The sequence below is a fragment of the Urocitellus parryii genome, chromosome X (genome assembly GCF_045843805.1).
Source record: "Urocitellus parryii isolate mUroPar1 chromosome X, mUroPar1.hap1, whole genome shotgun sequence".
Lineage (NCBI taxonomy): Eukaryota > Metazoa > Chordata > Mammalia > Rodentia > Sciuridae > Urocitellus > Urocitellus parryii.
The window spans coordinates 130,711,612-130,783,700 of record NC_135547.1 but is presented as its reverse complement, the minus strand read 5'-3'; the positions used below and the strand labels follow the sequence as shown (position 1 = coordinate 130,783,700).

Genomic DNA, 72,089 nt, shown 5'->3' with positions numbered 1-72,089 from the left:
GGCACAGAATAGTGTGGGGAAACCTTCAAATCAATTCCACCTCTTAACTGAACAAAGAAAAATTTTAGTAGGGTAAATCCATGTGACTTCATTATGTGTGCAAAAGACTTCATATGACCTTCATTCCTTCAGGCAGATCACATCTCATTCTGGACACCAACACTACAAGCATGAGGAATGTGAAGAGAAGCTATGTGAATTGAAACAATATAGGAAATCTCTGGTTTCTCTCAAAAGTGTTCACACACAAATGTTAATACAAAGGGTAGATGGATCTTATGAAAGTACAGTATGTGGAAAAGTCATCAATTGTTTCAATGAAATTGAAAGACATGAAGAAACTCATAAGGGGGGGCAACCCAATGAATGGCAACCATGTGGTGAAGCCTCTTCTTATCCCACCAGTGTTCAAAGACACATGATAACACACAGTGGAGGTAAACATTTTCAATGGGACACATGTCGGAAAGCCATTCATTTCTCCTCTTTATTTAGAAGACATGAAAGAACTCATTCTGGAGAGAAACTCTATGAATGTCAACAAGGTGTTCGGACCTGTATATCACACACAAGTCTTCAAAGGCACAGGATCACACACACAGGGGATGCACATTTCAAATGTAAGATATGTGGGAAAAACTTTGATTATCCCAGTTTACTTCAAAGACATCAGAGAATGCATACTGGAGAGAAGCCCTATGCATGTAAGCAGTGTGGCAAAGCCTTTTCTTCATCCAGTAACCTTCGCACACATGAAAAAACTCATACTGGAGAGAAGCCTTATGATTGTAAGCAGTGTGGAAAAGCCTTTGCTACATCTGGTCACCTTCAGATTCATGGAAGAATGCACACTGGAGAGAAGCCCTATGAATGTAAGCAGTGTGGGAAAGCCTTTTCTACATCTAGTTCCCTTAAGATTCATGGAAGAATGCATACTGGAGAGAAGCCCTATGAATGTAAGCAGTGTGGAAAAGCCTTCACTCAGTTATCTGGCCTTTACTCACATGAAAAAATTCATACTGGAGAGAAGCCTTATGATTGTAAGCAGTGTGGAAAAGCCTTTTCTAGATCCAGTCACCTTCACTCACATGAAAAAACTCATACTGGAGAGAAGCCCTATGAATGTAAGCAGTGTGGGAAAGCCTTTTCTACATCTAGTTCCTTTCAGATTCATGGAAGAATGCATACTGGAGAGAAGCCCTATGAATGTAAGCAGTGTGGAAAAGCCTTCACTCAGTTCTCTGGCCTTTACTCACATGAAAAAATTCATACTGGAGAGAAGCCCTATGAATGTAAGCAGTGTGGCAAAGCCTTTTCTACATCCAGTCACCTTCACTCACATGAAAAAACTCATACTGGAGAGAAGCCCTATGATTGTAAGCAGTGTGGGAAAGCCTTTTCTACATCCAGATACCTTCAGATTCATGGAAGAATGCACACTGGAGAGAAGCCCTATGAGTGTAAGCAGTGTGGCAAAGCCTTTTCTAAATCCAGTCACCTTGACTCACATGAAAAAATTCATACTGGAGAGAAGCCCTATGATTGTAAGCAGTGTGGGAAAGCCTTTTCTAAATCCAGTCACCTTGACTCACATGAAAAAACTCATACTGGAGACAAGCCCTATGATTGTAAGCAGTGTGGGAAAGCCTTTTCTACATCTGGTTCCCTTCAGATTCATGGAAGAATGCACACTGGAGAGAAGCCCTATGAATGTAAGCAGTGTGGCAAAGCCTTTGCTACAGGCAGTTCCCTTCAGATTCATGGAAGAATGCACACTGGAGAGAAGCCCTATGAGTGTAAGCAGTGTGGCAAAGCCTTCACTCAGTCCTCTCACCTTCACCAACATGAAATAATACATACTAGAGAGAAGCTCTAAGAATGTAAGCAGTGTGGCAAAGCCTTTGCTACATCCCCTATGCTTCGCAAACATGAAAGAATCCATACCAGAGAAAAGCGCTATGAATAACAACAATGTGGAAAAGCTTTTGCCACATCGTGTCTGCTTCACACACGTGAAAGAACAGATACTGCAGAGAAATCGTATGCATGAAAACAATTGGTAAACTTTTCTGTTATTACTGTTTCACTCATATACATGTAGGAAGTTACTGGAGAAAAATCCTTTGAATGTAAAACCTGGTAAATCAATATTTCATGTCATCCTCAAAGACAAGAAAGGGCTCACACTGCTGAAAATGTGTGTGTGTGTGTGTGTGTGTGTGTGTGTGTGAGAGAGAGAGAGAGAGAGACTGGGGATTATGTCTGATTGTGCTCTACACTGAGCTACATTCTAGTTACTTTTTATTTTGAGACGGGGACTTGCTGAGTTTCTTAGGGTCTTCCTTAGGTGCTGAGGCTAGCCTTCAGAATTAGCCTCTCAAGTCTCAGTAATTAAAGGCAAACACCACCACATTCAACTGAATAATTCTTTAAATGTAAAAAATATCACAAATCATTCCATTTCCCCTGTTGTCTTCAAAGCCATTTTAATCATATTGAAAAAAAAAAAGTCTGTGGGGGATTTTCTACATCCTGTCAGCTTCCCATCCAGCCCTGTTTTCATTTTCATATATGAAAACCCTCATGGAGAGAAGCCCTGTGAGTGTGAGAATGTGGGAAATCTTCTAGTTTTCTCAGTATTTTACTAAGGACTTGGAATAAAAAGTATAAATCCTATGCAAGTAAGAAATAAAAAGGGTTCAGCTGTTCTAGTTTTGTTCAGTTGTATGAAAGGACACATACTGTAGAAAATACCGAGGATAAGCCCTGTGGGGCAGTATTCAGCTTTCAGAGTTGTCCTCAAAGATGTAGCGACTTCATATCTGGGAAGATCCTTTTACTCTCTTTAAAAATTGTAGTAAGACTTTCAAGTTTCCAGGTCCCTTTGAACAGCATTTAAGAAACCACACTAGATCTCCAGTCGCACAGTTCACTTGCATTTGTGACCCAGTAACCGGTCCTCGGTGATGGAAATCCTTCCTCTAGGTTTTGGTGCACCCCAATTTTGATGGAAATTCCTAACAAGATAGCTTTTGGTCATTGTACCTCGTTATTCACCTGTGCAGTGACACTGTACACGGGGATGATGCACTCTATTCACTGCCATCTTCTCCCCAGAAATGCAAATCAAAACCACTCTAAGATACCATCTCACTCCAGTAAGATTAGCAGCCATTATGAAGTCAAACAACAACAAGTGCTGGAGAGGATGTGGGGAAAAGGGTACTCTTGTACATTGCTGGTGGGACTGCAAATTGGTGCGGCCAATTTGGAAAGCAGTATGGAGATTCCTGGGAAACCTAGGAATGGAACCACCATTTGACCCAGCTATTGCCCTTCTTAGACTATTCCCTGAAGACCTTAAAAGAGCGTACTACAGGGATACTGCCACATCAATGTTCATAGCAGCACAATTCACAATAGCTAGACTATGAAACCAACCCAGATGCCCTTCAATAGATGAATGGATAAAAAAATGTGGCATTTATACACAATGGAGTATTATGCAGCACTAAAAAATGACAAAATCATGGAATTTGCAGGGAAATGGATGGCATTAGAGCAGATTATGGTAAGTGAATCTAGCCAATCTCTAAAAAACAAATGCCAATGTCTTTTTTGATATAAGGAGAGCAACTAAGAACAGAGCAGGGAGGAAGAGCAGGAGGAAAAGATCAACATTAAACAGAGAAATGAGGTGGGAGGGAAAGGGAGAGAAAAGGGAAATTGCATGTAAATGGAAGGAGACCGTCATTGTTATACAAAATTATATATAAGAGGTTGTGAGGGGGAAGGAAAAAATTAAATTACAGCAGATGGGGTAGAGAGAGAAGATGGGAGGGGAGGGGAGGGGGGATAGTGGAGATAGGAAAGGTAGCAGAATACAACAGTTACTAGTATGGCATTATGTAAAAATTGGACGTGTAATCAATGTGATTATGCAATCTGTATTTGGGGTACAAATGAGAGTTCATAACCCACTTGAATCAAATGTATGAAATATGATATGTCAAAGAGTTTTGTAATGTTTTGAACAACCAATGAAAAAATCAAATAAAATCACACTAGAGAAAAGCCCTGTATATAGAAATGTGGTAGGACCTTACTTTTTTCAGATCCATTTGAACTTGTTCAGACTTGAGGAAATTTTTATTTTATTTCATTTTATTTTTTTTTATCTATTCAGAGGTAACAAAAATGCACCCTGGGTTGGAGAGGAACATTGCATCAGCATGAAGATTTGAAAGCAACATGTTTTTCTGGGTTAAATCTCTCTTAGTGTTAGATTCCATTTTCCTGTATTTTAATTCTTTTGTTGTCCTAAGAATCAAACCCAGCGCCTCACACATGCTAGGCATGTTGTCAACTACTGAACCACAGCCTGAGCCCAAATGCTGCGATTTGTAAGGTGACTTACCTGGCTTACAAAGAGTAAAGAACTCAGTGAGACCCTGTCTCTAAAAAAGTAACTCAAATAATAAATTCAAAAGAAGGCTGGGAGGTGGCTCAGTGGTTGTGTCCCCGAGTTCAGTTCCCAGTACCTCCAAGAAAAATACATTAGGAACCAAGATTTAATAAACTGTATGATGGGTGGATGGGCTTGTCCATTATACTCTTTTCTTTTTTGGAATCTCAGGCATGGTTTACTAATTTTGGAACTCTGTAAAATTTACCAGTTCAATAAAAAGCAAGTCTATGGTTTTAAAAAATATATAGCAAGGTCCATAAGGGGCAGCTTCCTGCTCTGGGAACCTTCAGTAATTGGTAGTCATCACAAGTGGCCATAATGTCCTTATCATAAAGAGTTTGTGGAAGCTTTTGTTGTGCAGGAGTTTCTGAATGTGCTAAAAGTGCCTGTGTTTTCAGAGAGTTGGTGGAGGAATTCCATATGGAGGTCTCTGATTTATAGATGATGTCATTGGGGAGCTCAAGTGAAACTGATAAGTGAAGAACATGTTGCCACATGGTCCAGTGCAGTCTAAGAGGTGTCAGATATTCTTGTCTTTAAGAAGTGTGTCAAGGACCCTTGGAGGTGGAAGTCAGCAATTTAGGATGTGCTTTTACAAAAACATGATGCTGTGAGTCTCTGCTCGGGTCACTTGTGAAAAGCTGATGAGTAGTCTGGAAATTTATTTAGTGCTGGTAGTGATAAGGACAATTTGCATTAGAATGCTATTGAAATAGAGAAAACAGAAAATATTAGCCAAATCTGAGGCCAAAATATATACCAGTTGTTAATTAGATAGGATTAGTAATTTTCATTATATTTGGTATTGAGCATGAATACTTAGACATGGAGCCACATCAAATTAGCAGTAATGTACCCCAGGCAAAAGTTGAGATAGAGAATATCTGTGTTTCTGTAGTTGGAATTTCATTGATTCTCTGTGATTATCGGTGACTGTGTTTAAAGATTTCAGGATGCCTTGATATAATTCTGATTTTTCAATATTTAACAAATTGGAAAATATTAGAGTATTAAATATTCTGAGAAGCACATCACATTTTATTGGAAATTTTATTTTCCATATACCTTGTTTTAACATATCAAAAAACATATGAAGTAATTTAATTGTAAATTGATGGTGTTTACTTTATTTATTTATTTTTGTTACTTGGTATTGCTGCGACCAGTGTGGCCAAAGTAGCAGGTTCTGGCAAGTCTGATGGGAGATTGGAAGAAATAAAGAGTAACACGCAGAACTTGAAGATAGAACAGTTGGGATCAGGTGGAGCACTCCTCTCTAATGGAGCAGCAGGTCTAAAGTATTACACCAGCAATCTTTATTATATATATCTCATTAATCAGATTAACGACTATGCAAGCATTATTCTTTGTATTCATGAAAGTTACACAGTTAGCAACAGTATGCAGCTATTTCCTCAGTTACATTCCACAGTTGCAATGCACAATGTTATGAGCATTCTGCAGGTCTCAAGAAAGTCCATCATTTAAGGTTACTAATTTCTGGGCAGATCCAGGAGCAGTAGAACTGGTGAAACATTGTGGTTGTCTTAGCCAGGAAGTTCCTTTATTCCCAGGAGCTGTGTGCCTGAGAATAAGTTCAAAGCTGAGAAAGCTCTCACAACAGAGTTACCCCCATGGAGAGCATTGCCATAGCAACCAGACATCCTATACTTTTGTATAGAAACCTTCCCAGTCACTGAGCATGGAACTGCCATGAAGTCATCAGAGACCCCAATGTCAGACACTTGTCTCCCAATCACTGTCACTGGTCTCCACAGGGGATTGAACCCACTTCTGCTTTACCACTGAGCTACACCCTCATTTGTTTTCCTAGATACAGTGTTGGCCTCTGTTGCCCAAGCTGACCTCACACTAATCTACAACGGGAGCAATGTGGTCCCTGAATCTTTACCCCAATGGCAGTCACATTTGCAGGAAACTCAGTTGAAGTAATTAAGTTAAAGTAATGACAGTTTAACTTAGTTATATAAGTTGTGACTACTGTTTCCAAACCCATTCTACCGAGCCTGGTAGAAATTTTCAAGTCCCTTTTTTTTATGTCTCTAGATCATAAGAAAAAAATTTTTTTTCAAATTTTCACAGAAGTACCAATATGAAACAGACACTAAGTACTTGGTAATGAGTGTGGGGCCCATGAGGAACTTGTTGGAATTATGTGAATACAATCTGCTTTCTGATTTGTCTTTCTATTTTTCTCTCTATCACTCTCTTTTTAGTACAATGGGATCTTTCTTAAAAAAGAAATATATATATACAGAGAATTTTTAATATTTAATTTTAGTTTTCAGCGGACACAACATCTTTATTTTTAAATTTTTTTATGTGTTGCTGAGGATCGAACCCAGCACCCCGCACATGCCAGGTGAGTGTTCTGCTTGAGACACATCTGCAGCCCAGACAAAGGGTTCTTAATCACTAGACCACATCCCCAGATGCACCTTATTTTTCATTTAGAGACAATGTCTTGGTGAGTTGTTTAGGCCATCGCTAAATTCGTGAGATTGTATTTGAACCTATAGTCCTCCTGTCTAAGCCTCTTGGGCCAGTGGAATTACAGATGCATTCCACTGCACCTGGTGCTTTTTCTTTTTTGATACAGGGTTTCACTAAATTTCTGGGGCTGACCTCAAACTAAAGGTCTTTCTGACTCAGGCTCCTGAGTCTCTAGCATTATAGATGTGAGCCACAACAAGTGCCTTTTTCATGCATCTGTTTATTTGTTGCAGTACTGGGGATTGGGTTCATTACCACTGAGTTGCATCCTCTCTCAGCCTTGCTACCTGTTTCAAGGTAAGCATTATTATTTTTACTTTTGTTGACAAAGGACTGAATCCACATCAGATTGTAGACAGACATGAACTGAGGGTGCCCCTTCCTTTCCACTTCTTGGAGGCCTCACTTCACGTGGACTCACATTCAATCCTGAGCTTGATGAATGTTTATTTCTCACTGAATTATCAGTGCTCAAGTCTAGGGAGAGTTAGGATGAAGCAATATGTTTCCAGTGAAATGGTAAAAGCATTACTACTCAGGCTTTTTTCTTAAATCTTATTGTATATAATGGATTTATTTTTTGAAATTTTTAACATTTATTTTTTAGTTCTTGGTGGACACAACATCTTTGTTTGTATGTGGTGCTGAGGATCCAACCCGGGCCACACGCTTGCCAAGCGAGCATGCTACTGCTTGAGCCACATCCCCAGCCCTATAAGGGATGTTTTGGGATGAGAAATCATCAATTGAATTAATTGTAAAAGCTATGAACTTGTTTGTAAAAGACTTAAAAAATTCCTGATGCATTTAAATTGAAATTCTTTTAGATTTTCTCATTTCAAACATTTTCTCAATGAAAATGACACTTCTGATAAGGCACACAAAATTTTAGTGGCACTGGGGCACACACTCTAATTCTAGCTGCTCAAGAGGCTGAGGCAGGAGGATCATGAGTCAAAGGTCAGACTGGAGAAGTGAGCAAGGTTCTATGTCAAGATCAGTACATGGGACTGAATGGTAGAGTGCTTTCCCAGCATGTGTGACACACTGGGTGTGACCTCAGCCTGGGGTGGTGTGACATGCAGAATGTCTGCTAATTAAGTACAATTTAGTTTGTGTGTGTGTGTGTGTGTGTGTGTGAGAGTGAGTGTTGAGTTTCAAGATACTTAAAAATATTTCAATATTTAAAAGCTTTTGACATTTTGTACCACAAAACTGTATTCATATATTGTATATATATAAAACTTTGTATGTGTTCATGTATATTATAAAACACATATGTTTATGTAATGATACATGTCCCAGATGATAATTGGGGACACTATCATTTTAGAGGAATCCAGATGAGATGTGGCAGCAGATTTTCCTTTTCTGTGTCTTCAACTTGAATTACCCTCAGCAGTGAATTAACATAATATGGTTAAATATGGATACATGTATCCCAGGCAGTGAGCATGAGGCGATCACTACTGAGTGATTCAGCCAACCAGAATCAGGTGTTTCAGTGTTAGATGTACCCCGAAAAGACTGAAGGGGACTATCATTATCAGTTGGGCCCAAGCATAGGAAGGCCTCCTTGTTCAGTGCAGGCTCAATACAAGGATCAGTGTGATCATTTTGATATAAATTCACAGTTGTCATAAGGTGTTCCTCCTCTTGTTTTCTAAGAAGAGAAAACATATCTAGTTACCCAGGGTATGAATGTGTTATCACTTAGCCACTGAGCATTTTTTTATATTTTATTTAGAGACAATGTCTCTTGAGTTGCTTGGGATCTCTACAAGTTGCTGAGCCTTGCTTTGAACTTGCATTTTGACACATCATATATAGATGTAGTATAACTTCTCATTCTTGTTGTTGCACATGGTGTAGAGTTACACCAATCCTGTTATCATATATGTACAGAGGGTAATAGTGTCTGATTTATGATACTCTCAGTTCTACCCCTGATCACCCTCCCCTCCTCCCAGTCCCCTCTGTCTAATACACAGTGCCTCTATTCTTCCCCAGCCCACCCTCTGTGCCTTCCTCTGAATTAGCATCTGCACATCAGAGAAAACATTTGGCCTTTGATTTTTGGGACTGGCTTATTTTGTGCAGCATGATATTCTCCATTTCTATCTATTTACTAGCAAAGACTATCATTTTATTTTTTATTAACTGAGAATATTCCATTGTGTGTGTGTGTATCCATTTTCTTTATTTATTTGTCTGTTAATGGCATCTAGATTTGTTCTTTTAAAATGCCATTAATTCACTGATAGATTATTTTAATAATACTCAATAAGTCTCACATGTTGTTAAATCTTCATGACTTTAATAATTGTTTTGTGAAAGCAAAATAAGATTTATGAATAGATTTTTAAATTTGAAAAAAGAAAACTATATGCCACAAATTGATCTAAAAGTTCTGTATAGTCTCCTCACTTGGGTAGAGATTGAGAAGCTCCCAAATTCCACATACATTTGTGATAAAAACCAAAACTGTGAACCACTCTTAAAATGTATGAGAAAATTCTGTGGTTTAATGATGAACCAAATGAAATTCCATTCTTTTTAGGATTGGGAGTCATCTCGTGAAAAAGTTAAGAAAAGTTCATTTCTGTTTTGCTAAAAAATACTAAGATTTCTATTTGGCCTGTCAACCTGTTTAAACTTGTTTGAAATTCCTGCCTGGGCTTTGAACTCACCCATGCCTGTCTGTTTTTGACAAGGTAACAACCCTCCCTAAAACCCCAGGAGCACCTCATAAATTCTGATGTTGGAATCTCAATTTACTCCCTACCATGAAACATTAAGCCATGTAGATTATTAACCTGCTATCTGCCTTTGTATTATGCTTGCCAGAATTCTATTAGCTGTAAATTCCCAAGGCACTCCTCCACCATTGTAACATTTGGAGCTATAAAACCTTTCACCTGAAGAGCTGGGGTGCTGCTCTGTATCCTAGCTTTGGGAGAGACAGCCGCTTGTGGACTGCTTTTGTGTACACAATACAAGCTTGCTTTAGTTTGATTTAAAATTGGAGTTGGTGATCTTTTCATTTCATCCTGGTTCAACATTAACACAGTGACATCAATGTTCACTGAAAAACTACAGTGATCAAGCCATGAAGCTGTAGCATGAGAACAGATTCCTATAAACGAATGGGAATATTTGAAGATTGGATGATGAACACATTTGTGAGTAATTCATTTTAGCAATCAGATTGCAACCATCAATGAGGAAAGAAGTGTTTTCTAAAAGGTTTCTAGGAAAGTTAAATGTTCATCTGCAGTAGGATGAACCTGGAGCCTCAGCATCAGTCACACATTAAACACACAGTCATCTATGATCAACAAATATGTGAATAGAAGTTTGCCATCTCTAGGAATTAGAGAAATACAAGTGAAAACTACACTGAGATTCTATCTCACTCCAGTCAGGATGACAATTATCAGGAACACAAGTAAATATAAATAAGAATGTTGAGGAAAAGGCAAATTCATAAATTGTTGGTCAGACTGAAAATTGGTGCAAGGACTCTGCAAAGCAGTAGGGAGATTCCTTAGAAAACTTGGAATGGAACTACCATTTGACCCAGTTATCCCACTCCTCAGCTTATACCCCCCCAAAATGAAAATCAGCATAGTTCAGTGATGCAGGCACATCAATGTTTTTAGCAACTGAATTCACAATACCTAAAGTATGGAATGATGCTGAGGGCCATTGCCAAGTAGGAATGATGTATTGAAATTTCCTTGCCAGCGTACCCCATGTTAAATGGACTTGCCTTGGAAATTCGCTGTGACATTGCATGTGTGTTTGAGAAAGGTGACCCTGCTCAAGGACCAGGGTGGATCCAGGTTTATGGTGTATCCTGCAGGTTTTAGGAAGTATCTCCCTCCTTGGGTTTAAGGCGTTCCTGGCTTAAGACAAATTTAGGGCGTTCCAGGTTTAAGACAATCTGGGTTTAGGGCAGTTCCAGGTTTAAGATTATTCCTGCTGGGAATAGGGCGTATCCTGATGCCTGAGTTCCCCTTGAGTTATCATGGAATTCAGAAAGTATTTGGGACGTGAATTGGGTGGGAGAACTTGGATTTCCCCGGAACGTGTTTCTGCAGGGCTGGTGTGAGTTCGGAAATAAAGAATTGTTGTTTGAATCTACAAAGCTGTGAGTGGCTCCTGATCTTGTACCCAGCCAGACTGCGGCAAGCCTAGATGCCCTTGAACAGAATAATGGAGAAAACACACACACACACACACACACACACACACTCACACACACACATTAGAATATTACTCAACTCCAAATAAGAATGAAATATGCCCTTGACTGGTAAATGGATGAAAGTGGAGTCTATCATGCTAAGTGAAAGAAGCCAACCCTCAAAAACCAAAGGCTGAATGTTTCGGCATATATGTGGATGGTTACACACAACCAGGGAAGCTGGGGACACAAAATAGAAGTCTATTGCTTTAGACTAAAGAGAAAGAAGGGAAGGCAGAAGGGGAAGAGTGAACAAAGCAGACTTAATGGGTCATCAGTTTCTTTATGAATACACAACCAAGATAACTCCACATCATGTTCATCCACAAGACAGGGATCCTACTTAGAATAAGTTATAGCCTATTTATGCATAAAGGGTCAAAATACACTCTAGGATCATGTGTATCAAAAGAGAACAAATTTAAAAAGTGAAAAAAGACACTCATGGAGCATTCAGAAATCAAAATACTGAATATACTAGAATTCTCAGGGCAAAAATGAGAGGAAATTTTGATGCTCTTGAAAGAGAATAACATACCTTAGAAATTGCATTAAACCAAATAAAGAAAACAAATTATGAATACTTCTTTCTTTCTTTCTTTCCATCTTTCTTTCTTTCTTCTCTCTTTCTTAATGAAGATTAAACCCATGGACATTAAAGCACTAATCCATATCTCCCACTATTCTTTATATTTTATTCAGAGACAGGGTCTCATGGTGTTGCTCAGGGCCTCGCTAACTTACAGAGACTGGCTTTGAACTCACAGTCTTCCTGGTCCAGCCTCCTGAGCCACTGAAATTATGGGCATGTACCACCTCACCAGTAAGAACAGGAAATTTGACATAAAGAATATCTCCTCCTATTTTTAAAAGAACATGAGAACAGTTTCTATATTTAACCATCCCAAAATGTATGTGTATATCAAAATATAATTAATACATAATTATAGTTATTATAATTATACATACAACTTTTTGTGAAAAAAATTATAATTTTTTATTTGTTTAATTAGTTGTACATGACATTAGAGCACATATATGAAGTTTGATATATCATACGTGGATGGGATATCGTTTCTCTTTATTCTGCGTGTACATGTTGCAGAATCATATTGGTCACGTAATCAAATATATAATACAATAATGATGTCTGTTTCATTCTACTACTATCTTTTCTGTCCCCTTATCCGTGTCCCCTTCCTCCCATCACTTCCCTCAACCTCATCTAAGGTAAAGCTATTCTGCCCTAGTGCCCCATCACTCCTGAATTAGCATCTGCATATTAGAGAAAACATTCCTCTTTTTTGTGGGATTGTCTTATTTCACTTACCATGATATTCTCCAACTCCAACCGTTTACTAGCAAATGCCATAATTTTAGTCTACTTTCAACCTGACTGATATTCCATTAATTATATATACCACATTTTCTTTATCCATTCATCTTTGGAGGGACCCCTAGGTTGGTCCATAGTCTAGTTTATTGATCTGGTATAAACATTGTTGTGGCTGTCAAAAAGATTATACATGTGAAAATATTAATAAAAAAACAACAGCAAGTTGCTGAGCAGGAGAAAACATTTCACATTACATATTTAATTATTTCCTAGTATCCAGAGTATAAAAGAAACTCTAGTGTATCTGTAATAAAATGATTGACAAATTCAAATTGAATTCCGAATTGTGAATCCCTCAGATATTTCTGCTACTCTTTATGGTGTTTCCTAAGAATGGTTTTAAAAATGCTGATTGTTAATTTTTGCAGGTTGACTGACATCTAGGAAGGCCACACCCAAGGGCAGAGCAAGAGAAGGGGCACACAAAAGTCATATCACAAAGGGACAGGTGAGCATAGCTGGACCCACAGGGATGTAGGAAGGCTCGCCTATGCAAGAGGACACAGTCACAGGACCCCAAAGATTGGGGCTATCATCTAGGTTACTTAGGCAACCAGATGACAGAGTGAATACTGATGATGCCACACCAATCAGAAAGGGAGACAGTCACATGCTAGTTTGGCCTCCCACCGAATGGGTCTCACTGAGTCCGGCTGTGTTATTTTATCTCCCCTGTTTTCCCGAAGTTATCCACATGCTCTGTGCAAACACCCAGCACCTCTGAAGCCTGAGGAATCTGAGGTCCCTTCTCTACTCCCTGCTCAAGTGACACAGTCCAAGGATAACAGGAATGCTGAGAGCAGGGCAGCTGTGTGATCCCGCAGGAGCCTGGCAGGGGGTGCCCTTCCCACACTCCTCTTGCAGGATTTCTTTCTTTCTTTCTTTCTTTTTAGAGAGAGAGGAGAGGAGAGAATTTCAATATTTATTTTTCAGCTGACACAACATCTTTGTTTGTATGTGGTGCTGAGGATTGAACCCGGGCCGCACGCATGCCAGGCGAGCGCGCTACAGCCTGAGCCATATCCCCAGCCCCACAGGATTTCTTAATGCAGGAGGAATGATGGAGCCTGACTCTCATTTCTGCTTCCACTGCAAGTGAGGTTACAGAACAACTCCAGAGCTCTAGAGGACACATTTTAGTATCATGTCCAACTACAGCATCAACTAGTTATGAAAATTAAAGGTTTCCCTGGCTCATGAGAATGAGAGGATCTGGAAAAGGGCTGTCAGGGATGAGGAATGGGGACATGTGCTCTTTTCATAACCTTCCTGGGATCCCAGGAAGAGGATATTAGTTTTCCCATCTCATCAGAGCTGGAAGGACTCATTGGAGCTCCTTAAGCCCCAGCTTCACCTGCTGCTGAGGAAGAGGGTGAACCTGACCTTGTGTGAGGAGCTTCCACTGACAGGGATTTGACCTGCAGTCCAGGAGACTGTGAGTGAGGTTGGGAGTTCACAAGGCCATCCTCAGAACCGTGGGCCGGTCTTCTCACCCCCACAACTCATTGTGCTCCAGTTGTCATCATTCAACAGTGACCACATGACTCTGTCTTGTGGAAAAGGGCCTCAAGCATCACCTGCCAACAAGTAGAAGAGGCCACAATCATTTAGCTTTAGGAAACCAGGAGGCCTGAGACTGAAGCCATCCAAGTCTCTCTGACCAAGCCCAAGGTAGGAGACAACCTTGAGCAGAGCATGGTCATTAGCACAATTCTGGTCTCTTCAGCCAGAGCAGCACAGCACCACCTCATTCTCTGACCCCCCTTCACACAGAAGGACACCAAGCCTCTTGAGACACACCCATCACAGGGACCAGGGATGGAGCCAGGATCCCTGTCCAGCTGTCTGACTTCTTAAGCCCATGTGTCGTCTGAGCTTCCTCCAGATCAAGGCAATCCTCCTGCACTCAGTCCCTCTACCTTTCACTTTAAAACTAGAAAAATGGGGCTGAGAGGATTCGTCGGGGTGCTTTTCTGGCCAGGCATCTAGTATGGATGGGCTGGCACTGGGGTGGGCAGCAGAGTCTCAATCCTCTCTTCCCACTCCAAATCCCCCTCCAAGGAAATTCCCGTGTCTAGGCTGTTGTGCTGCCCTTGCTGCCAGAGGACAGCCCCACCTCAACCCCAAGCCCTTTGTGGCTCTCCTGACATGGGAAAGCTGGTCATCCAGCAGGACTCCCTGACACCCATCTGGGTCTCACCTTCCTACTCGATTGTTTGAACAGGCCAGAGCCCAAGGCTGTATGCACCCAAACAGCAAGGAAGAAGAACTGGGGCAGAGTTGGGTCTAATTCTCACTATATTTCTTGTTCTGGGCCACATGGCCTGATGAAATATGGGGATGAGGGACTTAGGCAGGCCTGGGATTGTCACTGTCATTGAAATGGGTGTTGCAGAGGGTCACTGTCATGGAAATGGGTGTTGCAGAGGGTTGACAAATGGGTCCCAGATCATATCGGCAACCCAGGTGGCCTGGTCCCTGATCCCCAGCCCAAGACCTGAGTGTCACTTTTCTCTTGGCAGGAGCGCCCTCCAGATCTCAACCTTCACATGGGAGGAAGATGTGGCACGTGGGTCATTCTGTCATTGCTTCCCCACTCCTTGTCCTTGTGACACCCGACTCTTCTGTTAGACATGAGGTCCTCTTTCAGGTGCCAAAGTCAGCTTGCATTTTCAGCTGACCCTGAATGGTTCATATTGGTAAGAACGTGAAAGGAGGAACATGTTGCTTTCATATCCCGGGGAGGCCACGAGGGCGGATCATCTAACATTATGTGGACTCTACAGGCCTTTGTGTGTCCTGGAGTGTGTTTTGGGTTTCTGCAATAGCAAACCCAAACAAACACAGAACCAAATTCTTAACTCTATTTGACATCAAACTCAGGGCATACCATTTCGTTAATGAAATGTTTTGCTTTGCGCCAGGTGTGGTGGTGATGCCTTAATCCCAGCCACTAGGGAGGCTGAGGAAGGAGGATCAAGAGTGCACAGGCAGCCTCAGCAAAGGCTAGGTGCTAAGCAACTCAGTGAGACCCAGGCCCTAAATAAAATATAAATGAGGCTGGGGATGTGGCTCACAGATTAATGCCCCTGAGTTCATTCCTGGCATCTCTGGGTCCCTCCAAAAAGAAAAGCCTACACTTTTTTCCGATTGGCAGAATCCCAGCCTCTGGGACAGTAGTTATTTTGATGCTCCTTTGCTAGCAAACAACTTTTTTTTTCTTGTAATCTCACTGCTTGTCCTCATTATTGGATTGGCATTGGGAAAGAGGATGGAGACTTCAGGAACACCTTAAGCTCATGTGTATATGTCTCGTGGCTGCTATCTTTCAATAAATTTTGGTTTTAAAATATTTTGCCTGTTGTTGGGGAGGTAGTATAGTAGAATTGTTTTCATAGTGTAGGACTCACATTCTCTTATTTTCAAACTCTTTTATACATTTGTGTCCCAGCAGTGACCCCTGCACATAGCACGGAATTGGACCTTGTTTTCATTCTGTCTGCTGATCTCTACCTTAGGATAGGATTGTTCAGTCAATTGCCATATAATGTCACTGTTGATGTAGTTCCATTTGTGTCTGCCCTTTTACACTCTTCTATTTTCTTATGTCTTTCCCCCCTCTATTCTTCTTCAAGGTGTTGTTTTTTTAAACTGGTCATTGAGCTTAGGGGTACTGTGACACTGAACTACATTCCCTGCCCCTTTTTAAATTGTATTTTGAGAGAGGGTGAAGGTAAGTTGCAGAGGCTGGCCTTGAATTTTTGACCCTCCTGGCATGATTTTCACCACCATCCCAGGGTACGGTTCTATTTTTGTTGTTGTTTTCTAATAAATGATTTATTCAATGATTTTTTTCATTTTTATTTTTTAAATTTTTTTATTGGTTGTTCAAAACATTTCAAAGCTCATGATGTATCATCTTTCATACATTTTATTCAAGTGAGTTATGAACTCCCATTTTTTTTATTGGTTGTTCACAACATTACAAAGCTCTTGGCATATCATATTTCATACATTAGAATCAAGTGGGTTATGAACTCCCATTTTTTCCCCAAATACAGATTGCAGAATCACCTTGATTACACATCCACATTTTTACATACTGCCATATTAGTGACTGTTGTATTCTGCTACCTTTCCTATCCTCTACTATCCCCCTCCCCTCCCCTCCCATCTTCTCTCTCTACCCCATCTACTGTAATTCATTTCCCTCCATGTTTGTTATCCCATTCCCCTCACAACCTCTTATATGTAATTTTGTATAACAATGAGGGTCTCCCTCCATTTCCATGAAGCTAGCCAATCCCTAAAAAACAAATACCAAATGTCTTCTTTGATATAATGAGAGCAATTAAGAACAGAGCAGGGAGGAAGAGCAGGAAGAAAAGATTAACATTAAACAGAGACATGAGGTGGGAGGGAAAGGGAGAGAAAAGGGAAATTGAACTCCCATTTTTACCCCAAATACAAATTGCAGAATCACATCAGTTACACATTCACATTTTTACATAATGCCATATTAGTGACTGTTGTATTCTGCTGCCTTTCCTATCCCCTACTATCTCCCCTCCCATCTTCCCTCTCTACCTAATCTGTTGTTGTTCAGTTCTCTCCCTTGTTTTTCCCCCCTTTCCCCTCACAACCTCTTATATGTGATTTCGTATAACGTTGAGGGTTTCCTTCCGTTTCCATGCAATTTCCCTTCTCTCTCCCTTTCCCTCCCACCACTCGCCTCTGTTTAATGTTAATCTTTTCCTCATGCTCTTCCTCCCTGGTCAGTTATTAGTTGCTCTCCTTAAATCAAAGAAGACATTTGGCATTTATTTTTTAAGGATTGGCTAGCTTCACTTAGCATAATCTGCTCTAATGCCATCCATTTCCCTGCAAATTCCATGATTTTGTCATTTTTTAGTGCTGCATAATACTCCATTGTGTATAAATCCCACATTCTTTTTTATCCATTCATCTATTGAAAGGCATCTAGGTTGGTTCCACAGTCTAGCTATTGTGAATTGTGCTGCTATGATCATTGATGTGGCAGTATCCCTATAGTACGCTCTTTTAAGGTCCTCCGGGAATAGTCCGAGAAGGGCGATAGCTGGGTCAAATGGTGGTTCCATTCCCAGCTTTCCCAGGAATCTCCATACTGCTTTCCAAATTGGCCGCACCAATTTGCAGTCCCACCAGCAATGTACAAGTGCACCCTTTTCCCCACATCCTCGCCAGCACTTATTGTTGTTTGACTTCACAATGTCTGCCAATCTTACTGGAGTGAGATGGTATCTTAGGGTGATTTTGATTTGCATTTCTCTGAATGCTAGAGATGGTGAGCATTTTTTCATGTACTTATTGATTGATTGTATGTCCTCCTCTGAGAAGTGTCTGTTCAGGTCCTTGGCCCATTTGTTGATTGGGTTATTTGTTATCTTATTGTTTAATTTTTTGAGTTCTTTGTATATTCTGGAAATTAGGGCTCTATCTGGTGTGTGAGGAGTAAAGGTTTGTTCCCAGAATGTTGGCTCCCTATTTACTTCTCTTATTGTTTCTCTTGCTGAGAAAAAACTTTTTAGTTTAAGTAAGTCCCATTTGTTTATTCTTGTTATTAACTCTTGGGCTATGGGCGTCCTATTCCTATTAAGGAATTTGGAGCCCGACCCCACAATATGTAGATCGGAGCCAAATTTTTCTTCTATCAGGCACAAAGTCTCTGATTTCATATCAAGCTCTTTGATCCATTTTGAGTTAACTTTTGTGCATGGCGAGAGAAAGGGTTTCAGCTTCATTTTGTTGCATATGGATTTCCAGTTTTCCCAGCACCATTTGTTGAAGATGCTATCCTTCCTCCATTGCATGCTTTTAGCCCCTTTATCAAATATAAGGTAGTTGTAATTTTGTGGATTGGTCTCTGTGTCCTCTATTCTGTACCATTGGTCCACCTGCCTGTTTTGGTACCAGTACCATGCTGTTTTTGTTACTATTGCTCTGTAGTACAGTTTGAAATCTGGTATCCCTATTCCTCCAGATTCACACTTCCTGCTTAGAATTGCTTTTGCTATTCTGGGTCTTTTGTTTTTCCATATGAATTTCATGATTGCTTTATCAATTTCTACAAGAAATGCTGTTGGGATTTTGATTGGCATCGCATTAAACCTGTAGAGAACTTTGGGTAATATCGCTATTTTGATGATGTTAGTTCTGCCTCTCCATGAACAGGGTACATTTTCCATCTTCTAAGATCTTCTATCTCTCTCTTTAGGGTTCTGTAGTTTTTATTGTATAAATCTTTCATCTCTTTTGTTAGGTTGATTCCCAAGTATTTCAGTTTTTAAATGTATTGGCCTAGTTATGTGTCACCATGTGTGAAAAATGTGCTCACTTGGCCAAACCTACAGATGGCCTTGTTAGAGACCTGGCACTCTTAAACCACAACACAAGAAAAAGAACACAGACTCCAATTTTGAATCAAACTAAATCAAAGTCACATTTACATATCCAAGAGCTGGCCATGTCTGTCTCTCCCTATACCCTGGGCTAGAGATACCCCAGCTCTCTAGGAACAAATTTTTACAGTACAAATGTTTGCAAAGATGGGTGTCTTGAGAACTTACAGATACCGGGATTTGGACAAGCATAATACAAAGGCTGGTAGTAGGTTAATGAACTACATGGCTTAACATTTCAAGGTAGGGAATAAATTCAGATCCCAACTTTAGAATGTATGAGGTACCACTGAGGTTTCAGAGAGGTAGATATCTGGTCACTGGGAGCCAAGTATGGGTGACTTCAAGGCATGGGAAAGCATTCCAAGCAAGTTTAGAAATTGCAGTAATTTATAGTAAAACAAAAATTAGTTTTCATGAGTTTTGGACAAAATGGCTCCCAATCTTAAGAAGGAATTAGGCTGGGTTTCAGAGTTATATTCTCAAAACCATTACATTTATGCTTCCACCCACTTTCTTTGTACCACAATAGCAAAAGTGCTGTGGATGGAGCTCAGGGGTTCTATACCTCTGTCATGGATTCAATGCCCAGTAAAGGAGTGGAGGAGCACCTAGAGTTGAGTTCTCAGTTCTAGAGGGGTATGTGGCCACTATTCTACACTTGGGGGAATATGACTGTTTATATGTAAGCCCGCCTCCCCGTTGTCATTGGTAATATTGGTAGGAGACTGTATTTGGGCCAGTGTGCAAGATGTGAAAGACTTCACCAATTCAAGTTAACAGTAAAAATACAATTGTATTTACTTTCTGGGAAGGGGTAGATACTGAAGCCAGAAATAGACAGGCAGTCAGTACAGACAGGTAAATGGAGTCAGGTCTGATCAAGGAGGCCAATTTTGAGTGAGTCTGGCAAGTTGGAGACTGTCCTCTGACTGATAGAAATGTTAATTCCTTCAGAGCCCTCACTCCACCCTAATCAAGAACTGTCCTGGCTCCTTCCTGTTGCTAAGGTAGCCTCTCCCAAGAATTGCCCCTCCTTATAGAGAGCTATTAGGTTGTTAATGTGTCCTTGGCTGCTACATCCTGCCCATAACCTTCTTTTCTTTTTCTGAATATCATCCTTTAGGGGAAAGAAGGGTAACTTGACACATCTTGTGTTCTGGTAAAATAGCTGCTTTAAATGAAATAAGGCAGTGGATTATTCATACTAGGGATATTGAATCTTTAGCTACATCCTCAGCTCTTTTTTGTGTTTGTTTGTTTGTTTTTGGCAGAAGTTATTTTTTATTGACTTTTATTACTTATACATGACAGTAAAATGCATTTTGACACATCATATGTAAATAGAGTGTAACTTCTCCTTTTTCTGGTTGTACCTAATGTCCATTCACATGGGTCATGTAGTCAAATAGGATAATAATGTCTGATTTATTCTCTTGTCGTTCAACTCCAGCCCTTTTAAAATTTATTTTCAGACAGGATCTGGCTATGTTGTCTAGCCTCACCTGGAACTTCTGATCCTCTTGTCTCAGCTTCTCAAGCTGTTGGAATTAAAGGCACTGGCCACCATACCTGAGGAAAATAGTTTATTTTGACCCAAATATTAATGATCATCCTTAGGAACATGGATTCAACTTATCCCGATTGATGTGTGTGTCCCATTCTGGAAGAAATTACATCTTTTCTAATAACAGGGATTGAACCCAGAGAAACTTAATCACTGAACCGTATCAGCAACCCTTTTTATATTTTATTTTGAGACATGATCTTGTAAGAGTAAAAGAAATTGAAGTTAAAGTGTAAATGACAGGGCATTGTAAGGTTTCCAAGCTGCAAGACCTGAGTTAAAAAGTGAAGGACCAGGTATTGTTAAATTCCTCTGTTAGGACAATACCCGAACTCCCAGTAAATGTTTCTCCTGATCCTCTGGCTGTTTAATAACTAAGGGCTCTGAGTAGCCCGGTAGGTAGGTTTCCAGGACCCAAAACCAATCAGTTTAAATGTGTACCCTGCTTAGAAGTGACCAATCACCCTGCCCAGCCTGTTCCCGCCAATAAATGTACTAGTCATGTCTGAGAGTTGTTGTTCAATTTTCCTGCGCCTCATGATGATTTGTTCTGATGTATGCAAAGCCCCCCGCCATCCCCAAAAAGTGTACTTAAGCATTGTTCAACCCCTGCTCTGGGCTCTGGGCTGCTCTCCTTTCTTGAGTGGGCAAGGAGCCCCAGCATGCTGGTTCAATAAAACCCCTTCTGCCAATTGCATGAGTGGTTTTTTGGTGGTCTCTTCCTCTGATGCTTCGCCAGACCCTTACAATCTCACTATATTCCTTAGGGCTTCACTAAGTTGCTGAGGCTGGCTTTGAATTTAGCAGTCCTCCTGACCCAATCTCTCAAGCTGCTGGATTATAGTTGTGCCCCACTGTGCATGCCTGACAAGAACATTTGAAAAGAAAGTTATGCATGAATACATTAACCAAGGGCATTGGTAGGATCATCAGATGGGTGGCTACAGTAGAAAGGGGAAATTTCTTTTATAGGTCCATTATTACATTGTTAGCTTTGGAAGATGGTAGTTATATGTCAGGTAAGGTTGGTAATATATTCTGAGAACTTCATTTGTTTGGAGAATTTTGGACTAATACAGAAATTAAGGTAATTGGCTTTAAAAGAGCTTAAGAGAGCCCAAGATAATTGTTGCCAACCATACAGAACCCTGTCTCATACCTCATGGTGGTCTAGTTCCCCAAAGTCAGGTGGTCTGAAGGTTCACTGATATAGAGGAAGTTCATAGAGAAATTCAGTTCACACCTGCCTAAATTCTGTTTTTTTTTTTTTTTTCCTAAGGGCTAGACACCAAATCTGATTTTCTCAGCCAGGTTTTCTTTGGACACCTCAGAGAGTGTTATGTTCTCAGCCACTGTCCATTCCTGGGGCTGCCACCATGTGCCCACAGCTGTCCTGTGCGCTGCATGGTAAAAGGAATTTCAGGCCCTAGGTCAGCTCCTCTTAGAGGAGAGCCTAAGTTGTGAGGTACAGCCTCTTGGGGGCTCAGCTGAGGTCTTGGGGCTAAGGAATGTCCTGGAACAAGCCTCATCTAGACCACTGACTTCTTGGAACCTTGTTTTCCCCAAGCCCTGTTCCCATTACTTGGAGAAAGTTGGACAGTCAGCCTGTGGATGCTGGTGCTGAGGGGCCAGGTCAGCAGTGACTCCTGCCCTTTCAGTCTCTCACAGTGTGAAGGAGCAAAACCTCTCCCAGAGCATAAGGACCACCCACCCCAGTGCAGAGCTGTGCAAACCTGAAAAGCCTCATAGACTGGAGTCATGGTCCAGGTTCATGGGAGAGTGGTCCTGGAGGCTTTCAGTGAGCAAGACCTGGACGGAGCATGTCCCAGCTGTCAGGGACCTTCCCTGCCCCTTGAGCCTGACACATGTGTGCTCCCTCAGCACCAAAGCTTTCTATGTATCACTTTGAAATAATCTGCTCACATATCTGAGGCCCAGGTTTATTTATTCAGAGCCAAATTGGATAGACTATTATTAAAGAGGCAAGAAAAATTGGATTTTAAAGTCTAGTTATATTTCCATTGGTAAAATTCCCAACTTACAGCCAGGTATCCTGGGGCACAACTGTGATCCTTCCTGCTTCAGGGGCTGAGACAGGAGTGTTGCGAATTTGAGGACAGCCTTAGCAACTTAGCTGGGCCTTATGCAACCTGGTGAGACTGCATCTCAAAATAAAATATAAAAATGACTGGGGATGTGGCTCAGTAGTATAATATCTCTGGGTTTAATCTCAGGAGTACCAAACCAAAAAAAAGAAAAAGAAAAACAGAAAACTCCTAATTACCTAATTTATCTTTTGCTACCGCTGAGTATATATAGAATGTTTGTTAGTTTCAATCTTGTCTTTTCAGTGATTTCAAATTGAAACCCAATCCTAGATTCCAAAATGCCACTTAAGATGCAGAGAAACTCTGTCTGGCATTATTGCTGCAGAATTTGAGTCCAATTCTATAAAAATAGTGGTGGATAAATTTATGAATGAGATTTCATGAAAACTAGTATGTATACTTCACAAGGTGATGAATTTGACAAAGGATGACAGTTTTTCACTGTTGTTGTCTGGACTTGACAGGTTCATGTTAACTGTGTGGTATTTTTGGTATCAGGAATGGAGCAGAGAGCTGCTTAACCATCTGCCCCTTTAGATTGTTTGTTTTGAGACAGAGTCTTGCTACATAGCAGATTGCCTCAGACTCCTGAACTGGTGGGGTTACAGGTGTGTACCATCATGCCTTTCTTCTTTGTAAATTTTAAGGACAATTTTGGTAATATCTGAAATACCCAATTATGATCATTTAATCACTGAATATCAGTGAAATAGTAAACGACATTTGTTTTCTGGAAAGGAGAGATACATGTGCCTAAATAAGGGGGCCGATCCCCTCAAGAGCACTCCTAACCTGTCACCTGATTCCTGTTTTCTCCTAAGTGACTCCTCCTTTGGCTACCCCTTTGAGGGCTGGCCTTTTATGAAATTTGGGAGCAACATAATTTCTCTCTCTACTCTCTCTGTTCCATACAACATTTTGGCTGGTCTTAGATACAGTCCAGTATTTCCAATTTTTTGAAAAGTATTTTTTGTTGTTGCTGTAGTTGGACACAATACCTATTTATTTTTATGTGGTGCTGAGGATCAAACCTATGGCCTCTTATGTGCTAGGCAAGCACTTTACTGCTGAGCCAAAATCCCAACCCTACTATTTCCATTTTTCGATGTAGTTTTTCTTAAGCTTACCCCCAAAATACAATAAACCATGCCCTAAATTTCACAGAATTTACTGAAATGCTCAGTGTTTTTTCAGAGAGTGTGGATCATGGGAACATTCAGTCTCTTTGTGAGAAAGTGTGTTGCCTTTTCATTGATTTTGTTGTATTTTATGCCTCTAATTGTGTACCTTTTGTATTATAATCATTTTTATCTCTCATTACATATATTTTAGTCATTTTTTTTGTGTGTGGCCTGCTGGAGATTGATCTGAGGGCCACATACATGCTTGGCAAATTTTCTACTACAGAGCTACTCTCCAGCCCAAGAGTATTAGTATTGTAGATTGGTGTTTATTTATTTGCTTACTTATTGAGTGCTGGAGATTGATGCCATGGACTTGCTTAGTTATCCTCCAGAAATGAATTTTGATTTGTGAGCAGCATTCTGGAGGTGGGCAGGTGTTTTACTGGGGAATAAACCTACAGGCACTTGACCACTGAGCACATTCTCAGCCCTTCTTATTATTTATATATTTTTTCTTTTTTTATAATAAAAATTGTAGATGAACAGAATACATTTATTTTGTTTGTTTATTTTTTTGTGGCTCTGAGGATTATATCCAGTACCTCAAACATGCTAGCAAGTGCTATGCCACTCAGCTACAATCCCAGACCCCCTTTTAATTTTTGATGAAGACCAGTCTCGCTAAATTTCTGAGTGTCTTGCTAAGTTGCTGAGACTGGCCTCCAACTTGCCATTTCCTTGCCTTGACCTCCCTAGTGCCTGAAATTACCACCACACCAGCAGTTGGAATGACTTTTGAAGACTTATCATCCAATTCCTTTCCAGATGGAAATAGTATTGAAAAATCAGTTTCCTTGCTTTTGTTAATAGTTTTGAAATTTGTAACTATGCCTTTTCCTCTTTGCTTTATTTTTTGCATTATAATGAAAAAGGTATTTACTATATAATATTGTTTCTTTTGATTATATTCATAAAACTTCATGGCTTGGTAGTTTATTCACTTCTTTATTAGATAAACTTTGGTTTTTCAGAGGAATTTTTGGCTTATATAGTTTATTAGTCACTGTTCTCTAGAGGAACAGGATCAAGAGGAAGTATGAGTATAAAAGGAGACTTATCAGATTGGTCTACTTGACCTGAAGCTGGATAGTCCACAGTGGCCATCTGTAGGGTGGAGAGCTTGAGAAGTAGTAGCTGCAGAGTCTAAGAGGCTGAAGCCTCAGAACAAGTGGGATCAGTGGTGCTGCCCTAGTCCAGAACAAATGTTCTGGAAACTCCCTGGAGAATCATTGGCAGAGTCCACTTTGGGAGAGTGAAGAAGGCAGAGTCTGATATCCTCAGACCATTGCAGCAGCCATCAAGAACCCATTGAGAAGAAAGGAGCTTGCTCTGCTGCTGCTTCCTTCTTCTTCCAACTTTTGTTCCACCCAAGACACCATCCTATTGGATGGTGCTGCCTAGCTTAAGGAGATTCTCCAGTTTGGTTCACTGTTCCACATGCCAATCATTTGTAGACACACTTTACCACATGCCAATCATTTATAGAAACACCCAGAAGGTTATTAATCATTGACATCTTTTAATCCAATCAAGGTGACAATTAAATGTGCCATTACTCATAGTATGGAATACCCCTTCTCTCCAGTCGATAGTCTCCACTGTTTCCAACATATTTCATTGGTGTAGGGTGTTTGTTAATTACTAAACGAGTGTTGAACATTTGATAAAGAGAATGGATGAAGCAACACTTTATGATAAGCCAAAGTTCATCCTTTACCTTAGGGTTTATCCTCTGTGTGATGTGATTGTGTGTGCCACATTGTTTACAAGATAATGTCATACAGAAGAGTTTCACTGCTCTGGTAATGCTGTGTTCCACCTGTTCATCACTTTTTATATTTTCTCCCTCAATATCTGCCCCCTAAGTCCCTGGCAACCATCAGTTCTGCTAGTGCATCTATACTGTTGTCTTTTCCAGAATGTTCTTGACTTGGAATCTTACTGCACATGGACATTTCAAACTGGCTTCTCTCACTTACCAGTCTGCCTTTAATGGTTGTGTATCTTTCCAGGCTGCAGAGCTCATTTTCTGGATGATGTTCTTTGATGTGGTTTAACTGCAGCTTGTCCATTCATTATTGAAAGGTGCATCTTCCTTGCATCTAGCTTTGGGCAGGTCTGGATATGGCTGCTGTAGTCACTGCAGTGAGGGTTCCTGTGCCCATAATTTTCCCACCATTTTTATAGACATTTTTATGGTGTGATGACTTTATTTGTACAATTTTTAGCATTTATGTTTAAATTTTGCATTTATGATCATGAGCATCACTCATAGTTTTCTTTTCTATTTAATACTTTCCTTTATCTACTTAATTTGGATAATATGATAACTTATGCCTCAGAAAGAAATAGGAGGTGTTAACTCAGCTTCTATGTTCTGGAAAAAAATTAGAAAATTGAAAAACTGTCATGATGCAGGCACATTGGTATGTGCCTGCATCATGTCAGTTCTTAAGTGTCTCATGAAAGCCTGTTTGAATTGTCAGAGCCTTGCCTTGGTTTTTTGGGTAGTAATTAGTTATTGAGTCTGCTTTTTTTCAGCAGCCATGGGCTCATCTGTTTTGTGTATTTTCCCTTGTGTGTAAGTTGTAGGAGATTGTCTTTCTCAAAGAAATGGCCCAGTTTCTGCAAGTTGTCTAATTTGTGTCAGGCACATTTATGATAATGTTGAAATCTCAATACATTGTTGAAGATGACACTTTTAAATGTTTTAGTAGGTTTTCAGTCCTCTTTGCTTTTTTATTTAATGTTATTGTATGTTGTACACTTTTCTTTTTTTCTTATATATAGAATGAGGATTGAACCCACTTTCTCCCAAGCACTAGGCAAGCACTCTTCCATTGAGCCACAACCCCAGTCCCTATCCTCTGTATTCTTAGCCTTATGTCAGTTTATCAGTGTTGCTCATGTTTATGAAGAAGTTGATTTTGTAGACTGTGAATTTCCTGATTGTGGTTTCATCAACACCTTCTGTTACCTTCCTGTGGTTAATTTAGGTTTACATTACTCGTCTTTCTCTTGTTTTTTGAAGTGGTAATTTCAATGATTGCTCTTAGCTCTTCTTTTCTGAAATGTTCATTGGATGACTTAGATATCAATACAGCACCACCTCTGGTATTCTCTACGAATTTCCTATGATTGACTTTTACATTTTTTTTCTTCAAAATGGTCACCTTTTCTCTTGAGTCACCTCTTTGTCCTGTGTCTGTTTAGAGTCTTTTGTTTCATGTCCTTTTCCCTGGAGGCTTTTTAGCTTCTTCTCATTTATTTTTGTTTTAGCTCTCATGTTCTTTGAGCATACATTTGATTTTAGTGGTGGTACACTTGTAGGGTGTGGTTTTTGTCTTGTGGAGAGTTGCTGTGACCCTGAGACGTCAGTGTGCTTCCTATTTGCTAGAAAGCCCATGAAGCCCTCCTGCCTGCATCATTGTCCTGACAGAGTTGGGCTGATGTCTCTGAGTGTAATTGAGTATGGTTCTGTGTCAGTGGCAAGAATATTTTCTTTTTGCCTGCTCCATCACTGTGCTGACATCATAGCATGCTTACAGATGTCCATAGTGGCCTGTTTCACACCCAGACTGTGTGGGATAGTTCAGAAATCTGGGCTCCAAACTTGTTGCTTTACCACACTCTGGAAGAGCTCCTGCCTTAGGTTTGTTTGCACCACCATTCCTACAGGCAAGATGAATCTCTTTCACAACAGACAACCATTGCCCATGTGGCCCAACCTTGTTCAAAATGTCCTTGAGCAGAACATTGGTATGTGTCTCATGACTATACATTATGGTAGTGAACTGGACATTCATTGTTCTCATGAGACTTAGAAAAGTAGTGCCTGCTGGTAATTAAGAAGATTGTTTTGAGAGTTATAAAACTTTTCAAGGCTGTTGTTTGGACAAGGTGATATTTTTGGGTCATTGAGTTATTTCTAAGACATGTGCCATCTTTCACTTACCCCATTCTGGTTTGACGGTAACCAGAGGAAATTATAAAATTGTGTATTAATAAATAAATTAAATTAATCAAATAGAGAACGTGTGTTTTGGTCACTTAATAGTAAGCTAGTTGACTAAATTTGTTCTGGAGTAAAGCACCTGCAAACTTCTAGTTGTTCTCAGTGTAATCACAAAGGATGAGCTAAATCTCCAGTTAACTCATTGGGACAACCTGTGTGAAAGGTTGTCTAAATGTTGTCTATGAAGGAATCTCCTTAGTGACCCCATGCCCAGAGGATGTGGTTTGGGGCTGGTTCTAGGCATTTCTTTATGTATGGAACAATAGACTTTCAGAGGAAACAAGACATAAGTAAATTCCATCTTATCTATATTAACCTTGTAGGTACAGGGAGCCACTATAGTTGGCAGAATGTCTGTCAAATAGTTAGTTTCATGATTCCTGCAATTTCCTACACATCACCTTTCTTTTCTAAAGATAAGTACTATAGAAAGTGATTATATTAGCTGTATACCACACAGGACGTTTGTAGGACATGTAATAGAAGTGCAATCAATAAACAAGTTAGGAGAGATCTGGGAGCCTGCTTACTTCGTGTTAACTCACCAAAGGAAGGGTATAAATCACTATGATGTTTGCTTTCTGAGTAGTCAATTTCTAGTGATGGAATGGCTGTAAGAAATTGAGTGCAATAAGACTTGATGGACCAATCTCTGGAATTAATTTAGAGACCAGGGAATCATGTGAACATCATGCATGTTGAGTATAGATTTCTCATGCTGTCAATCTCTCTTGACCTCCACTATACATTTGGTGGGATATTTTAGATCTCAGTGGCCTTGGAGGATGTGGCTGTGAACTTCACCCAGGAGGAGTGGGCTTTGCTGGATCCTTCCCAGAAGAACCTTTACAGAGATGTGATGCTGGAAGTCCTCAGAAACCTGGCTTCTATAGGTAATAATGATGTTTTTAGAGTTAATCAAATAGAGAATTCATGTTTATTTTGGTCATTTATGTAGAAGGTGAAAAGGGAATCAGTTGGTGAACTATTGCAGCATAAATGGCACCTAGGATTTGGCAAAACATTTCTAGCTCCTAAATATTCATAAAGATTGTTCTGTTCTCTCATCTTAGGAAACAAGTGGGAAGACAAGATCACTGAAGACCATATTGAGAACTCTGGGAGCAATCTAAGGTAACTGTACTCTCAAGAGAAATTAATGAGGGAATATGAGAACTGTCATATAATTTTTAAAGCAAACAAACTGAAAAAGTATGCATAATATGAAATGTATTTATTCTTATAATATTTTTTACCAGAAATATATACTTAGCTCTAACAAATATACAGTCTTTTCAAAGTATTTGACATGCAAAAAGAACTATGACATTGCATATGTGAATATCACTATTTGGATAATAGCCATAGAGAAGCAGTGTTGCAAAGGTTTGTTTCCTTTCAACCGCTTTATTTTAGGCAAGTTAAACAAATCAGAAAAAGTAGCCTTTACCGGATGTTTAGTAATGTAAGGATGTATAATTAATAGCAAATTGTGAATGAATCAAGCATTGATTATGTGCTGGTCAATTCTTCTTCAAAGAAGTCATATGGTAAACTTCAAAGGCACAATATATTGTGGAGAAACCTTCAAATCAATTCCAATTCTTAATTGAACAAAGAAAAATTTTAATAGAGTAAATCCATGTGACTTCATTGTATGTGTAAAAGACTTCATATGTCCTTCATTCCTTCATAGGCACATCACATCTCACTCTGGTCACAAATACAACAAGCATAAGGAATGTGAAGAGAAGCCATGTGAATTTAAAGAATATAAGAGATCTCTGGTTTCTCTCAGACGTGTTTACACACAAATGTTAATACAAACTGGAGATGGACCATATGAAAGTGTAGTATGTGGGAAAGTCTTCAGTTGTTCCAGTGACATTCAAAGACATGAAGATATTTATTCTGGCTGGAAACTTGATGAATGTCAACAATGTGTTGAAGCCATTTCTTCTCTCCCAGGTTTACAAAGACACATGAGAACACACAGTGGAGGTAAAACTTTTCAATGTGAGATATGTGGGAAAGCCTTTCATTTCTCCTCTTTATTTAGAAGACATGAAAGAAATCATTCTGGAGAGAAACTCTATGAATGTAAACAATGTGTTAAAACCTGTATTTCACACACAAGTCTTCAAAGGCACAAGATTACACACACAGGGAATGCACGTTTCAAATGTAAGGTATGTCGGAAAGACTTTGCTTATCCCAGTTTACTTAGAATACATCAGAGAACACATACTGGAGAGAAGCCCTATGAATGTAGGCAGTGTGGAAAAGCCTTTTGTACATCCAGTTCCCTTCAGATTCATGTAAGAATGCATAATGGAGAGAAGCCCTATGAATGTAAACAGTGTGGCAAAGCCTTTGCTAGATCCGGTGACCTTCACTCACATGAAAGAACTCATACTGGGCCTGGGGATGTGGCTCAAGCGGTAGCGCACTCGTCTCGCATGCGTGCGGCCCAGGTTCGATCCTCAGCACCACATACCAACAAAGATGTTGTGTCCGCCAAATACTAAAAAAAATAAATATTAATTTAAAAAAAAAAAAGAACTCATACTGGAGAGAAGCCCTATGAATGTAAGCAGTGTGGCAAAGCCTTTGCTAGATCCAGTTCCCTTCAGATTCATGGAAGAATGCATACTGGAGAGAAGCCCTATGAATGTAAGCAGTGTGGAAAAGCCTTTGCTGGATCCGGTGACCTTCACAAACATGAAAGAACTCATACTGGAGAGAAGCCCTATGAATGTAAGCAGTGTGGCAAAGCCTTTGCTAGTTCCAGCAATCTTCAGAGTCATGGAAGAATGCATACTGGAGAGAAGCCTTATGAGTGTACGCAGTGTGGAAAAGGCTTCACTCAGTCCTCTGGCCTTAAGTCACATGAAAAAAATCACACTAGAGAAAAACTCTATGAATGTCAGTAGTGTGGAAAAGCCTTTGCTAGATCCTGTGACCTTAACAGACATGAAAGCACACATACTGGAGAGAAGCCCTATGAATGTAACCAGTGTGGAAAAGCTTTGCAAGTTCCTATAGCCTTCACAGACATGGAAGAATACATATTGGAGAGAAGCCCTATGAATGTGAATGTAAGCAGTGTGGCAAAGCCTTGGTTAGATTCAGTTACCTTCAGTCACATTAAAAAATTCATACTGGAGAGAAGCCCTATGAATGTAAGCAGTGTGGCAAATCCTTTGCTACACCCAGTTATCTTCAGATTCATGGAAGAACACATACTGGAGAGAAGCCCTATAAGTGCACGCAGTATGGAAAAGTCTTCACTCAGTATTCTGGCCTTCACTCACATGAAAAACTTCATACTGCATAGAAGCCCTATAAGAATAAGCTTTGTGGCAAAGCCTTTGCTACATCCAGTGACCTTCAAAGACATGGAAGAATACATACTGGAGAGAAGCTCTATAATTGTAAGCAATGTGGAAAACCTTTGTTACATCTGCTCAGCTTTGCTTACATAAAGGATCACTTCCTGCAGAGAGATTGGTTTCACTTATTAACGTGTAGTGAGTTTTCTGTAGAAAAATTATTTGAATGTGATATGTGGGAATTCAGTATTTCTTGTCATATTCAAAGAGAAGAAAGTTCTCACATGTCCAAATCAATGAATCAATCTCTCTATATATCTATCTCTAAATTGTATTGGGGTTTTAGTCTGAGGGTCCTCTATCACTGAGCCTCATCCATTTTACTTTTTTTTTTTTAAATATTTATTTATTTATTTTTTGGTTTTTGGCGGACACAACATCTTTGTTGGTATATGGTGCTGAGGATCGAACCCGGGCCACACGCATGCCAGGCGAGCGCGCTACCGCTTGAGCCACATCCCCAGCCCCTTACTTTTTATTTTGAGACAGGGACTTATGGAGTTCCTTGGTGTCTTCAAGTTGTTGAGTCTGGTTTCACATTTGTGATCCTTCTGCCTCAGCTCCCCGAGACCCTGGGATTAAGGGCCTACACTACCACATATAAATGAATAATGATTTAAATTTAAACAATTTGGAAAAGCATTCCATTTTCCCTGGTGCCTTCAAAGCCATTTCACTCACAGTGGGACAAAAACCCTCGGAATGTGGAGGATTGGATACATCCTGTCAGCTTCCCACCTCAGCCCTGCTTTCCTTCTCATATATGAAAATACTCATGGAGAGAAGCCCTGAGAATGTGAGAAATATGGGAAGTCTTCAAATTTTCCCACTTTTTTCTAAGGACTGGGAAGATTCTTCTTGAAAGATTCATGTCAAAATGAATAAATTTTATGTAATTAAGAAATACAAAGGGCTCAGGTGTTTTAGTTTTGTTTCGTTGTATGAAAGGACTCACATTGTAGAAAATCCTGTGGATAAGCCATGTGGGGCAATATTCAGCTTTCACAGGTTCCTCCAAAGACATAAAAGGATTCACATCAGGGAAAACCCAACTGCTCTTTAAACAATGTGGTAACAGTTTCATCTTTCCAGTTTCTTTTTGAGTATCATGGGAGAACCTGCTCTGAAGAAAAGCCTTGTATATAAAAATGTGGTGAGACCTTCAGTTGTTACAGTTTGTTTTAAACTTACTCATCAAACTTGAGGGAATTTTTTACTTTATTTTATTTTACTTGTCTTGGTACCAGGGATTCAGCTCAGAGACACTTAACCATTGAGCCACATCCCAGATCTTTTTTATTTTATTCCAAATATTTAGACATGGTGTCACTGAATTGCTTATATCCTCACTATGTTGCAGAGGTTGACTTTGAATCTGTGATTCCCTGCCTCAGCCTGCTTTTCCAGTGGAATTACAGTCATACAACTCCTTCAGCAAAAAACCTAATTTTTTTTTTTTTTAGAAAACCACTCTAGGTTTGTAAAAAGGGTGTGGACTTTCATTTCTTTTTTGTCTATTCAGAGGTAATGAGAATGCACCCTGGAGTGGATGTAGGAATTGCGTCAGCATGAAGATGTGAAAGCAACATGTTTCTCCCAGTTAAATATCTCTTCTTGTTAGATTTAATTTTTCTCTCTATATTTGTTGATCTGTAGTCAACTCTCCCATATGATGACATAATCTTATATTTACTATGTGTGTGTGTGTGTGTGTGTGCACGCGCAAAATCTAATGTGTAGTATGATTTTGTACATAGAAGTATGTTATAGAATAGTACACGAGATTTCTAGTTAAAATGTATTAACCTGTATTGGCAGCTTTTTAATTTTTTTTTTTAGAGTTTTCATCTCTCTTCTTCCCTTGAGTCCAATTTCTCTCATATTGCCCATTTTTTTCCACTAAAGACCTTAGCAAACAAATGATATTTTATGGGCTGGGGATGTGGCTCAAGCGGTAGCGCCCGCGCCTGGCATGCGTGCAGCTCGGGTTCCATCCTCAGCACCACATACCAACAAAGATTTTGTGTCCGCCGAGAACTAAAAAATAAATATTAAAAATTCTCTCTCTCAATCTCTCTCTCTCTCTCTCTCTCTCTCTCTCTCTCTCTTTAAAAAGAAAAAAACAAATGATATTTTCTGACTCTGGTCTCATAATTAAAAATAACTTTTTCCAGGTTTATGAATAATATGATATTTTCTGTCTCCTCGTATATCTTATGACTCTTATATATGTTGTGAAAAGATTAAAATGTGAGAAGTTTTAACTATAATTACCAGGGTCATAGAATTCAGGGCCAAAGAAAATAAACATTACTATTATAATTATAGTCGTCATCATCACCACCACCATATCTGATGTGCATAAGCCCTGATCCCATCCCTACCCCTTTTTATTTATTTTTAAATTTTGATTGAAGTATTTTTAAAATTCTTTCCAAGGGCCTCAGTATGTTGGTGAGGCTGGGTTTGAACTTGTGATTCTCATTCTATAGCCACTGGTTTTACAGATGTGCTATCATGCCTGGCTCCTTGATGTTTCTTGAGACTTTGATGTAAATCAATATATGCCTGGTTTTTGTAGAGTTTCCAAGTCTTAATTGATCCATAGGCGAGAATTCCTTTTTACTGTGTTTATGTATACTAATGCCCTTAAAGCTCTAAGATTCTACAATGATTCTGAGCATCAGAAAGACATTAATTCACAGCTTATATCCCAAATTTTTATATTTCCAGTTGGACTAAACTGAAGTCCATTTTGAAAAATTTTATTTTCTATAATTTTTGTTGAAAAGAGGGTGGGAGAATTGTTTTAATATTTAAGGGAAAAAACTATTCATTTGTATTAAGATCTTATGATAAAATGAAATGTAAGTAATCAATATGAGTATTACAGAAATTTTTTTAACAAACATTTTTTTTGTTCCCTCTGTGCACCAGACACCAGATAATCAACTTTGCAGAGTCACAGAGACTATGGAACGTGCCCTGGTGCTCATGTGAGTGTTATCTAAAGCACCAAGTGAAACTACAAAAGCAAACACCTGAGAGGGCTGAGTTGTGCCACCCACACATGCACACCCATACCCACGTGCACACGCATGTACAGGATCAAGTCACCCTTTCTCTACATATTCTCCCTAGTGTAGTTCTTTCATCCTCTCTGTGTAATGCAACTATTGATTTCTTTGACTTTTCTCACAACATTGCTGCCCACTATTTTTTTCTCAAAAATTAATTATTACATCATGTCTTCTCAACTTATTCTTTTGTGTCTTTCTAAAGTTTGCTTACACATTGTGTATGTGAGTTGAGGCCTGTGCACTCCAGCATTCTGTGCAGATTGGCTAAATATCTCTTTTTTCCTCATTTGCTCCCTTCTTTCCTTCAGATTTCACCCAGGAGTTCTCCACTACTGAACTTCCCCCCTAGCTCTTTTATTGTTATTTTTTGAGATGGGGTGACGCTGGCCTCAAACTTGTGGTCACCCTGCCTCAGCCTCCTAGATGCTGGGACCATAGAGATGTGACCCTTTGTGCCCTGCAACTGGCCTCTTTCTTTTCCTTGGTGCCTTATTGTCCTGTTGATGACTGTGGGACCACCACTCTGTCACTTGTGTTTGTTCTAAGTCTCATGTGTTGTGTTGTATGTAGGCACATTAAAGGGCATTATAAAAGTTGTAATTTGTATGTATTGTTAGGAGAGGCACCTTCTCAAAATATACTTTGCCGTGTACTTAATTGAGTTGCTTTCTATTTCTTCTCATTCCCTGGCACCAGGGACCCAATCTTGCCTTGTGCCTGCTAGACAGGTGCTCTAGCAGTGAGCACTCCCCTTGCTCAGGTGGTGAGTTTGCTGCTGCTGTGTGTGTGGACCCACTGATGACCACGTCAGTAGATGCAGCACTGCAGGTTTTCCTCCATGTTTTCATCTGGTCCCTTTCTTAAACATCTTTAACAGCAGGGAATTTTAACCACTGACATCCAATTTAGCTTTTATCACCATGATTAATACTTAGGTGGAATATGCCGGAAAACCCAGGCTGGACTTCTCTCTGTGTTCAGGGAACCTCAGTAGCCCTGGGAACATCGTGTGATGATTTTCTTCATACACAGCATGTGATCAAAACTAGGTAAGGAGGGCCCCAGTCGAATGTCCTAATGTATTGATGCCCCCTTCTGCACCTAAGAATCTTAAGTAAGCTTCTCCAGAGACCCTCACCATAATGTTCTTTAAAACAAATATCAGAAAAAAGATTTGCAAAGAACTCAATATGCGTTAGAATGAATATGTAATTATATATGGGGCTGGGGATGTGGCTCAAGCGGTAGCGCGCTCGCCTGGCATGCGTGCGGCCCGGGTTCGATCCTCAGCACCACATACCAACAAAGATGTTGTGTCCTCCGAGAACTAAAAAATAAATTTTAAAATTCTCTCTCTCTCCCACTCTCTCCCTCTCTCTCACTCTTTCTTAAAAAAAAAGATGTAATTGTATGACTGCTTCTTTTCTAGTAAAGCTTGGAAGACGTGAATAATCTCAAAAATGATTAAAAATTCACTTTCTTGAACAACCAAAAAAATTTTTATGTAGACTCCTACAAAAAATAAATAAATAAAAATGAATAAACCTCCACCCCCTCCCCACCCCGGGTGTAAAGATAATAAAATTCCAACATCAAGGTACAGAAAATCTTAGGTGATACCCTTCTGAGCCCTGCTGTCAATGACTCTGCTTCCTGAGTCTTCCCCAGGCATCCAGCCTCGTATGCCCCACATCACTAAGAGAGCCTCAACTGGCAAAAAATTTCACATGGTAGCCTGGAATTTTTCTTTTGACATTAACAGCAGGGTCTCTGATGGGATTCAGGAGTACTAGTTTCAAGGCTCTCAGACACTTTAGAGCTTCCTTACCAGCAGTCATGACCCATTTGAAGTCCACAGTGGGTGTAGGACCCTGGAGGTGGTCAGCCTTCATGAAGGCAATACCCCTCTTGACCCTACAGCCAGTAAATTTCCAGGGTCCATCTTTCCAGTGCTTGCCCTGTACTGCAAGGGGTTTTGCATGTTGATATAAACTTCTGGGTGTTCTTGCTGTGCTCTGCTGGGGTCATTGTGCCCAGGAGGCTTGGACATTGCTGGTCCTGGGGTCTATTAATGACTGTGGAGCAGGAGGCCCTTTTATGGATGCCCAGTTACTCCTGGGTCTGATGAACTTCCTGGGCCATGACCACCCAGTTGTGCCTGGATCCGCTCTTCACTGTCACCTTCTTCCCTGCACTGCCTGAGCTCAGAGTCCCCTCAGTTATCCATACTCACATTCCTCTTTCTTGATGGCCTTGGTGGGCACCAGGAAACACATCCCCTCTTAGCCTCATGGACTCCTGCCAGACCCCACTCTGCACAGGTCAACATGTTGTATGGTGCATGTTTGGCATCTCCTCCTGCTGTAGAGTCTTGGTACACTGGGCCCCAGGGTCAACCTGGTGTGTGCCACAGGGTGGACTACTCCCCCTGTCATATGGAACCCTGGTATACTCTGCCCACACCCTGGGTACCCTGCCAGTAGGAGAGAGGGCCTCCAGCAGAGAACCTGGGTTCTGATCTGCTGTGATAGTGTGATTTAAAGACCTCCATTGACCTGTCCTGTGCCCACCCAGGGGAAGACTGCAGGGCTCCCTGGATGTATTATGCTCCCTGGAACATGCCCCCATTTAGAACTGTGTTTGTGTCATCTGTTACTTGCTGTGATTTATAATTTGTTTTTACTTGTAGTCTGAGGTAAACACAAATTTCATTCAGCCATAATTGAGTTGACCAAATGGGACAGCGGGTTGGAACAGATTTTTTTTTTCTTGGAGAGCATATTTCTTGATATTGTAAGTGCTGCTGAAATGAAGACTTCATGATTTGGAGGGAATATAAGAAAAGCGAAGCAAGTGAAAACATTGTGACATGGGCTTCTGGAAAGGTACTTTCAGCTGATTCAATGGATAAAAATGAAATTGGACCATTGATCTCAATTTGATGTATTTTTACATAAGAAAAAATATCTTTCCATTATTGAAACAAATTCATGATGGTTAAGGCTGCTTCCATGTGAGGTTTTATTAATATAAACAGACTCTGTTTATATTATGTTTACTGTTTTATTAATATAACGTTATAGATAGGTGTTACAATGTTAGAAGACTGGAACACAGGTAATAAAGCAGATGCTGTGGTGGCTTTTTTGACACTCAAGAAAACATATCTGATTTATGTGTCATTCATTATCTCTCTTCTCTCTTTTTCCAAAATTTTAAATCAGAATAATTATGTCCATCTCATGGTAGGTGAGTCATTGACAGTCCTACAGAAAAAGAAAATGATAGATATTATTGTAGTATTATTTGGTTGTAAATAGTGTGTTTTTACTTGCTAATAACTAAGTTACTGAAGCATCATAATACATGAGGTTATCAATCTGATCTTTTTTCAGGTTTATTTGAAATTATATTTAAAAATAATTTACTTTTCTCAATTTTTTTCTTTTACTAATTATCTAAATTCATACCAACATTAAATATCAATTGAGGCCCAGGTTTATTTATTCAGAGCCAAATGGGATTGACTATTATTAAGGAGGCAAGAAAGAAGTGGATTTTAAAGTCTAGTTATATTTCCATTGTTAAAGTCCACAACATACAGCCAGGAACAGTGGGGCACACCTGTGATCCTTCCTGCTCCAGAGGCTGAGACAGGAGTGTTGCAAATTTGAGGACAGCCTTAGCAACTTAGCTGGGCCTTATGCAACCTGGTGAGACTGCATCTCAAAATAAAATATAAAAATGACTGGGGATGTGGCTCAGTAATATAATATCTCTGGGTTTAATCTCAGGAGTACCAAACCAAAAAAAAAAAAAAAAAAAAGAAGAAGAAGAAAAGAAAGAGAAAACAGAAAACTCCTAATTACCTTAAAGGTCACTGAGATCTAATTACCTTAAAGGTCACTGAGATCTAAAATATCCCACCAAATGTGTAGTGGAGGCCAGGAGAGATTGACAGCATGAGAAACCTATACTCAACATGCATGATATTCACATGATTCCAGGAGGAACCCTAAGGTAAAGGATGAACTTTGGCTTATCATAACATGTTGCTTCATCCATTCTCTTTGTCAAATAATATTCAACACTGGTTTAGTAACTAACAAACACCCTATACCAATGCAATATTTTCAAAACAGTGGAGACTATTGGCTGGAGAGAAGGGGTATTCCATACTATGAGTAATGATACATTTAATTGTCATCCTGATTGGATTAAGAGATACTGATGATTAATGAGATTCTGTGTGTGTCTACAAATGATTGGCATGTGGGATAGTAAATAAATTAAAATCCCTACATCAAAATTTATGAGGCACCACTGAGGTTTTCAACAATGTTGTTATTTGGTCAGGGGGAGCCAGGATTTATGAGGCACCACAAAGGTTTTAGAGAGGATTGTTGTCTGGCCAGGGAAAGCCAGGCATAGGTGAGTACAAGCCCTGGGCAGGGATTCCCAGCAAGGCAAGAAATTTAGTATAAATTGCAGTAATTTATACTAAAACAAAAATTAACTTTTCATAATTTTATGATGAGATGGCTCATAATATTAAGATTGAATTAGGCTGGGTTCATCAGAGATTTATACTCAAATCCATTACATTTATGCTCCCACCCACCTTCTTTGTACAACAATAAAAAGGAGTATGGGGACATAGTTCAGGCCTAATGTGGCCCTGCCATGGATTCAATGCCCAGAACAGAGTGGAGAACAAAGGGCCTGCAGTTGAGTTCTCATCCCCCAACTGGTATGTGGCCAGAATTCCACACTTTTGGGAATATGACTGTGCATATGTTAGCCACCCCCCATTGTCCATGGGTAATATTGGTAGGCAGAATGACTTTGGGTTACTGTGCAGGATGTGAAAGACTTATCCAAGTCCAAGTTAAGAGTAAAGAATACAATTGTATTTACTTTCCAGGAAGGGGTAGATACTGGAGCCAGAATGAGACAGGCAGTCAGTATAGACAGGAAAATGGAGTCAATTTTGAGTGAGTCTGGCAAGTTGCAGACTGTCCCCTGAGGGATAGAAATATTAATTCCTTCAGAGCCCTTGCTCCACCCTCATCAAGAATTTGCCCTTGCTCCATTCTGTTGCTAAGATATCCTGTCTCAGGAATTGGCCCTCCCTACAGAGAGCTATAAGGTTGCTAATGTGTCCTTGGCTGCTCCATCCTGCCCTTCCCCCTTCAGCCCCCCTGTTTGTCACCTTTCTGCCATCTCACCAAGCACGTCTGGGCCTAGTCACCAAGGCAGGAAGGAGAAAGATGAGGGGGAAAGGAATGGAGAACAAAGGAAGACTAGGACTCACAAAATAAAGATTGAACATCTCCCTTCTGGGAATACCAGGATGGCTCCCTTCTTCCTTCTGGGGAGAAGTCCATGTTCCTCATTTTTGAATAAACCCTGCTTTGTGTGCTTGCCTGGGCTTGCTTCTCTAATGTTCAAACTTCAACATGTGAGGGAGCAGAACTCCTCCCCAGTAACTAGCTGTATCAACGCCACAGGCCATATGGGCCCCAAGTGGGGTTTCATATGCAGGCTTTATGGGCCGAGCTGAGCAGGCTTATTGTTTCTTTCTGGTTTAACTATCAGTTGAAACCCAGGAAGCTGAGAGTCCTGGGTCAGCAGCTAGGGATATGGTGCTTTCCAGGCAGGAGCAGGTGGGCTTGTGGCTTTTCGTGAAAATGTTGGTTCCTCTGAACCACTGACATGGAAAGAACACAAAGGAAGGGATCCTACCTGAGACATCAATTCAGGTCAGCCTGTGCATGAAAAACCAGCCTCTACCTCAGAGCAAAGTCTGTACAAGGAGGGGGGTGGTGTGACCCTTGTCCTTACAAAGACCCACAGAGCACTCCTAGGCATATACTGACCCTCCCACCCTGCTGAGTTGTTTATCTGAAAATAACAGGAGAGATGTGCTGTGCTAGGTGTCCCTTACTTAGTCAGGCTAGGTGAAGACCCATAGCAACCTCCTAGCAGCCACCTATTAGCATGAGACAGGGAAAATACCTGGGATGCTGGATGACCCTCCCAGTAGTTTATGGAGGTTGATAACATGTTGGGAAACCCCAGAGCTCAGCAGGAACACCCTCTTGGCTTAAACCAATCAGTTCAAAGGAATCCCCCTCTTGTTCCAGCCAATCACCCCTACCCAATTGTTCCCACCAGTGAATGTGCTAATCATGTTTTCCAGTTGTTTTATAATTTCCCTGTGGTGTGTGATGATTTGCTAAGAGATGCTATAATGCATGTGAAGTCCCTGCCTTCCCAAAGAGTGCATAAAACTGCTGCAAACCCTGGGTTTGGGCCTCTCAGCTTCAACAGTTGCTGTGTGCACAAGGAGGACTGAGCTAGCTTACAATAAATACCTCTTTGCTGCTTACATGGATCTTGGCCTTTTGTGGTTTTTTGGGGGTTCTGAATTTGAGCATAACATGCAATGGGGTGAAGTGTGTCAAGGGGGCATGTGACCATGAGCTCACAGACATTTTATGAGACCCACAGATGCCTGAAGCCACAGATGACACCAAACCTACATACAGTTTGCTCTCTACACACATGCCTATGACTGACTGCCCTTTCTATAAAACCTGAGAGTCCTAGACAGCCCTGAAGAGAGGGCTAAGGACATGGTGCCCTGGTCTTCCTGGTGTAGCTCCACTGATCAAAGTTCCTTTCCTGCTTTTCATCATGACATTTTCTGTTTGGTTTTGGGGTAAACAGATGACCTGATGTGTGGAATCACCAGAGTGAGGTTGCTTCCTACAACTCCCCTAATAGTGGAATGTAGAACATGGACATTAAGCACAAAGCAGCCATTTTATTTCCAGTGCACATTGCTGCCTTAGAGGATTGACTCCACTTCCTTATTTTCCCCTGTTCTGCTGGGGACAGAACACTGGGCCAAATCACCAACACCAATTGCTTACTTTCTTAGCTCAGGCTATCTCCCCAAATGATCAGGGGGCAGAAGGTGAGGAGAATTACAGAAATAATTGTCAAACTTTTTTTTTTATTTTTAGATATCACACAAGTGTGATATATGTGACATCTTTAAATATTGTTTCAAAAATTTTGTGACTGTCTTGCTAAGTTGTCTGAGGTCACACCAAATGATTCTCTGTATGTATATAGGTATCTTTTTCTTTGAGGTTCTGTGGTATATTCCCTGTGGGACTCGACCTCTGAGCTTGAACTCCAACCCTTTTATTTTATTTTCAGATAGGATTTTCCTGTTTGTGAAGCCAGGTTTAAAGAGAAGAGTCTATGTAGCTAGGTTAATGTGGTCCATTAGGAACCATAAAGAAAATGGAGTCTAATCTGAGCCTGGGAAAACCAGAACAACACCTGAGAAATTGAAATATTAATGTCCCATTGTTGTAGGGACAAATGAGGCAAGGCACCAAACATAGCAGGAAACACTTTTACTTGCCTGCAGCCAGGTTCAGAGGGTGCAGCCTTTGCTGTAATCAATCAATTCCCTGAACCCCAAGTTCAGGGAGTTTCAGAGTTTTATACCCAGCATGTAAGGGGAGGAGCTCAGAAGTTCACATAAAAGCAGCTTTTTCTTTCACTGTTCTGGGCAAGTTAACTCTTCAAGGACAACACCTGAGAAGGGGAGAGCTTCTTCTCCCCTTTCTTTCCTCCCCCTGCCAGCTGTTACCATGGAGCCCAATTGTAACTTATCTTAAAAAGTAGGCATCTCTGTGAAGCCCAGCTCAAGGCCAGAGACCTCCTTTGCACATTTCTTCAAAGTACTGTACTGGATGGCTTTGTGATGACTAGTAAGGGGGTGTCCAGCACCTGGAGTGCTGGTATCTTCTCGGTCAGTGGTCAAGTAAAACGGGTGACATGAAAATAGGAAGTTTATCTACAATGGACTCTTTTGGTGACAGTCCTAAAATCAGCCATGGGGAAGAGGGCTTTTCTGTGGAGAAAGGGGGTGCCACTTCACCATGACCCTGGGCAGGTGCTAAATAAGGGTTAATGAAGTAGCTCCCAGTAAAACAGGGAGATGCTAATCAACCCCACCTAGGCTGTTCCTGCCCTGGTTTCTCCTCCCTGCCCCACCAGTCCACCAGTTTCCCACCCTTTGTTCTTTCACTTGCAGCCCCCATCACAGGCACAATAAACAGAAATAAAGGACAGGAATGTGGGAGGACAAAAGGTGACATTAGATGTAAAAGAGAGAAGACTTCTGTTTTCCAAGGATTTCTCCTTTCCAGTCCCCTTCTTCCTGGGGGGTGGGGGTGAATCTTTTCTGCTCTCCCTTAATTGAGCCTTCCACTTTCCACTCTCCACGTGCTTCTCTGTGTTATACTTCAGCATTTGGGGAAGCAAGGACCAGTCACAGTAAACTCGGTTAACAGTGTAGATCCTGACCTGAACCTTGGGCTCCTCCTGCCTCAGCCTCCTTAAGTAACTTTTTAAAAATTGTTCTTTGTTTCTGTGGTGGAGTTCACACCCACGGTGTCACCCATGCTGGGAAAGCAGTCTTCCAGAGCCATAGCTCAATCCCATCCTTACCAAGTTCCAAGCAAAGGCTTCTAACTGGGTTATTTTTCCAACCCAGCAAAGACACTCCACCTGAAAAGGACTGGGACCAAAGATCTGTCACTCTAGGGAATCTTAGGAAGTGATTGGATAACATTAGCTGTCAGTTATAAGGCAGAGGTGTTCCTGGAGGAGGCCCATTAGTGTTTCTGGGGTGGAACTGTCCAATCAGATTCATGAACAGAGGGGAAGGGCGGGCTTTGGAAATCTCGAGGGCTTTTCTTCGTCACCAACTCCGCTCTTCCTTCCTGGCCCCATGTGCTCTGCCCTGAAGGCCTAGGTGATTCTGAGCATCCGTGTCCCGGAGATCTCTGGTGCTCAGGGGTTCCTCAAGAGAACACCAGGTCCCCAAGGAAGACAAAAATGGTGAGTTAGTGATGAGGGCTGAAGGTACATGGTCAGCACCTGCCTTGGGGCCCCGCAAACCAAATGAGCTCCAGAGCCTGGCAGAGTCCCCTCTGGAGGTTGCCCTGGGTCTTTGTCCCCTGGTCCTGGGGGTTGGGCTGGATGGTAGAAACTTGAAGTCACCTCCCTGGCGACTGACCCAAAGCCTCTATCCCCTGGTCCCACCGGGTGAGCTGGGTGTTTTGTGCCTGAAATTGGTGCAGAGGGTGCGGCCTAGTCCTCCATGGTGTTTGTCTCTGGGCTTCTGCTCCCTGGGCCTGAGAGGTGGGTTGGTCCCTGAGGTCAGCTCAGAGCAGGAGGCCCAATTCTCGCTGGCAGGTGGCCCTGGGCTCCATGCTGTTGTTTCCATTGTTGAATGGGCTGCTCAGGTCTCCAGCTTCCCCTCCCCTCCCCTCCCCTCCCCTCCCCTCCCCTCCCTGCTGCTGGCCTGCACCCACTCTTCCAAATGTGTAGGAAGCAGGATCCCAAATCCACTTTCCTTTTCCCTGTTCAGAGTCTCTGAAGGCTGCTGTAGGTCCTTCATTTGCAGTTGCCTGCTGCGTTCTAAAATGCCATCTTCCTCTCCACTTCCCATCACTCTCAAATATATTTTTTTCCTGTGTTTCAAATGAACAGACTCTATTCACTTTCACTTTTCCTTTAGTGAAGTATTGCAAGGAATATTTTCTTTTTATATTGGGGATCAAAACTAGAGAAGGTTTATCAGTTAAATCCTCAGGACACCCCCCCCCCCAGTTTTTTAAAAAGAGATCATATACCACTTGTTTTGGCCACAGTCCTCCAGTTTATGATCATCCTGCCTCAGCTTCCTGAGTCCCTGGGATTACAGGCATGTGCCACTATCTCTGGCAAGCATAAGCTTTTTTTTTTTTTTTTATTTTGGCGGACACAACATCTTTGTTTGTATGTGGTGCTGAGGATTGAACCCTGGCCGCACGCATGCCAGGCGAGCATGCTACCTCTTGAGCCACATCCCTAGCCCATAACCTTTTTTTTCTGTTTCTGAATATCATCCTTTAGGGGAAATAATAGTAACTTGACACATCTTGTGTTCTGGTAAAATAGCTGCTTTCAATGAAATAAGGCAGTGCATTATTCATACTAGGGATATTGAATCTTTAGCTACATCCTCAGCTCTTTTTTGTATGTTTGTTTGTTTGTTTTTGGTAGAAGGTATTTTTTTCTTGACTTTTATTACTTTTACATGACAGTAAAATGCATTTTGACACATCATATGTAAATAGAGTGTAACTTCTCCTTTTTCTGGTTGTACCTAATGTCCATTCACATGGGTCATGTAGTCAAATAGGATAATAATGTCTGATTTATTCTCTTGTCATTCATCTCCAGCCCTTTTAAAATTTATTTTCAGACAGGATCCTCCTGTCTCAGCTTCTGGAGCTGTTGGAATTAAAGGCACTGGCCACCATACCTGAGGAAAATAGTTTACTTTGACCCAAATATTAATGACCATCCTCAGGAACATGGATTCACCTTATCCTGATTGATGTATGTGTCCCATTCTGGAAGAAATTACATCTTTTCTAATAACAGGGATTGAACCCAGAGAAACTTAATCACTGAACCACATCAGCAACCATTTTTATATTTTATTTTGAGACATGATCTCAGTACATTCCTTAGGGCTTCACTAAGTTGCTGAGGCTGGCTTTGAATTTAGCAGTCCTCCTGACCCAATCTCTCAAGCTGCTGGGATTATAGTTGTGCCCCACTGTGCATGCCTGACAAGAACATTTGAAAAGGAAGTTATGCATGAATACATTAACCAAGTGCATTGGTAGGATCATCAGATGGGTGGCTACAGTAAAAAAGGGGAAATTTCTTCTGTAGATCCGTTATTACATTGTTAGCTTTGGAAGATGGTGGTTATATGTTGGGTAAGGTTGGTAATATGTTCTGAGAAGTTCATTTGTTTGGAGAATTTAGGACTAATACAGAAATTAAGGTAATTGGCTTTGAAAGAGCTTTAGAGAGGCCAAGATAATTGTTGCCCATGATGCAGAACCCTGTCTTATACCTCATGGTGGTCTAGTTCCCCAAAGTCCGGTGGTCTGAAGGTTCATTGAAATAGAGCAAGTTCATAGAGAACTTCAGTTCACACCTGCCTAAATTCTGTTTTTTTTTTTTTATCTTCCTAAGATGTAGACACCAAATCTGATTTTCTCAGCCAGGTTTTCTTTGGACACCTCAGAGGGTCCTATGTTCTCAGTCACTATCCATTCCTGGGGCTGCCACCATGTGCCCACAGCTGTCCTGTGCCCTGCATGGTAAAAGGAATTTCAGGCCCTGGGTCAGCTCCTCTTAGAGGAGAGCCTAAGTTGTGAGGTACAGCCTCTTGGGGGCTCAGCTGAGGTCTTGGGGCTAAGGAATGTCCTGGAACAAGCCTCATCTAGACCACTGACTTCTTGGAACCTTGTTTTCCCCAAGCCCTGTTCCCATTACTTGGAGAAAGTTGGACAGTCAGCCTGTGGATGCTGGTGCTGAGGGGCCAGGTCAGCAGTGACTCCTGCCCTTTCAGTCTCTCACAGTGTGAAGGAGCAAAACCTCTCCCAGAGCATAAGGACCACCCACCCCAGTGCAGAGCTGTGCAAACCTGAAAAGCCTCATAGACTGGAGTCATGGTCCAGGTTCATGGGAGAGTGGTCCTGGAGGCTTTCAGTGAGCAAGACCTGGACGGAGCATGTCCCAGCTGTCAGGGACCTTCCCTGCCCCTTGAGCCTGACACATGTGTGCTCCCTCAGCACCAAAGCTTTCTGTGTATCACTTTGAAATGATGTGCTCACTTATCTGAGGCCCAGGTTTATTTATTCAGAGCCATATGGTGTGGACTATTATTAAGAGGAAAGAAAGAATTGGATTTTAAAGTCTAGTTATATTTTCTTTTTTTTTTAAAGAGAGAGCAAGAGAGATAGAGAGAATTTTAATATTTTATTTTTTAGTTATTGGCGGACACAACATCTTTGTTGGTATGTGGTGCTGAGGATCGAACCCGGGCTGCACGCATGCCAGGCGAGCATTCTACCGCTTGAGCCACATCCCCAGCCCTCTAGTTATATTTTCATTGTCAAAATTCCCGACTTACAGCCAGGTACACTGGGGCACAACTGTGATCCTTCCTGTTCCAGGGACAGGAGTGTTGCAAATTTGAGGACAGCCTTAGCAACTTAGCTGGGCCTTCTGCAACCTGGTGAGACTACATCTCAAAATAAAATATAAAAATGACTGGGGATGTGGATCTGTAGTAAAATGTCTCTGGGTTTTATTTCGGGGGTACAAAAAAAAAAAAAGAACACACCTAATTACCTAATTTACCATTTGCTACCCCTGAGTTTATATAGAATGTTTGTAAGATTCAATCTTGTCTTTTCAGTGATTTCAAATTGAACTGCAGTCCTAGATTCCAAAATCCCAGATAAGATACAGAGAAAGTCTCTCTTGCATTGTTGCTGCAGAGTTTGAGTCCAATTCTACAAAAATAGTGGTGGATAAGTTTATGAATGTGGTTTCATGAAAACTAGTATCTGTGCTTCACAAGGTGATGAATTGGACAAAGGATGACAGTTTTTCACTGTCGTTGTCTGGCCTTGGCAGGTTCATGGTTTTTTTGGTATCAGGAATGGAGCCCAGAGGTGCTTAACCAACCCATTTAGATTCTTTGTTTTGGTACAGAGTCTTGCTACATCGCCTAGTGCCTCAGACTCCTGAACCTCTGAGATTCAGGTGTGCACCATCACTCCCATCTTCAATGTAATTTTTTTAAATTGATGTTTTAGTTTTCGGTTTTTATAACATCTTTATTTTATTTTTATGTGGTCCTGAGGCTCGAACCCAGCGCCCTGTGCATGCGAGGCGCGTGTGCTACTACTTGAGCCACATCCCCAGCCCCATTCACCACTGAGCACGTACTCAGCCCTTCTTCTTATGTATTTATATATATATATGTATAGTTATGGATGGACAGAATACCTTTATTTTGTTTATTTTTTTGTGGTGCTGAGGATTATACCCAGTGCCTCACACATGCTACCACGTGCTCTGCCACTCAGTTACAGTCCCAGTCCCCCCTTTATATCTGATGAAGACCAGTCCCACTAAATTTCTGAGTGTCTTGCTAAGTTGCTGAGACTGGCCTCCAACTTGCCATTTCTCTGCCTTAACCTCCCTAGTGGCTGAACTTACAGGTGCAAACTACCACACCAGCAGTTGGAATGTCTTTTTAAAAAAAATATTTATTTTTTATTTGTAGTTGGACACAATACCTTTATTTTAGTTATTCTTTTTTATGTGGTGCTGAGGATTGAACCCAGGGTCTTGCACGTGCAAGTAGAGCGCTCTACCACTGAGCCACAACCCCAGTCCCTGGAATGACTTTTGAAGATTTATCATCCAATTTATTTCCAGATGGAAATAGTATTGAAAATCAGTTTCTTTGCTTTTGTCCATAGTTTTGAAATTTGTATGTATGACTCGTTGCTTTATTCTTGCATTATTATAAAAATGGTATTTGGCATATACTATTATTTCTTATGTATATATTTGTAAAACTTCATGGCTTGGTAGTTTATTTACTTCTTTATTAGTTAGACTTTGTTTTTCAGAGCAATTTTTGACTTACATTTTATTAGTCAGTGTTCTCTAGAGGAACAGCATCAAGAGGAAGTTTGATTATAAAAGGGGACTTATTAGATTGGCCTACTTGACCCAAAGCTGGATGTCCACAGTGGCCATCTGCAGCTGGAAAGTTTTCGGAGTAGTTGCTGCAGAGTCCAAGAGGCTGAAGCCTCAGAACAAGAGGGATCAATGGTGCTGCCCTAGTCCAGACCAAAGGTTCTGGAAACTCCCTGGAAAATCACTGGCAGAGTCCACTTTGGGAGAGTGAACAAGGCAGAGTCTGATACCCTCAGGCCATTGCAGTAGCAATCAAGAACCTATTGGAGAAGAAAGGAGCTTGCTCTGCTGCTGCTTCCTTCTTCTTTCAACTTTTGTTCCACCTAAGACACAGTCCTATTGGATGGTGCTGCCTACCTTAAAAAGGTTAGCCAGTTTGGCTCACTATCCCACATGCCAATCATTTGTAGACACACCCTCATGGACACACACAGAATCTCATTAATCATCTGTATCTTTTAATCCAATCAGGGTGACAATTAAATGTGTCATGACTCATAGTATGGAATACCCCTTCTCTCCAGCGGATCCTCTCCACTGTTTTCAAAATATTGTATTGGTGTAGGGTGTTTGTTAGTTACTAAACCAGTGTTGAACATTTGACGAAGAGAATGGATGAAGCAACATGTTATGATAAGCCAAAGTTCATCCTTTACCTTAGGGTTCCTCCTGGAATCATGTGAACATCATGCATGTTGAGTGTAGATTTCTCATGCTGTCAATCTCTCCTGGCCTCCACTATACATTTGGTGGGATATTTTAGATCTCAGTGACCTTTAAGGATGTGGCTGTGAACTTCACCCAGGAGGAGTGGGCTTTGCTGGATCCTTCCCAGAAGAACCTTTACAGAGATGTGATGGTGGAAGTCCTCAGAAACCTGTCTTCTATAGGTAATAATGATGTTTTTAGAGTTAATCAAATAGAGAACTCATGTTTATTTTGGTCATTTATGTAGAAGGTGAAAAGGGAATCAGTTGGTGAATTATTGCAGCATAAATAGCATGTATCATTTGGCAAAGCATTGTTAGCTCCTAAATATTCATAAAGATTGTTCTGTTCTCTCATTTTAGGAAACAAGTGGGAAGACAAGACCACTGAAGTTGAGATTGAAAACTCTGGGAGCAATGTAAGGTAACTGTCCTCATAAGAGGAGTCCATGACTGGGTCTGAGAACTGTCATGTAATATTTAAAGGAAATCAACGAAAGAAGTATGCATAATTTGAGAAGTATTTATTCTTATAGTGCTTTTCACCTGAAGTATGTACTTAGCTGTAACAGATATTCTGTCTTTTCAAAGTATTTGACATGCAAAAAGTACTATGAAATTGCATATGTGAATACCACTGTTTGGATAATAGCCATAGAGAAGCTGTGTTGAAAAGGATTGTTTGCTTTCAATCTCCTTATTTTTAAGCAAGTTGAACAAGTCAGAAAACCTAGCCTTTACCTGATGTTGGTAGTAATGTAAAGATCTATAAATACATAGAAAATTGTGAATGAATCAAGCATTGATTATGTGCTGTTCACTTCTTCTTCCTTAAAGAAGTCATATGGTAAATTCAAAGGCACAAAATAGTGTGGGAAAACCTTCAAATCGATTCCAATTCTTAATTGAACAAAGAAAAATTTTAATAGAGTAAATCCATGTCACTTCATTATGTGTGCAAAAAACTTCATGTGACCTTCATTCCTTCATAGGCAGATCACATCTTACTGTGAACACAAATACTACAAGCATGAGGAATGTGAAGAGAAGCCATGTGAATTTAAACAATATAAGAAATCTCTGGTTTCTCCCAAAAATGTTCACACACAAATGTTAATACAAACTGGAGATGGACCTTTTAAATGTACAGTACGTGGGAAAGTCATCCGTCATTCCAGTGACATTCAAAGGCATAAAGATACTCATACTGGGTGGCAACCCTATGAATATCAGCAATGTGGTGAAGCCTCGTCTTCTCCCACAGGTGTTCCAAGACACATGAGAACACACAGTGAACGTAAACGTTTTCAATGTGAGGTATGTGGGAAAGACTTTGCTTTTCCCAGTTTACTTAGAATACATCAGAGAATGCATACTGGAGAGAAGCCCTATGAATGTAAGCAGTGTGGGAAAGCCTTTGCTACATTCAGTAACCTTCACTCACATGAAAAAATTCATACTGGAGAGAAGCCCTATGAATGTAAGCAGTGTGGCAAAGCCTTTTCTACGTCCAGTTCTCTTCAGATTCATGGAAGAATACATACCAGAGAAAAGCCCTATGAATGTCAACAATGTGGAAAAGCCTTTGCTATTGCTTCTGGCCTTCAGATACATGAACGAACTCATACTGGAGAGAAGCCCTATGAATGTAAGCAGTGTGGGAAAGCCTTTGCTACATTCAGTAACCTTCACTCACATGAAAAAACTCATACTGGAGAGAAGCCCTATGCATGTAAGCAGTGTGGCAAAGCCTTCACTCAGTCCAGTAACCTTCACACACATGAAAAAACTCATACTGGAGAGAAGCCCTATGCATGTAAGCAGTGTGGTAAAGCCTTTTCTATAGCCACATCTCTTCAGATTCATGGAAGACTACATACTGGAGAAAAGCCCTATGAATGTAAGCAGTGTGGCAAAGCCTTTACTACATTCAGTTACCTTCAGTCACATGAAAAAACTCATGCTGGGGAGAAGCCGTATAAATGTGAGCAGTGTGGAAAAGCCTTTTCTACATCGAGTAACCTTCAAATTCATGGAAGAACACATACTAGAGAGAAATGCTCTGAATGTCAACAATGTGGAAAAGTCTTCACTACTGCCTCTGGCCTTCAGATACATGAACGAACTCATACTGGAGAGAAGCCCTATGAATGTAAGCAGTGTGGGAAAGCCTTCACTCAGTCATCTACCCTTCACCTACATGAGAAAATTCATACTGGAGTGAAGCCCTATGATTGTAAGCAGTGTGGCAAAGCCTTTGCTACATCCAGTTACCTTCAGATTCATGGAAGAATGCACACTGGAGAGAAGCCCTATGAGTGTAAGCAGTGTGGCAAAGCCTTTGCTACATCCAGTCACCTTCACTCACATGAAAAAACTCATACTGGACAGAAGCCTTATGAATGTAAGCAGTGTGGCAAAGCCTTTTCTAGATCCAGTAACCTTCAGATTCATGGAAGAATGCACACTGGAGAGAAGCCCTATGAATGTAAGCAGTGTGGCAAAGCCTTTGCTGCATCCCCTACGCTTCACAGACATGAAAGAATCCATACCAGAGAAAAGCGCTATGAATAACAACAATGTGGAAAAGCTTTTGGCACATCCTGTCTGCTTCACACACGTGAAAGAACAGATACTGCAGAGAAATCATATGCATGAAAACAATTGGTAAACTTTTCTGTTATTACTGTTTCACTCATATACATGTAGGAAGTTACTGGAGAAAAATCCTTTGAATGTAAATCCTGGTAAATCAATATTTCATGTCAGTCTCAAAGACAAGAAAGTACTCACACTGCTGAAAATGTGTGTGTGTGTGTGTGTGTGTGTGTTAGAGAGACAGAGAGAGAGAGAGACTGGGGATTTAGTCCAGTTGTGCTCTACCAGTTAGCTACATTCCAGTTACTTTTTATTTTGAGACAGGGACTTGCTGCATTTTTTAGGGTCTTCCTAAGGTGCTGAGGGTAGCCTCCAACACTGATCCTTCAGAATTACCCTCTCAAGTCTCAGGAATTAAAGGCATACACCACCACTTCCAACTGATTAACTCTTTAAATGTATAAAATTATCACAAATCATTCCATTTTTCCCTCTTGCCCTCAAAGCCATTTCATTCACATTGATAAACAAACCCTCTGAATGTAAGCAGTGTGGCAACTCCTTTGCTACATCCCTTCAGCTTCATAAACATGGAAGAATACATACCAGAGAAAAGCCCTGGAATACATACCAGAATACATACCAGAGAAAAGCTACATCCTGTCAGCTTCCCCTCCAGCCCTGTTTTTCTTCTCATATATGAAAACACACAGAGAAGCCCTGCGAGTGTGAGAAGTGTGGGAAATCTAGTTTTCTCCATCTTTTACTAAGGCCTCAGAAGATTCTTTTGGAATAAAAAGAATAAATCCTATGCAAAAAAGAAATATGAGTTGTTGAGCTGTTCTAGTTTTGTTCAGTTGTATGAAAGGACTCATACTGTAGAAAATGCTGAGGATAAGCCATGTGAGGCAGTATTCAGCTTTCAGAGTTTTCTTCAAAGACATAAAGAATTCACATCTGAGAAGATCCTTTTTCTCTTTCAAAATTGTAGTAACACTTTCAACTTTCCAGGTCCCTTTAAACAGCATTTAAGAAACCACACTGGAGAAAAGCCCTGTATGTAGAAATGTGGTAGGACCTTTGCTTTTTTCAGATCCATTTGAACTTGTTCAGAATTGAGGATATTTTATTTTATTTATTTATTTTGAGAAAAAAACTGTAGGTGTGTGAAAAGGTTTGTGTCTTCATTTCTTTGTTTATCTATTCAGAGGTACCAAAAATGCACCCTGCGTTGGAGAGGTGCATTGCATCAGCATGAAGATTTTAAAACAACATGTTTTTCTTCTCAGTTAAATCTCTCTTTTTCCATTTTCCTGTATTTTAAATATTTTGTGTCCATTGTTTCATTACATATTCTGTATGTTAGTTTTCACCTCTCCACTCCAAAATACAGATTGGTGAAATGTCTTTTCTGAACTTCTTTCCTCTCTGTCTTTGTTCACATTTCACCCAGGAGTGCTCCACCACTGAGTTTCCCCACAGTCCTTTTAATTGTTGTTTTTTGAGGTGGAGTGAGACTGGCAGCTGGGAACATGGGGATGTGTCTGTGTAACCTGAAGCTGGCCTCTTTCTTTTCCTTGATTGCTTATTGAGCTGTTGATGACTCTGGGACCCCACTCTTGTCACTTGTGCTTGTTCTAAGTCTCATGTATTGTGCTGTATGTAAGCACATTAAAGAGCATCATAACATAATGTCATTTGTGTATAATACTTGGAGAGGCACCTTCTCAAAATATGATTTGTCCTATGCTTGAGTTGCTTTCCTTTTCTTCCCCAGTTCTGGAGACTCAATCCTGCCTTGTGCATGCTAGGCAGGCATTCTTGCACTGAGCACTCCCATAGCTCAGGTGTTGAGTTTTCTGGTGCTGTGTGTGTGGACTCCACGGATGATCACATCAGCAGATGCAGCTCTGCAGGTTTTTCCTCCACAATTGCAGATGGTCTCTTCCTTTTTAAATGTCTTTTATACCAGTGAATTTTTTAAACTACATCCAACTTAGCTTTTCTCCCCATGAATAATACTTAGGTGGAATATTCTGGAAAACTCAGGCTTGATTTCTCTCTGTGTTTGGAGTAGCTCAGTAGCCCTGGGAAAATTGTGTGATGGTTTAAGGTTTAAGGTTAAGAAAACCTACTTAATGCACTCTACATGATGAAAGGCTTAGTAAGGAGTGTCCCAGTCTGATGTGCTAATATAGTGGCACTCCTTTCTGCACCAAAGAATCTTAAATTAGCTTCTTGAGAGACCTTCACCTTAATTTTCATTCAACAAAATGGCAGGAGCAGATTTTGCAAAGATCTCAATGTGGGTTATAATACAGACTTCTGCTTTAGTGGTAAAGCTTGGAAGACCTCTGACTAATCTTACAATTGGTGCACAAAGCACTTTCTGTGAACTAAAAGAAAAAAATTCTTCACGTATACACCTACAGAAAATATAAACCTCTATCCCTGTCCCACTGGGTGTAAATGAAGATCAATGAAATTCCAAGCAGAGAACCAAAAAATTTGAGGTGATACACCTCAGAACCCTGCAGCAAATAAATCTAATCCTGGAACATCCTTGGGTGTCTAGCCCCATGTGCCCTACATCATTGATGCAGCTACAGCCTCCCATCAGGTGACATTCTGCAGTACATGCTGTGGAGAGGGCTGTTTCTATGCAGGCTAAAGGATTAAAGTGAACAACTCAAAGCTCTGGAGACACATTTTCTATCATGTCCAACTGCAGCATCAACTAGATATGAAGATTAAAGGTTTCCCTGGCTCATGAGAATGAGAGGATCTGGGAAAGGGCTGTGAGGGTTGAGGGATGGGGACATGTGCTCTTTTCATAACCTTCCTTTGATCCCAAGAAGAGGCTGCCAGGTATCCCATCTCATCAGAGCTGGAGGGACTCATAGGTGCTTATTAGGCCCCAGCTTCACCTGCTGCTGAGGAAGAGGGTGCACCTGACCTTGTGTGAGGAGCTTCTTCCACTGACAGGGCTTTGACCTGCAGGCCAGGATGAAAGGTTAAGAATGTAAAGGTTAAGTTTGTTTTCTTGGTTGAGTTTATGTTCTGTTTCCCTGAAACCTGAAATTTATGTAGGTGGAAAGGAAAAACCTTTAAATGTATGTTGAGAAAAGTCTCCTGACCATCTGGTTGCTCTGTACAAACAACCCCTCCTGCATTCCCTGACCTACGCATAAACTCCCCAGTTCAAACAATGTATATAAGCTCTGCTTAAGTTGTTCTTGGGGCTCTCAGCTCCTCTCAAGTGAGCTCTGAGCCCCAGCATGCTGGACCCCCAATAAACCCTCTGCTGTTGCGTGAGACAGTCTCTTGGTGGTCTCTTCCTCCCATGCTCAACCGACCTTAACAAGCAGACTGCAAGGGAGGCTGGGTGTTCAAAGGGCCATCCTCAGAATCATTGGCCAGTCTCCTCACCCCCACGCCTCATTGTGCTCCAGCGGACATCATTCAACAGTGACCGCTTGTCCCTGTCATGTGGAAGAAGGTCCCAAGCATCACCAACATGCATCGGGAAGAGGCCACAAATCATTTAACTTGGGAAACCAGGAGGCCTGAGACTGAAGCCATCCTAGCCTCTCTGACCAAGCCCAAGGTAGGAGACAACCCTGGGCAGAGCATAGTTTTGGTGTCCTCAGCCAGAGCAGCATATCAACACATGCGTGGCCACCTCCTCCTCTGACCCCCTTCACCAGAAGGAAAGCAAGCCTCTGGAGAGACACACCCATCACAGGGAGCAGGGATGGAGCCAGGACCCCTGTCCAGCTGTATGACTCCTGGAACCCACGTGTAGCCTGAGCTTTCCCCAGAGCAAGGCAGAACTCCCAGACCCAGTATCTCTAATTTTCACTTTAAAACGAGAAAAAGGGGGCTGAGAGGATTCATCAGGGTGCTTTTCTGGCCAGGCATCTAGTATGGATGGGCTGGCACTGGGGTGGGCAGCAGAGTCTCAGTTCTCTCCTCCCACTCCAAATCCCCCTAAAGGGAAACCCTTGTGTCTTGGCTGTTGTGCTGCCTTTGCTGCCAGAGGACAGCCCCACCTCAACCCCAAGCTTTCTGTGGCTGTCCTGATCATGAGAAAGCTGGTCATCCCTCAGGATTGTTTGACACATCTCTGGGTCTCTTGTTCCTACTCGATTCTTTGAAATGCCCAGAGCTCAAGGGTGTATGCACCCAAGTAGCCAGAACTGAAATTGGGGGCAGAGTTGGGTCCACTTCTCACCATATTTCTTGTTCTGTGACCCAAGGGCTGATGAAACATGGGGATGAGGGACTTAGACAGGCCTGGGATTGTCACTGTCCTGGAAATGGCTGCTGCAGAGGTCTGTGCAGAACCCCAGATCACATCAGCAACCAACGTGGCCTGGGACCTGATCCCCACTTTAAGATCTGCCCTGGGCAGGAGCAGCCTCCAGAACTCAGCCTTCACATGGGAGGAAAATGGCATGTCTGTCATTCTGTCACTGCTTCCCTACTCATTATCCTCCTGGCACATGACTCTTCTGTTAGACATGAGGTCCCCTTTCAATGCCAAAGTCAGCTTGCATTTTCAGCTGACCCTGAAATGGTTCATATTGGTAAGAACATGAAAGGAGCTGACAGGTTGCCTTTGTGTCCCAGGGAAGCCACAAGGTTGGATCACCTAACATTATGTGGACTCTACAGGCTTTTGTGTCTCCTGGAATGTGCTTTGGGTTTCTGCAATAGCAAACCCAAACAAACACAGAATAACCAAATTATAAACTCTAGTTGACATCAAACTAAGGACTTTCCGTCTCATTAATGAAATATTTTTCTTTTGTGCCAGGTGTGGTGATGATACCTCAATCCCAGCCTCTAGGGAGGCTGAGTCAGGAGGATCAAGAGTGTACAGCCAGCCCCAGCAAAGTTGAGCTGCTAAGCAACTCAGAGAGACCCTGGTTCTAAATAAAATACAAAATGAGGCTGGGGATGTGGCTCATTGATTGAGTGCACCTGGTTCAATCCCTGGCATCCCCATCTCCCTCCCCCCAAAAATGCCAACTGTTTCTTCTGATTGCCAGAATCCTGGTCTGTAGTCGGTAGTCACTGTGCTGCTCCTTTGCTAGCAAACCATTTTTTTTCCCTGTAAACTCACCGCTGTGTCCTTATTATTGGATTGGAATTGGGAAAGATGATGGAGCATTCAGGAACACCTTAACATCATGTGTCGGGCTGGGGATGTGACTCAAGCTGTAGCCCGCTTGCCTGGCATGTGTGGGGCCCGGGTTCGATCCTCAGCACCAAATACAAACAAAGATGTTGTGTCCGCCGAAAACTGAAAATTAAATACTAAAACTCTCTCTCTCTCTCTCAAAAAAAATAAATAAACATCATGTGTCCATGTCTCACAGCTGTTCTGGCTCAATTAATTGTGGCTTTGAAACATTTTGCCTGATTTTGGAAAGGTATTACAAGAGAGCTGACTCATTGTGTCTGTTTTCATGGTGTAGGACTCACATCCTCTTATTTTCAAACTCTTTATCCATTTGTGTCCCAGCAGTGACCCCTGCACATAGCCCAGAATTGGACCTTGTTTTCATTCTGTCTGCTGATCTCTACCTTAGGAGAGGATTGTTCAGTCAATTGCCATATAATGTCACTGTTGATGTAGTTCGATTGATGTCTGCTCTTTTACACTCTTTTCTTTTCTTATGTCTTTTTCCCCTCTATTCCTCTTCGGGATGTTATTGTTTTTAAACTGACCATTAAACCTAGGGTTGCTGTAACACTGAGCTACATGCCCTGCCCCTTTTAAGTTGTATTTTGAGAGAGAGTGAGGCTACATTTCAGAGGTTGGGCTAGAATTTTTGACCCTCATGGCATGGTTTGCACCACTAGCCCAGGATACTGCTCAAGTTTTGTCGTTGTTATTGTTGTTTTCTAAGAAAGAATCTATTGAATGATTTTTTTTCAGTTTTTTAATGTATTGGCTTAAAGATGTCTCATCATGTGTAAAAAATATGCTCCCTTGGCCAAAACCAAAGATGGCCTTGTTAGAGACCTGGTGTAAGGGTCCAGTGAAGCATCGAAGAAAGAGACCACCAAGAGACCACTCATGCAATTGGTAGAAGGGGATTTATTGATTCAGCATGCTGAGGCTCAGTGCTGACTCAGGAAGAGGGAAAGACCCAGAGCCCAGGGCAAGGGTTGAGGAGTGCTTAAGTACACTTTTGGGGGAGGGCGGGGACTTTATACACATCATAGTCTCCTTTAACCAATCACCATACACCATGGGAAAATCAAACAATAATTCTTAGACTTGATTAGTACATTCATTGGCGGGAACAGGCTGGGCGGGGGTGATTGGTCACTCCTAACCAGGGTACACATTCAAACTGATTTGCTTGGGCCTTGAATGCCTACGTGCTGGGCTACACAGGGTCCTAAGTTATTAAACAACCCGAGGATCAGGAGGAATATTTACTGGGCAGTTCAGGTATTGTCCTAACAGCTACAGGAAATTAACCCAGGCTTTGCAGTTTAGAAGCAGGTTTACAATGCCTGGTCCTTTACTTTTTAACTCAGGCTTTGCAGCTTAGAAACTTTACCCTTTCACTGGCACTGTTAAACCACAACACAAGAAAAAGAACACAGACTCCAATTTTGAATCAAACTTAATCAAAATTTTATTTATGTACCCAGGAGCTGGCCATGTCTGTCTCTCCTCAAACCCCAGGCTAAAGATACTCCAGCTCTCTCAGAACACATTTGTTTTAAATCATACAACAACTCTTTTTTGAGAGAGAGAGAGAGAGAGAGAGAGAGAGAGAGAGAATTTTTTAATATTTATATTTCATTTTCGCCCGACACAACATTTTTGTTTCTATGTGGTGCTGAGCATCGTACCCGTGCCTCACGCATGCCAGGCGAGCGAGCTACTGTGTGAGCCACATCCCCAGCCCTCGGAACACATTTTCATAACACAAAAGTTTGCAAAGAGGGGTGTCTTGAGAACTTACAGACACCAGGATTTGGACAAGCATAATACAAAGGCAGGTAGTAGGTTAATGAACTACATGGCTTAACATTTCAAGGTAGGGAATAAATTCAGATCCCAACATTAGAATGTATGAGGTACCACTGAGCTTTCAGAGAGGGTTGTTATCTGGTCAGGGAGGGCCAAGTATGGGTGACTTCAAGGCATGGGCAGGCATTCCAAGCAAGGTTAAAGATTGCAGTAATTTATACTAAAACAAAAATTAGTTTTCATGTGTTTTGGATGAGATGCATCCCAATCTTAAGAAGGAATTAGGCAGGGTTTCAGAGTTATATTCTCAAACCCACTATATTTATGCTCCCACCCACTTCTTTGTACCACTTAGGAAAATGGCTGGGGATGGAGCTCAGGGATTCTGTACCCCTGCCATGGATTCAATGCCCAGCGGGGGGGGGGGAGCACCTAGAGTTGAGTTCTCAGCCCTAGACAGGTATGTGGCCACTATTCCACGCTTGAGGGAATATGACTGTTAATATATAAGCCCCCCTCTCCATGGTCATTGGGAATGTTGGTAGGAGACTGAATTTGGGCCAGTGCACAAGATGTGAAAGACTTCACCAATTCAAGTGAAGAGTAAAAATAAAGTTGTATTCACTTTCTGGGAAGGGGCAGATACTGAAGCCAGAAATAGACATGCAGTCACTACAGACAGGTAAATGGAGTCAGGTCTGATCAAGGAGGCCAATGTTGAGAGAGTCTGGCAAGTTTCAGACTGTCCCCTGAGGGATAGAAATGTTAATCCCTTCAGAGCCCTTGCTCCACCCTCATCAAGGACCTGCTCTAGTTCCTTCCTGTTGCTAAGGTAGCCTCTCCCAGGATTGCCCCTCCCTACAGGCAGCTTTTAGGGTGTTAATGTGTCCTTAGCTGCTGCATCCTGCCCTTCCCCCTTCATCCCCCTTGTTTGTCACCTTTGTACCATCTCACCATCATTCCTGGGCCTAGTCACCAAGGCAGGAAGGAGAAAGATAAGGGGAAAGGCATGGAGAACTCAGGAAGCCTAGGACTCATAGAAAGGCTGAACACCTTGCTTCTGGGAATACCAGGATACCAGCTATGGTCCCCCCTCCTTCCTGGGGAGAAGTCTGTATTACTTCTTTTAAAATAAACCCTGCTTTGTGTGCTTGCCTGGGCTTGCTTCTCTAATGTTCAAACTTCAACATGTGAGGGAGCAGAACTCCTCCCCCGTAACCAGCAGTATCAACGCCACAGGCCATATGTGCCCCAAGTGGGGTTTCATATGCAGGCTTTATGGGCCGAGCTGAGCAGGGATATTGTTTCTTTCTGGTTTAACTATCAGTTGAAACCCAGGAAGCTGAGAGCCCTGGGTCAGCAGCTAGGGATATGGTGCTTACCAGGCAGGAGCAGGTGGGCTTGTGGTTTTCTTGAAAATGTTGGTGCCTCTGAACCACTGACATGGAGAGAACACAAGGGAGGGGGGGGCCCTTCCTGAGAGGTCAGTTCAGGTCAGCCTGTGCAATGGGGTGAAGTGTTTCAAGGCGTCACGTGACCACGAGTTCACAGACATTTTAAGACACACACAGATGCCTGAAGCCACAGAGGACACCAAACCTACATACAGTGTGCCCTCTACACACATGCCTATGACTGATTGCCCTTTCTATAAAACCTGAGAGTCCTAGACAGCCCTGAAGAGAGGGCTAAGGACATGGTGCCCTTGTCTTCCTGGTGTAGCTCTACTGATCAAAGTTCCTTTTCTGCTTGTCATCATAACCCTTTGTGTTTGGATTTGGGGTAGACAGATAACCTGATGTGTGGGGTCACCAGAGTCAGGTGGCTTCCAACAACTCCCTAATAGTGGAATGTAGAACATGGACATTAAGCACAAGGTGCTCATTTTTTTTCAACCCCGCATTGCTGCCATGGGGAATTGCCTCCCACACCTCCTTCCCCTCCATCCTGCTGGGGAGAGAACACTGAGCCAAATCACCAAAACCAATTTTTTCTTTTCGTAGCTCTATCTAATTCCTCAAAAGATAAGTAGTCCGGAGGTGATGAGAATTACTAAAATAATTGTCAAACTCTATTTATTTTCACATATCAAATATGTATGATACATATGATATTTTTAAATATTGTTTCAAAAATTTTGAGACTATCTCTTGCTAAGTTGCCTGAGGTCACACCAGCTGATACTATATATGTATATAGGTATCTTTTTCTTTGAGGTTCTGTTGAATAATCCCTGTGGGGCTCAGCCTCTGAACTAGATAATGAACCCTTTTAATTTGTTTTCAGGTAGGCTCTCCCTGTTTGTGAAGCCAGATTGAAATATTGTAGTGTGTGTAGCTAGGTAAGTGGGGTCTAATATCAGGTCCAATAAAGAAATGCAATCTGATCTGATCCTGGGAAACCAAAAAAAACACCTGAGAAGTGAAGTGTTCATGTCGTCATGGCCTTGGGCAAGTCCTAAATAAGGGTTAATGAAATAGCTCCCAGTAAAACAGGGAGATGCTCATCAAACCACCCTAGGCTGTTCCTGCCCAGGTTTCTGCCTCCCACCCCATAAGTCCACCCAATTCCCTCCCTTTGGCCTTCCACCCTCAGGCCCAATCACCTGCACAATAAAGGAAAATAAAGGACAGGAATGTGGGAGGACAAAAGATGACCTTAGGTGTAAGAGGGAGAAGACCTCCCCCTCCCAGGGATTCTGCCTTTTGGGTCCCCTTCTTCCTGGGGTGGGGGATGTCTTTTGTGCTTTCTCTTATGAAAGCCTTCCACTTTCCACTCTCCACCTGCTTCTCTGGTGTTATACTGCAGGATTCGGGAACAAGGACTCCTCATGGTAAATAGCATTATCATTTGTTGATTTTCACCTGATTTTGGGCTCCTCAGGCCTTAGAGTCCTTAAGTCACTATTTTTTTTATATATATATTTTTTATTGGTTGTTGAAAACATTACAAAGCGAGCTGGGGATGTGGCTCAAGCGGTAGTGCACTCGCCTGGCGTGCGTGCGGCCCGGGTTCGATCCTCAGCACCACATACAAACAAAGATGTTGTGCCTGCTGAGAAACTAAAAAATAAATATTAAAAAAAAACATTACAAAGCTCTTGACATATCATATTTCATACATTAGATTCAAGTTGGTTATGAACTCCCAGTTTTACCCCAAATACAGATTGCAGCATCACATTGGTTACACATCCACGTTTTTACATATTGCCATACTAGTGTCTGTTGTATTGTGCTATCTTTCCTATCCTCCACTATCCCCCCTCCCCTCCCCTCCCATCTTCTCTCTCTACCCCATCTACTGTAATTCATTTCTCTCTGTTTATTTTCCGATTCCCCTCACAACCTCTTATGTGTAATTTTGTATAACAATGAGAGTCTCCCTCCATTACCATGCAATTTCCCTTTTCTCTCCCTTTCCCTCCCACCTAATGTATCTGTTTAATGTTGATCTTTTCTTCCTGCTCTTCCTCCCTGCTCTGTTCTTAGTTGTTCTCATTATATCAAAGAAGACATTTGGTATTTGTTTTTTAGGGATTGGCTAGCTTCACTAAGCATAATCTGCTCTAGTGCCATCATTTCCCTGCAAATTCCATGATTTTGTCAGTTTTTAGTGCTGCTTAATACTCCATGGTGTATAGATGCCACATTTTTTTTTATCCATTCATCTATTGAAAGGCATCTGGTTTGGTTCCACAGTCTAGCAATTGTGAATTGTGCTGCTATGAACATGGATGTGGCAGTATCCCTGTAGTATGCTCTTTTAAGGTCTTCTTTTTTTCATTTTTTAAATTTTATTATTATTTTTTTAATTTAAATTTTCATTTTTTATTATCATTATTGTTTTTGTAAAAAAAATTTTTTTCTTTTCTTTCTTTATTTTCTATTTTTTTTTGTTTGTTTGTTTTTGTTTCTTTTGTCTTTTCATTTCTTTTCAATTTTCTTATTCCCCCTTCCTTGAATTCTACCCGCCTTCTCTCATTCTCTTTTGTGACTTCTTCCCTGCCCTTCTAATATTTTTTATATATTTTTAATTGTTGTTTGTTTCTGTGGTGAGGTTAAAACCCAGGGCATCACCCATGCTGGGAAAGCAGTCTCCCTCAGCCAGAGCTCAATCCCAGGTGTTACCCTTTGTACCAAGTCCAAGCAAAGGCTTCCCACCTGGATTAGTTCCCAGCCCAGGAAAGAAACTCCACCTGAAAAGGCCTGGGGCCAAGGATCTGCCACTCTAGGCAATTTTGGTTAGTGATTGGATATCCTTAGCTGTCAGTCACAATGCAGAGGCCTGACTAGAGGCGGCCCATTAGGGATGCTGGGGTGGAACTGTCCAATCAGATCCGGACCAGAGGGGAAGGGTGGGCTTTGGAAATCTCGCGGGCTTTTCTTCCTCATAAACTTTGCTCCTCCCTGTCCGGGCCCCATGTGCTCTGCCAAAATGTCTAGGTGATTCTGAGCAGCCTGTGCTTCCCTCTATCTTTGGTGCCTTGAGGTCCTTGAGAGAACACCGGGTCCTCTAGAAGGAAAAATGGTGAGTATGTGACGAGGGCTGAAGGGACATGGTCAGCATCTGCCTTGGGGCCCCCGCAAAGGGGTGAGCTGCAGAGCCTGGCTGAGTCGCCTCTGGAGGTTGCCCTGGGTGTCTGTCCCCTGGTCCCGGGGGTTGGGCTGGATGGTAGAATCTTGAAGTCACCTCGCTGGCGGCTGACTCTATGCCTCTGCCACTGATCCAGCGGAGTGAACTGGGTTTTGGGTGTGCAAGGTTGGTGCAGAGGGTGCAGTCTAGTCCTCCATGGTGGATGGCCCTGCGCTTCTGCTCTCTGGCCCCTAGGATTGGGCTGGGTATCCAGTCCCTGAGGTCAGCTGTAGAGGATGAGGCCCAGTTCCTGCTGGCAGGTGGCCCTGGGTCCTGTCCCTTGGCTTCCATTGTTGAATGGGCTGCTCTTGTCCCTCCTCTCCCTGCTGGTGGCCCGCCACCACTCTTCCAAACCTGTAGGAAGCAGGATCCCAAATCCACTTTACTTCCCCCAATTTAGTTCCTCTGAAGGCTGCTGTAGGTCTTTCAGATTGCAGTTGCCTCCTGTGTTCTTAACTGCCACCATCTTTTCCACTTCCCGTCATAAATATCTGGTCTTCCTCCTGTGTTTCAAATGGACACAGCCTATTAATTCTCACTTTTTCTCTACTGATATATTTCAAACAATATTTTGTTTTTGTATTGCAGTTCAAAACTAGAGAAGCTTTATCAGTGTAATCCTCAGGCATACCCCCCCCCCCCCGCAATTAAAAAAAAAAAAATGAGATCCTATCCCAGTTGCTTGGGACACTGCCCTCCAACTTCTTCTTCTTTTTCTTCTTTTTTTTTTTTTGAGAGAGAGAAATTTTAATATTTATTGATTTTTTAGTTTTGGGGAGACACATCTTCATTTGTATGTGGTGCTGAGGATCCAACCAGGCCGCATGCATGCCAGGAGAGTGCACTACCACTTGAGCCACATCCCCAGCCCAGCCCTCCAACTTGTGATCCTCTTGCCTCAGCCTCCTGAGTCCCTGGAATTACAGGCCTGTGCCACTGTCCCTGGCAAGAATAACACTTTTGTTTTCTGTTTCTGAATATCATCCTTGAGGGAAAAGAATAGTCACTTGACACATGCTGTGTTTGGATAAGATAGCTACTTTAAATGAAATAAGGCAGTGGGTTATTGGTATTAGGGATATTGAATCTTGGTTTACATTTACAGCCCTTTTTTGTTTGTTGTTTGTTTGTTTTTGGCAGAAGTTATTTATTTTACTTTGTTTCCATTACTTATACATGACAGTAAAATGCATTTTGACACATTATATGTAAATAGAGTGTAACTTCTCCTTTTTCTGGTTGTACCTAATGTCCATTCACACTGGTCATGTAGTCACATATGCAAATAGGATAAAATGTCTGATTTATTCTCAGGCTCTTCATCTCCAGCCCTTTTAAATTTTGTTTTCAAAGTGGATCTGGCCATGTTATCCAGCCTCCCCTGGAACTTGTGATCCTCCTGCCTCAGCTTCTCTAGGTGGTGGAATTAAAGGCACTGGCCACCACACCTGAGGAAAATAGTTTTTTTGACCCAAATACTAATGACCATACTCAGGAATGTGGATTCAACTTATCCTGAATGATGTATGTGTTTTAACCAGGAAGAGATTACATTTTTTTTTTAAATACCAGGGATTGACCCCAGGGGTACTTAAGCACCAAGCCAGATCTGCAGCTCTTTTTATATTTTATTTTCAGACATGATGTCACTAAGTTTCTTAGGGCCTCACTAAGTTGCTGAGGCTGGCTTTGAATTTAGCTGTTCTCCTGACCTAGTCAAGCTGCTGGGGTTACAGTTGTGCCCCACTGTGCTTGGCTGACAAGGTCATTTGTGAAAGAAAGTTATGTATGAATACATTAACCAATTGCATTGGTAGGATCATCAGATGAGTGGCTAAAGAAAAAAAAGGGGGGGAGTTTCTTCTATAGGTCTGTTAAATACATTGTTAGCTTTGGAAGATGGTGGTTATATTTTAAGGTTGGTAATATATTCTGAGAAGTGCATTTGTTTTGAGAATTTGGGACTAATATAGAAATTAAGGTAATTGGCTATGAAAGGGCTTAAGATATCAGATGAGAATTTTTGCCATCCATCCAGGACCCCGTTTTAGTATCCTCATGGCGGTGTAGTTTCCCAAAGTCACGTGGTCTGAAGGTTCATTGATATAGAGCAAGTTCATAGAGAACTTCAGTTCACACCTGGGAAAATCCTGCTTCTCTCTTTATCTTTCTTAGGTATAGACAGCATATCAGATTTCTCAGGCTGGTTTTCTTTTGATACCTCAGAGAGTTCTATGTTCTCAGCCACTATCCTTTCCTGGGTTGCCACCATGTGCCCACCGCTGTCCTGTGCCCTGCATGGTTCAAGGAACTTTAGGCCCTGGGTCAGCTCCTCTTAGAGGACAGCCTAAGTTGTGAGGTACAGCCTCTTGGGGGATAAACTGAGGTTTTGGGGCAAAGGAATGTCCTGGAACAAGTCTCATCTAGACAGCTAACTTCTTGGGATCTTGTTTTCCCCAAGCCCTGTTCCCATTCCTTGGAGACAGTTGGACAGTCAGCCTGTGGATGCTGGTGGTGAGAGGCCAGGTCCCCAGTGATTCCTGACCCTTGCATTCTCTCACAGTATGGAAGAGCAAAATCTCTCCCAGCGCATAAGGACCAGCCACCGCAGTGCAGTGCTGTGAAATTCTGAAAAGCCTCATAGGCTGGAGTCATGGCCTAGGTCTCCCCGGAGAGTGATCATGGAGTATTTCAGTGAGCATGCCCAGGTGTGAGGATGTCCAAGCTGGCAGGGGGGCCTTCCCTGCCTCTTGAGCCTGATATGTTTGCTCCCTCAGCACCAGCCATCTGTGGTTATCACTGTGAAATGATCTGCTCACTTATCTGAGGCCCAAGTTTATTTATTCAGAACCAAATATGATGAAATATTATAAAAGAGGGAAAAAAGAAGTGGATTTAAAAAGCCTACTTACATTTCCATTCTACTTACATTTACATCCTAATTTATGGCAAGGTGCAGTGGTGCACAGCAGTATTCCTTGCTTCTCCAGAGGCTGAGGCAAGAGGATTTATAGTTTGAGGACAGCTTTAACAACTTAGGGAGACCCTATGCAACTTGGTGAGACTTCAAAGACTGGGGATATGGTTCAGTGGTCAACTGCCTCTGGGTTCAATCCAAGGTATTAAAAAGAAAAAAAAATGTGCCTTCTCCTTGGACCACCCCTTTGGGAGTTGGACTGTTAGCTTATGAAATTTGGGAGTTACATGAATTCACTCTGTCTACACTCACTATGATCACTACAAGATTTTGACTGATCTTAAATATGGTCTCATTTCCATTATTAGAAGTAGGGTTTTTTTTTTTTTTTTTAAGTGCACGAAGAAGCACAGCACACCTGGCCCTGGATTTCACAGAATTTTCTAAAATGCTCAGGGGTTTTCAGAGAGTGTAGATCATGGAGAAGTTCAGTCTCCTTAATCTCCTTGGTAAGAAATTATATCATCTTTCTATTAATTTCATTGTATTTTATGCCTCTCATTTTTTACCTTTCCTATTATAATCATTTTTCATCATTCATGAGATGAAGTTTAGTAGAGTTATATGTGTGTGTGTGTGTGTGTGTGTGTGTGTGCTCCCCACCCCATAAGTCCACCAAATTCTTTCCCTTTGGCCTTCCACCCTCATGCCCAAGCAGCTGCCCAATAAAGAAAAATAAAGGACAGGAATGTGGGAGGACAACCTACGGCCCGGCCGCTCCCTTCACAGTGAGTATGGTCGAATCTATTACCAGCTGGGACTTAACACCAGCAGATTGGGCTAACGTGTGTCACTCTGTGCTAAATGGAGGACAATATTTATTATGGAAAATTGCCAATGAGGAATTTTGCAAGGAGACAGCTAGGCGAAATGCAGCAGCAGGTTACCCTGAAAGAGATATACAAATGTTACTAGGGAGAGGACCCTATGAAAGTCAGAGGCAACAGATTGGATATGATCCTGGTGTATACACTCAAATCGCTATAGATGCAATTAGGGCATGGAAAACTTTGAAGGGACAAGGGGATTTACAAGGTCAACTATCTAAGATAATACAAGGAGTTAATGAGCCCTACGCTGACTTTGTAGCTAGACTTATTGAAACAGCCTCTAAGACATTTGAAAATACAGAACAGGCAATGCCATTTATAAAACAACTGGCTTATGACCAAGCAAATCGTTGCTGCAAAGAGGTCATTAGACCATGGAAACATGAAGATTTAAACACATATATTAAATTATGTAGAGACATTAATGAACAAGGACAAGTCATGGCAGCTGAAGTAAAACAGGCTTTAGATACCAAGCCAAAAACATGCTATAATTGCAATCAAGAAGGACATTTTAAAAGAAATTGCCCCATGGGAGGAGGGTTTAACAAAGCTAGGTATCAAAGGAGTAGAATCCCGGGTATTTGCCCATGATGCCATAGAGGGAGACATTGGGCTAATGAATGCCATTCTCAAACCACCATAGAGGGTATTCCGTTATCAAAAAATGGACAAAGACCAAGTGTCTACCCACGATATCGTGGAGAAAGGTATCAGGCCCCGTTGCCAAAAAACGAATTGGAGGGCCCAATGCCCCGGGGCCCAAAACCACAAATATACGGGGCAATGGAGGAACCCAACAGCACCATCAAGGTAGTGCCCAGGACGCATTATCCATTAGATCCCTCATCAGACAGACTAGAGGGAGCGCAGGGTTGGACATCTGTGCCTCTGCCAGAGCAGTATTAACTCCAGAGATGGGAGTTCAAATCATTCCCACAGGAGTAAAAGGACCTCTTCCCCAGGGAACAGTAGGCTTATTATTGGGACGCAGTTCTTCTACACTTAAAGGACTTATGATAAGTCCTGGGGTAATTGATCCTGATTATGAGGGAGAAATAAAAATCATAGCTAGTTCTCCAAGAGGTTTATCAGTAATTTCATCAGGAGATAGAATAGCACAGTTATTAATAATACCAAGCCTACATGATAAATTTTCCAGTTGTAATGTAGAAAGAGGTTCCAAGGGATTAGGCTCCACAGGTGTAGATTGGGCTATGCTTTCTTTAAATTTAGATTCTCGTCCTATGCTAAAATTAAATATTCAAGGACATGACTTTAATGGACTGCTGGACACAGGCGCTGACCTCAGCATCATATCTCGCCAGGAATGGCCTAAGCACTGGCCATTGCAACAAGCCACCCAAACGCTTAGAGGCCTAGGAGTGGCGACTAATCCCCATAGAAGTGCAATGGTATTAGATTGGAAGGATCCTGAAGGATGTGAAGGAACTATACAGCCCTATGTATTGGACCATCTCCCCATAAATTTATGGGGACGAGACGTCCTAGATCAATCAGGATTGACATTAACAAATAACGTCAATCCTAACGCGCCCACTACTAGGGCAAAACAAGGCTTTAGAAAAGAAAAGAGATTAAGAGATCAAGAACAAGATATAACAGCACCAATTCAAATAGATCAAGAAATAAATAAACATGGATTGGGTTTTCAAAAAGGGCCACCGAGACAATAAAATTACTTGGAAATCAGAAAGACCAGTGTGGGTTCCTCAGTGGCCCCTAACTAAAGAAAAGATACAAGTAGCCCATGATCTGGTCAAACAGCAATTAGCGGAAGGACATATACAACCATCCGTATCTCCCCATAATACTCCCATTTTTGTCATTAAAAAGAAATCTGGTAAATAGAGATTATTACAAGATTTAAGAGCCATTAATAATGAGATGGTTATTATGGGACCTGCTCAATCAGGGATTCCCCAATTGTCTGCTCTACCAAAAACCCGGCATGTTTTAGCTATAGATATTAAAGATTGTTTCTTCTCAATTCCAATTCATCCCGAGGATAGTCCACATTTTGCATTTACTATCCCTGCGCTGAATCATGAAGGTCCTGATCAGAGATATGAATGGAAAGTACTCCCTCAAGGGATGGCTAACAGCCCAACTTTGTGCCAAATTTATGTTGATAAAGCAATCCAGCCACTTAGAAATCAAAATTCTGAACTACAGATATTTCACTATATGGATGATGTGTTAATGGCACATAAAGATAAAAACACATTGCTAGAATGTTATGCCACGCTTACAAACTTATTAAAAAATTATAATCTAGAGATAGCAATAGATAAAGTACAATTAAATCTTCCAATTAATTATTTAGGAGTTCTATTATCCTCAACCATGGTCCGTCCACCAAAAATTCAAATACGAGTAGATCAACTCAAATCGCTTAATGACTTTCAAAAGTTATTGGGAGATATAAACTGGATAAGGCCTTATCTAGGCATACCAACAGGTGAATTAGGACCTTTATTTGATATTCTAAAAGGTCCAGCAGATCCAAATTCACCCCGCATGTTAACGCCTGAAGCTAGAAAGACATTAAAAATCATTAAGACATATATGGAAAATATGCATTTGGATAGAATTGATATAAGTTTGCCTTTATTATTTATTGTACTACCGACAAAAAATATTCCTACAGGGGTATTTTGGCAAGAAGGTCCATTATTGTGGATACATTTATCGTATTCCCCTAATACTATTCTTACTAGATATCCTGAGGCTGTAGGACAATTAATAGTCAAAGGAATAAAAGCAGCAAAAGGAGTGTTTGGAATTTCTCCCAATAAAATTATTACTCCATATACTATGGATCAAATTGATGAGTTAGCTAATGAGTTAAATACTTGGGCAATAATCATGTGTAAATCTAGTGTTGCATTTGATAATCACTTGCCATCTAATCCTTTGTTGTCTTTTTGGTCTAAGCATTCTGTAGTTTTTCCAAAAATGACAAGAAAAACCCCTATCATAAATGCTCCAAATATATTCACTGATGGGTCAAACAATGGTACAGCAGCAGTAGTTACTCCTGATCAAACTTTTACATTTTTAGTACCCAAACAATCAGCTCAAAAGGTAGAGCTCAATGCAGTATTGCAAGCTTTTATGATGTTCAAAGATTCTACATTTAATTTATTTTCTGATAGTCAGTATGTAGTTAATGCTATTGTATCTCTTGAAGATGCTGGTAGGATTTCTCCTTCCTCTACTGTTTTCTCTTTGTTTTCTGCTATACAAAGTCTAATCTGGGATAGAAAGGATCCATTCTTTATAGGACATATCAGAGCACATACAGGATTGCCTGGAGCCCTTAGTTTGGGTAATGAACTAGCAGATAAATCTACACATGACATACATATTTTCTCCACAATAGAAGAAGCTATAAATTTTCATAAAAGGTTCCATGTCAATGCTAATACTTTACAAAAACGTTTAAAAATAACTAAAGAACAAGCCAGACATATAATAAAACAATGTCAAAATTGTGTGACATTTTTGCCACAAGTTAATCTTGGAGTCAATCCTAGAGGACTGATACCTAACCATATTTGGCAGATGGACGTCACATACTTGCCAGAATTTGGAAAATTAAAATATTTACATGTTACAGTTGATACTTCTTCTGGATTTTTGATGGGCTCCCTTCATGCCAGAGAAAAAACTAAAGATGTTATAGCTCATTGCTTGCAAAATTTTGCCACTGTGGGTGTTCCTAAACAGCTAAAAACTGATAACGGTCCTGGTTACACCTCCAAGTCTTTTAAACAATTTTGCTCATCATTTGGCATTACTCATATAACAGGAATCCCATACAACCCACAGGGACAAGGCATAGTTGAAAGAGCTCATCAAACTATTAAAATGTACTTATTAAAACAAAAGGAGGGAATTAGTAAGGGGTATATATCCCCCAAAGATGAACTTAAAATAACCCTTTTTACTCTAAACTTTCTAAATTTGGATTCATCAGGACTTAGTGCTGCAGAAAGACATATGTATCCGAAAAATGTACATAAGCCTAAGGTACTTTGGAAAGATATTCTAACAGGACAATGGAAAGGTCCGGACCCAGTAATAGTCTGGAGTCGGGGCTCCGTCTGTGTTTTTCCACAGGAGGAACAGCAACCAATTTGGATTCCAGAGAGATTAACTAAAACAATTTCTACAGAAAAAGAAGATGATTTGACTCAAATCCATAACAGCTGATATCCAGAGTTCCAGCCTGGCTATTCTTACATCTGCGACAGTGATTTACCACGGTGCCTTTTTCAATATCTATTTTATTATTTGCATTTTTCCCACATCATAAAGTTCTATTTCATTTTATTTTATTTTATTTTACCTTATTTTTTGAGCTCATACAAACCTAGGTTAATGTTTTTCTGATCAGTTTTATTTTTTGACTGTGTTTTATTTTTTTAACTGTAAAGTTTTTAAACATTGCAATGGAGATTTCACCTAGCTATAGCTACAAGGCCTTTATTTACTATTGTCTTATATGTTCTATGTTATGTATGCACTGTTTTGTGTTGTATGTCTGTATGTGTGTATGTCCATATTTCATTTATAAGGAGCGCTCAAGTATAAATAGATATAAAGGATCAAAAAAAATTTTTTTAAGTCACGTGACTTATATGGTTTAATTTACATTAGGTAAACAGCTGTTATAAATTTTGCTTTTAAAGGTGGTTAACAGATCTGTTTGTTTACTTTCACCTTTCCTTTTCATTATATTTAATAATTCTGTTCAGGATAATGTCTCTTTAGCAACATGGCCAGGATTCCCGTCTCCATCCCAGTGCCGGTGAAGACTAAGATAAAACCAAACTACAACTTTTATGATAGCTATCACAGTAAACTCTATAAACTGATACATCAATCAATATAACTCAATAAGTATGCTCAATCAAGGACTTAATTTACTTTGGGAGGAAATGGACATTTTGATAGACTCCTCCACTTTGAACTGCTCAATCAAGGACTTAATTTACTTTGGGAGGAAATGGACATATTGATAGACTCCTCCACTTTGAACTGCTTACACAACTTGCCTGGACTATGTATCACCTGTATGCATTGTGCTCTATTTGTTGATACAGCGAACTGGTAGTGCTAAATATCTTAGCCGATGTGTCACCAGTGTTTCCAAAGGAGCCGTCAATTGGCTTGGTGTCGTGGCAATTCTGTGTCTTTCTCCCTTCTGCTAGTGATGGTCTGATTTTGGGGGCCAACAGAGGTGA

At 41.2% G+C, this 72,089-nt stretch overlaps 2 protein-coding genes across 2 annotated transcripts; both read left to right on the top strand.

The window, feature by feature from the left end:
- Positions 1-188: 188 nt before the first annotated feature.
- LOC144250773 (uncharacterized) lies at positions 189-2,025 on the top strand. The gene is made up of 2 exons (XM_077793839.1): positions 189-437; positions 690-2,025. Exons 1-2 carry the CDS (start codon positions 251-253, stop codon positions 1,874-1,876), a joined length of 1,374 nt encoding a protein of 457 aa, XP_077649965.1. The 5' UTR covers positions 189-250; the 3' UTR covers positions 1,877-2,025.
- A 24,310-nt stretch (positions 2,026-26,335) lies between these two features.
- On the top strand, positions 26,336-51,434 carry LOC144250747 (uncharacterized). The gene is given in 6 exon segments (XM_077793698.1): positions 26,336-26,352; positions 30,079-30,370; positions 30,518-30,810; positions 30,895-30,976; positions 45,339-45,346; positions 50,123-51,434. Coding segments are annotated over 6 exon segments (2,004 nt in total).
- The last annotated feature ends 20,655 nt before the right edge of the window (positions 51,435-72,089 follow it).

What these genes read in the sequence shown, in the direction of transcription:
- LOC144250773 (XM_077793839.1), top strand. Translation starts at nt 251, where the DNA reads ATGTTAATACAAAGGGTAGATGGATCTTATGAAAGTACAGTATGTGGA. An exon ending in CATGATAACACACAGTGGAG is followed by an intron (nt 438 to 689) that starts GTAAACATTTTC and finishes TGCATACTGGAG; the next exon opens with AGAAGCCCTATGCATGTAAG.